Raw genomic sequence first — 70,862 nt, 5'->3', positions numbered from 1 at the left:
TTTGGTCCAGTTTTAGCAAAAATCCTGCTGAGTCAGCTGAGTGAAAACTCCCCCATTCTTGACAGCTAATGAAATGCCTCATCCCCTCCGTTGATGTCTCTGGCCGCCTTCAGTCAGAATCCCCCGAGCCCTGCTGCTTCCTCTTAGTTCTCCATCCACAGCCTCCTCCCTGCTCCATGGCTACAATCCCCACTGGTCCTTGTTGGAATGCAGTAGTCTGCCCCCACTTTCCCCACCCCCCCCCCCCAGCTCCCGCCACTGCCCAATACAGTCTGCCCTGCCATCTTTAACAAGTGTCAGAATCATTTTTCCTTTAACAGAGACACACCCACAGGCGCATGTGTGGGGGGTTGTTATTAGTGATGGAATTCCCTGTGGAATCCCCCTCCTGGGTATTAGAAAGATCCCAGCAGCTGAGTCCGGAGCCCTGAGCCCTGGCAGCGAGGTCATGGGCAAGTCCCTGAGTCTCAGTCTGCTCATCTTTAAAATGCAGATGACAGTACTGTGACCATCAACTCCGAGGGCAGTGAGACACTGTGAAAACAGTAACTTACAAAGGAGCACCGATCGCAAAGACTGAAAGGGGCCGGAATGGTCTGGTTGCTCGGGGTGGGGATTTGCAGCCCAGGAGCTGGGAAGGAGCTGAGGTCCCCTGGCTGACCCTGCTCCCCTGCCCCCCCACCCCCACCCCTCCCTGGCAGTCCTTTACTCCTTTAAAAGAAAGCTTCTTGCCATGGCTGGATTGACTCAGTGGTTAGAGCAGGGGTCCTCAAACTTTTTAAACAGGGGGCCAGTTCACTGTCCCTCAGACATTCCACACATGTGCACTGCGGGCCCGGGACGAGTCGGCTGCTAAGCAGGACAGGCAGCGGCTGCAAAAACACCCGGCGGGCCAGATAAATGTTTTCAGCGGGCCGCATGTGGCCCGCGGGCCGTAGTTTGAGGACCCCTGGGTTAGAGCATTGGCCTGAGAACCGAAGGGTCATGGGTTCAATTCCAGGTCAAGGGTACATACCTGGGTTGCAGGTTGGATCCCTGGTTCTGGTGGGGGCTCCTGTTGGAGGCAACCAATTGATGTTTCTGTCTGTCTCTCTCCCTCCCTCCCTTCCACTCTCTGAAAATCAATGGAAAAAATACCCTCGAGTGAGGATTAAAAATAAATAAATAAATGTAATAACAATTTTTTAAAAAAAGAAAGCTTCTTTGTGCCGAGTCATCTCTCTCCTGCCCATTGATTTAACGTGTCCCCTGGAGGCCTCGGTGGTGGGAATCGTACCCTCTATCTGGCCCACGTCTCTTTTCTACCTTTAGAAGCCTGAGCCAGTGAGACATAGAAGGTGGGCTCTGGGCAGGTGGGAAGCCCCGGGTGCGGACGTGCGGAGATCTGTTCTGGGGGTGTGACCTGGCAACCAGTGGAGACGGCAGAGCCTCGGCCATGCTGAGCCCCGATTCCCTCCTTTGGAAGGAGGGGGTGATGCCATCAGCCCCCAGGGGCCGTGGTGAGACTGTCTCCTCAAGGGTCCAGCACAGAACCCGGAGATCAGCTGGGGCTGGGTCCCATTTCCACCCATTTCTCTTCATCAGAATGTGACACAGCCCTTGGCTGGAAATCAGGGCACTGGGATCCAGGCGGGTCGCATTTTTACTTAGCTCCTCCCAACCCATTTAAAAATATATATATTTTTATTGATTTCAGAGAGGAAGGGAGAGGGAGAGAGAGATGGAAACATCAACGATGAGAGAGAGAATCATTGATCGGCTGCCTCCTGTACACCCCACCCTGGGCGGGATCCAGCCCACAACCCGGGCATGTGCCCTGACTGGGGAATCGAACCTCGACCTCCTGGTTCATAGGTCGATGCTCAACCTCTGGAGCCAGGCCACCTAGGCCTCCCGGCCCGTGTTAATGGCTGGTGGCCGTGTTCCCATCGAAGGCTCTTCCCCAAGCCCATCGCTCTGTGGGCCTTGCTCTACCACCCGTGTTCTGGCCTCCATCATGCTTATCCTCCCTCCAGCACTTGACAGCATTCTCTGCTCTCCCTGCAAACCTCCCCTCCGCCTTGGCCTCCTGACATGGCTGCCTCCTGGTTCCCCTCATGCATTTCTGGCCTCTCTGTCTCCTCACCTGGCATTGTGGATGAGAAAAGAGGTGTTTGGCAGTAACCTCACAGGGGGTCTGATCATGAATTCCTAATTGAGCAGGTCACGGTGGGTAGTCACTCCTCAGGACTATCATTCCCTTAGTGGCAGCTTTGAAACCAGGCCTGTCCATCGTTCTTAATGCACCCAGGTTAGCTCTACAAATGACATCTCCCAGGCTAAGACATGCTGCTCTGGCACCTTTCCAAGGGCCTTCCTGCCTTCCTGTCCAGTTTTCTGGGGAGGCCATTGGGTGGTAAGTGGTGGAATCCCCCGTGACAGTTGGAGAAAGTGGACCTCCCAGGAGGTAAGCCATAACCCAAGTTGACACCGTGAAGTGGCGATCAAGCCAGGACCTGCGCCGGGCAAAAGTCAATTCCGAAAGGCCCCTCGCCCAAGGCTTCTAAGAAGCATCGTCTGCTCTTTATTTAAGTCTGGGGGAAATGAGATTTGGGAGGGAAAGAATTGAAGGATAATTAAAGGATCTGGTAAGAGTCCTAACCGGTTTGGCTCAGTGGATAGAGCGTCGGCCTGTGGACTTAAGGGTCCCGGGTTTGATTCCAGTCAAGGGCATGTACCTTGGTTGTGGGCACATCCCCAGTAGGGGGTGTGCAGGAGGCAGCTGATCGATGTTTCTCTCATCGATGTTTCTAACTTTCTATCTCTCTCCCTTCCTCTCTGTAAAAAAATCAATAAAATATATTTTTTAAAAAATAAATAAATAAAGGATCTGGCAAGAGACTATAAAACCCAGAGGGAACAACTCATTCCTTTGGGCCTTTTTTTTTTTTTTTTTTTTTTTTTAGCTGCTTGAGCTCACACGTGATTTTTCTTATGAATTCTTCCCAAATGGTCTCTTTTCTCTTCTTCAAGTCAAATCTTAAAGTGCTGAAACCCAAACCCTTCATCACCTGACTTCCTTGGGACCTGACCTTCCCTTGATTTAGCCAGGGCTGACCAAGCAACTCCACCTTACTCTTTTTTTTTTTTTTTAACTATTTATTATGGAAAATTTCATAGGTCTACAAGAGCACAGAATAGCTCAACTCTCAACAGGAAAGCGAATAATGCAAAACAAAAACACTAAACCCAAGGGGTACGTACGTATTTCCATCTCAGGAATTCACTAGCCCATTCTTCTTCAACTGCACTGAGGGGGCTGGACCCCAGGCTAAAGGAGACCATCTGCACCCAGCGTCTCCCCCTCCCAACTGTGAGGCTCCTGACGGCCACTCTGGGGCTCCTTTTCTTAATTTGCAGCCCAGGAATAATCAAAGCAACCCACCGAACGGCTGTGACAACGAAATGAGATAGTGTCTGGGGATCGGTGTTGTATGTTATAAAACACTCTTTCAAGGCCTAGCCAGTTTGGCTCAGTAGATAGAACATCAGCCTGCAGACTGAAGGGTCCTGCGTTCGATTCCAGCCAAGGACACATGCCCGAGTTGCAGGAGGTAGGGTGATGAATTAAAACAGGGGTCAAGGTCATGACCTTTAGTGTGTGAGTGCCCTCCTGCCCCACCCACTCATTGTGAACAAGGAAACCCAGAGCCCCGCTGGCCACTGGCAGCCATCCCACACCCCGAGGGGACGAGCCATCACTGTAGACAGAACAGAAAAGGGAGAAACACAGTCCTGGATGCTGTGGGTAAGCCACTGTGCCGTCGGACCCTGAGGCCACCTAACCCTGGACCTCCTGGTTAGGCGCCCCAACAACCTGTTCAGGCCATTGTGACTTAGCTTTTCTTTCTTTCTTTTTTTAAAAAATTGTTATTGATTTCAGAGAGGAAAGGAGAGTGTGTGTGAGAGAGAGAAACATCAATGATGAGAGAGAATCACTGACCAGCTGCCTCCTGCACGCCTCCTACTGGGGATGGAGCCCGAAACTGGGCATGTGCCCCTGATCCGAATCGAACCAGGGACTCTTCGGTCCACAAGCTGCCGCTCTATCCACTGAGCCAAACTGGCTAGGGCTTGCCTTAGGCTTCCAATGCCCAACAAGCAAAGGCATCGTCCCTGATGTCTGCCTCCTGGTATTGACTTACTGCGCGCCCACGAGGCCGGACCCCTCCACCACTGGCCTGGAGCTCCCCACCCCAGCAGTTTGTCCATCCGGCCGCACACCACTCTCGCTGAGCATTCTGACAAGCCGCAGCTCCCCTCCTCACATGGCCAGGACGCATTACCCAGGTGAGGCCCTTCGCCATACGCCCCACACGGTAATAACACGGCGAGTGTCTGCTGGACTGAGTTGTGTGGATAAGCCGGAGCTGGGCTTAGGGGGAGGCAGGAGGCAGGAGTCCATCTCCGGAAAGACAAGGACTTTCCAAAATAAAACCTCGCAGCCCTTTCTAGGGCACAGAACGCTTTCAAACACCTTGTCCCATTTAACCTCGCGCAACCCCGGGGACCGGCGCCGCCTTCATTTTAGGGGTGAAGAAACAGAATGAGAAAGGTCACTGGGGGCCACAGCACTGTGGGGTGCGCAGAGGAAAGCCGTGGAAAGAGGGGGCGCAGCCCAGGGGAGCACGTTTCCAGCTCAGCTCATTGCAGAGCGCGGTCACACACAGCTCAGGTGGGCTCGCTGGGTGCGAACCCTGGGCTGCGGGGAGCCGGGATGCATGGGACACAAAACACGCCATCAAGGGACCTGCAGCCTAGCAGGGATCCCACAGCTATTCACAGAGGACGCGGGAGAGCGTGGGGCTCAGCGAGGGTCCCTATTTCACGTCTGGAACTTCATGGCTAACAAGGTCTCCATCCCCCGCCCCCTCCTGGTTGAATTCTCAGCCGAGCCAATCCCGGGCTCTCAGCCACGCCCGGGTTTCCTTCTCTGCGGGCCTGGCAGTCCTAGGACGCCTGGGAGTCTCCACGCCTAGCGGTGTGCGGGGCGATCCCCCTGTGCCGGCTCCGCCTGGCCCTCAGGTGTGGGGCCCTGGGCGTGTTACCTGGGGCGGCTGCATCAGGGCGCGGGCGCTGCGGCCCCACCTGCCGGCTGACCCTCAGGGCCCCTCCAGGCGACACGGAGAAGCCGGGGTTCTGCTCCGGAGCCAGGACGCTGCGGCGGCGCCAGGCCTCTGCGCTCAGCCTGGCGCAGGGACCTCCGCCGCCTGCTCTCAGCCTCGGCGGGATGGGCAGCACCTGGGGCTGCGGGGCCCAGAGGGCGGGATGGGCAGCACCTGGGGCTGCGGGGCCCAGAGGGCGGGATGGGCAGCACCTGGGGCTGCGGGGCCCAGAGGGCGGGATGGGCAGCACCTGGGGCTGCGGGGCCCAGAGGGCGGGATGGGCAGCACCTGGGGCTGCGGGGCCCAGAGGGTGGGATGGGCAGCACCTGGGGCTGCGGGGCCCAGACGAGAACCAGGAGGGCTGGGCTCCAGGGCCTGATATTGATGCTTCTCTGGGCTCACTCTCCTCCACCGTGTGGGAGCTGGGAGGGGAGGACCGCTGTGCTGTGCACCCCCACCTGCTTCTTGCTTTCCCGCCACCCTGGATGCCCTTCCTGGGGGAAGCAGAAGTGGGCCCCGGAGCCCGGCTCGCTCGCGTTTTGCTGGAGCTCTACAGCTCGCACCTGGCCCTGGTGCCGACCTTAGGGCCAGTCGTTGGACCGTGTTGCTCTGGCTTTGTCTCCCACCTGGGCTGCAGAGCATCTCAGCAGCCTGTGTGCCCAAAGGGCGCCACAGAAGAGAAGATTTGGAGCTTCGTGGCTGTGTCACAGGGCTTTGAAGTCCTCCTTAGGTTCCAGCCCCAGGTGACATGACACACCTTAAAGGAAACCTTTTCTGTTTTGTTTTGTTAATCCCTACCTGAGGGTATTTTTCCATTGATTTTTTAGAGAGACTGGAAGGGAGGGGGAGAGACAGAGAGAAACATCAATGAGAGAAGCATGGATGGGCTGCCTCCTGCACGCCCACACTGGGGGTCGAGCCTGAAAACCTGGGCATGCGCCCCGACTGGAAATCTAACGGTGACTTCCTGGTTCAGAGGTCCCCGCTCAAGCACTGAGCCACACTGGCGGGGCAACCTCCCTCCCCCCCCCCCCCCCCCACAATTCTTTTAGAGCAGCATGAGTTGTCCATTGTTCTAATGTACTTTTATAACAAGGCAGATGGAAAGCAGCCGCCCTATGTGCTGGGCAGGCTGGACATATTTCCCATTTAATGAATCAATGTGATATCTTCAGGCAAGGCCCCAGGGGAGGGCTCCAAGCATCTCTCAGCAGGAGGAAGAGCCGCTGAGTCCCGGGGTCCCCACGAATGCCACTGCGGAGGCTATCAAAGGGGGCCAGGGCAGGTGGCTCCTTGTCCCGTATTCAGGGCAGCAGACGGCTGGCCGCGGTTCTGACCACGGACGGGCAGCCCGACTTATGTGGACAAGCACAGCCTTTGTCTCGTGGTCACCGGAACCATTTCTCCATCACCCTTACCTGTTCTCATTACCTCCCAGGCCCCAGCTCTTCCTTTGATTTGGCCGCTATCTCTCCCCCCAAACAAAACCCTTCTGCACCTGAGAGAGCGAGAGAGTCTCCCTCACAATACCTGCCATCTGAGTGTAGGCTTCGCATCTTCCCCAGGGGCCTTGCTGGTCCAGCTGCTCTGACTCAGATGTGGTCTGGGGACACGAACAATGGAAGGTGTGGGCGTGGCCGACAGCTCTCTGGTGCTCCCCTGCTCTTCTTTCCAGAGAATTCTCACCTCTCCCCAGGTCCTCATGAAACAGATACTCTTCTTGTGTGTCTGCTGGGCACAGAATGAGGCCCAAATGCATTTCCTAATGGTTTGTTTTCCAGCTGGGCTGAGCCGAAGCAAAGCCACAAGCCACCAACAGGGCCCCAGGCGGCTAAGAGAACAGAGGCAGCCATGTAGAATGCTAGGAAAATGAAGTAACACAAAATCGGAGGCCAGTGGGATTCTCTGTATTTTATTGAGGAGTAGGAGATTTTTTAAAAAATATATATTTTATTGATTTTTTTACAGAGAGGAAGGGGAAGGAATAGAGAGTTAGAAACATCGATGAGAGAGAAACGTCAATAAGCTGCCTACTGCACACCCCCCACTGGGGATGTGCCTGCAACCAAGGCACATGCCCTTGACCGGAATCGAACCCAGGACCCTTCAGTCCGCAGGCCGATGCTCTATCCACTGAGCCAAACCGGCTAGGGCAGGAGATTATTTTTATATACATATAAGTTCGTGTCATTAGCAAGTTATGTTAGGTTACTTACTAAGTTATTTAACAATCATGAATGCTAATGCTGTTTTTTAAATAAAAGAGGATATATGTATATATCCCCCCATGTAACCAACCCCTCTCCTTCCTTCCCTCCTAACCCCAACCACTCCCCACCCAGAACTTCCCTAAGGGATCAGCAAACTGATCTAATCCGTAAACACTCCTCCGTGTACCTCCTACACCTCTTGGCCTTAGTGGGAACTCTTCCTCTCCCGCAGCTTGGGTCCTGATGGACATTAAGGAGGTTCTTCTTATTGCCAATGGCTAATTCCAGACAAGCATCCCACCCTCAAAACTTGACAGACTTGCAAAACTCAGCTAAACATCAGAGAAACATAAACGATGAGAGAGAGTTATTGATGGGCTGCCTCCCCTAACTTCAGACAAACTGTCTATCTCCACTTCCCCTTACATTCACACTTTCTCCCTCACTTGGTAGCCATTCTGATCTGGTTCCCCCCTCCCCACTCCTAAACACGTCCTCTCCAGCTCCCCAAAACTTCCCTGTCCTTACCCTGTCCTGCCCGCTCCCCTCCGGAGGGTGCAGCCTAGCACAGCCTCCTGACCTCCAGAGCTCACTGCCGTCAAGGGGAGCACTTCTTGGCTTTCTCTCTCCGTTTTTCTCTATGAAACTGGCTGCTCCCGACATTTTGCTTGTACCTGGCTGACACCAACCAATTGCTCTCCGGGAAGACTGCTGTCACTTCCATCATTGCTCTTGGGCTGAAGTTGTCCATTCATTCTTGCAGGTAGCTGGTGTGAATAGGGCCAGTGCCCTCCACAGAGCTGGGGGCGTTCCCTCTGTGTGGCCCCTCCCACGAGGCCAGACCCCTCCACCACTGGCCTGGAGCTGGGGCAGAGACCCCATTTCCCAGAGGGGCCTCCTGTCTGTGCGTGGGGATGTGGAAACCCCTTGTCTTCTCCACTTACTCCCCCCCTCCCCCGCCCCCAGCATGGGCTCTCTGCCCTGCAAGTGAGCTGGGGCATGGGCAGCTGGGGCCCCAGGACCTACCCTTACCCTGCCTGGAGTAGCACTTGCAGGTGGTTGTTAGTGAGGAAGGGGAGACATAAGGGGAGCAGGAGCCCCTGGCTGCACAGGTAGGTCCTGTGTAGACCTTCCTTCATGTGGAGCTGGTGGGAGGGGCCTGGAATAGAGTATGACTCCAATGCCATAGACCAGTGGTCAGCAAACTATGGCTCGCGAGCCACATGCGGCTCTTTGGCCCCTTGAGTGTGGCTCTTCCTAAGCCTTAGGAGTACCCTAATTAAGTTAATAACACTGTACCTACCTATATAGTTTAAGTTTAAAAAATTTGGCTCTCAAAAAAAAAAAAAAAATTGGCTCTCAAATGAAATTTCAATCATTGTACTGTTGATATTTGGCTCTGTTGACTAATGAGTTTGCCGACGACTGCCATAGACTTTTGCTGCTTTTATTGAGATTTTCTATAAAAAAAAAATTCTTATTGATTTCAGAGAGGAAGGGAGAGGGAGAGATAGAAACATCAATGATGAGAGAGAATCATCCATCGGCTGCCTCCTGCACGCCCCCTACTGGGGATCAATCCCACAACCCAGGCATGTGCCCTGACTGGGAATCAAACTGGTGACCTCTTGGTTCATGGGTCAATGCTCAACCACTGAGCCACACCAGCCGGGCTAGATTTTCTTGAAAGAATGTTTCTCCTTTGCTGCATACCCTTCAGACACTTTCCACAGAATTTAAATGATGGCTATTTTAAATGATGTTCTCCGTTAAATTGTTATTTTGCTGGGGAGGGAGTCTTCCCAGCTTGTTACTCTATCATTCCAGAAGCCCCGCCTCTTACTTTGTCTTTCTGTGTCTACCGTAATGCTTCATGGCCGTTAGCCTCGGGGTCAACAGCAAAGCTCCAGGCTCACCAGCCTGGGTTCAAGTCCCTTGTTAGCCATCTGTGAGCTCTGTTACTTAGATCCCGTTATGAAACGCCTGTGGCCCCCTCAGAGGACTGTGGTGAGGATAAATGAGTTACTCCGTGGAAAATGCCTCCCTAGCCATGACATTTGGCTCAGAGTTACATGCCCACTGATACTTATGTTCACCTGTGCATGGTGACAGATGGCCACAAGGGGGCACCAAGATCCATGTGACCGGTGAAGTGCTCAAGGATTCTGTGAGCTCATCCCAGCAGTTAGATCTGCAGGCCAACCAGAAGTAGGTATTTTCCCAGACAACAGAGTTTCCTAAACATCCCCAGGTCATTTTGCCAGTTGTAAGCCTAGCTATGCACCAGGAAGTAGGCTGTGAAGGGGGATGTGTCATTCAATTTATGGGATACTATTCCTATGCACAAGGTGGTGTTCTAGGGGCTGGGAGGACGCAAAGCTTCCCTTAAAAAACAGTCAAAAACAAACAAACAAACAAAAAAAAACAGAACAGTCAAATATGTAAGCTGGTATTGACTTACTGCGCGCTCACCATGCACTAAGGATACTCCAGAGCAGAAGGCATCACCCTGTTCCTTCCGTTCTGATGGAAGAGGCCCCAGAGGCTGGGCTGAGGCAACTTGACCTTTGTCCAGAGGCTGATGAAAAGCCCACAGATATTCTGGAGCCGGGAGGAGGTAACATAGGGCTGAAGGCACTCGGCATGATGCATATGGGTGGATTGCTGGGGAGAAGAGTGGCAAGCCAGGGCTGCCCCTGCAATGTTGCAGTAGGCCAGGGCAGGGTCAAGCAAAATCTCTCCATAAAACTAAATTGTGAGAGCAACCCCAACAGATAAGAGAAATAAAAATGAGGCTGTGGTTGTGGCTGGAACAGGAGTATGGAACCTGAGGCTTCACCTACGAGGCCTCTCTCTCATCTTCTTACAGCCTCCCAAATGGTGAGTTGGCCAGTTTTTTAAAAGCGAATCAAATGCTGGAAGAAGCTTGGGTGTGCCTCTGTGTAGCTCAATTTGAAAACCACTGCAATGGTCCAAACAGTCAAGTGACCGGACGAAGGCGCGGGATAAAGGATGCTTGTGAGGATGGAGAAAATGGGGCAGCAGGATGACCCAGCCTCCACACCAGCTGCCCCCGGCATGCTTGCTCCATCCCAGCGGCATCCTATGCATGTTGCCTTCTCCCTCCTTGTACCATTTCTCCTGCTTTTCTTTGCATTCTGTCCATTGCCTTACTCTAGGCCAGAGGTGGGCAACCCCTGGCACGCGTGCCAAATATGGCACGCCGGTAACTTTTGCTGGCATGCGAAACCCTCTCTTATAATCTTCCATTTACAATTTTTTTAATATCGAATTTTTTATTTTTCAGATAAATTCAGTGTAGGTGCATCTTAGATAAATAAATAATTTTACATAACATGTATACATTAAAAAATAAATGTATTTTTCATCATCATATACTGTGTTTATGTCGCTCGAATGAATTTTATTATTTCTTCAAGGTTCTTCACATACGTACACCTTAAGAGATATCAAGTAGGCGTAACATGTTCTCAAAACATTAGGGTTGGCACACAGAAGAATGTTGAGTCAGAGATTTTGCTGGTTTTGGCACGCACTCACAAAAAGGTTGCCCACCCCTGCTCTAGGCTCTGCCTCTGAGCCCAGACTTTGGCATTAACCTTGGTCGATTAATACTCTGACCTCCGAGTTCCTCGTTTATAAAATAACGATATCTCTTTGCAGGTTTGGTAGGAAAGAAAGGGATGCCTATTAAGCGCTCCACATGCTAGGGGCCTAGTACATTGTGCTCCAGGAATTTCACTTTGTAGATTTCATTCTCAGAGCAATTTCGCACCTCTACTGCCAGGTGGCGCCAGTGAGCAGCGCTGCCCTTTGCAAAGACTTTTCTTTCCACCCGCTGGGCTCTAGGTAACTCGCCCCCTCCCCTCAGTGCTCAGGCTGGCATTTAAACCCAGCACTGCACACAGACTCTGTGGTTGTAATCCATCTGCTCCTCGAAGAACTGTGAAACTCAGAAATACCTACTTGTAGCAGACACCCATTTCTGCATGGGCTTGTCAGTGGATATGCCTTTGTGATATATAACCAGGCAGTTGGGCCTTCGAAAGAAGTCAAACATTTAATTAGCATTTTTTCCTTTTCTTTTTGGTATGCTTATCTCTATTATAAATTAGAGAAACTGGAAAGAGTTCACATATTCAAAGCTCAGGCCGCTGGGTGTGAATCTCAGTACGCTGAGCCACCTTGGCAGATTCTTGGGTCTTTTGGGGCCTCGCTTTTTTCACCTGGAAAATGGTTGTAATAATAGTGGCTGCTTCGTTGTGGGTTGTTGTGAGGGTAAGTGAGTTACTACACGGAGGACACTCAGCGTAAAACTAGGTACATGGGAAGCACTCGCTAACTATAAGCAGTTCTGACTACCAAGAGCAGGAGCCTAGCAGTCAGGTGGACATAGATCGGACTTCTGGCTCTTCGAGGTCAACCTTGCATGACCTTGGATACGGCATGGAAAGTCTCTGAGCTTCCCTTCCCTTGAAAGTTCCAAGATTATTAGGAAAATTTCAGAGATGTTTATGGAATACCCTTTACTTTTGGTTTGTATCATGACCCATTTCAGAGAGGATTTTGAGTTTACCCACTTGCAACAAAATTAGCCCAGTCCAGCAGGCATGGCTCAGTGGTCGAGCGTTCACCTATGAACCAAGAGGTCAAGATTCCACTCCCGGTCAGGGCACATGCCCGGGTTGCAGGCTCAATCCCCAATGTGGGGCATGCAGGAGGCAGCCGATCAATGATTTTAGCTTATCGTTGATGCTTCTATCTCTCTCTCCCTCTCTCTTCCTCTCTGAAATAAAATACATAAACATATATATTTTTAAAAAATTAGCCCAATGACATTCTTTCTAAAGCAGGGAATAAAACCAGGGTGAAGGACAAGCAGAATGAGGAAAAACAAGAGCTGAGGCTAGATGTTAGATTACTTGTGAGAGTCTATAATTGCTGGCGATGGGTCACAGATTTGGCTCTGAGCTTCGCAGCCTCCAAGGCGATGAAGACAGGAAATCTGGTTCGCTAAGCGATTCCGGGTGGCAGGGAGAATGCAGGGGAGTTGTGCAGAAGGAACCCAGCTGCTCCCACTCTGAGGCTGAGGGATCGCGCAGCACATGGCGAACACACAATAGCTGTATAAATGGAGGCGTCCTCAAGCACAGAGGAAGGAGTGCGTCTAGGAATAGAAGCCCCGCGGAAGAGGCGCCTTCCCGGCTGCAGGAGAGACTGCAGGCCGACCTGCCAGGTGCCTGCAGGGCTGGGGAGGGAGGGAGGGATGGGGGGCCTCCAAAGGGGAGAGCGTGACAGTGTCTCCATCATCCCACCCACCAGCAGCAGCGACTGGCGTGCAGATGAAGCTCCTGTCAGTCCGAGGGGCGCAGGGGCCTGTGTCCTGTGAGGAGCCAGGAAGGAGGGGTGGCGGGGACTTGGTCCACAGGGCTGCTCGGCTTACCGTCTCTTCGTCCTGGACATCGCGTGTTTAATGACGACCCCCAGAGGGACTAAGTTGTCCTTTTGTGAGTGTGTCTGGCTTTGTTCGGTTTTCCTGAGGACTCGTCCTCATGGCTCTTGAAGGCAGACTCGGTCAGGCTGGGCACAGGGAATACCACTGCTTTTCTCCAGGTCTTCTCGCCATCACTCCCAGTGCCGGCCGACTCGGTGACGTAACTGGCGGAGCAAGAGCGTGTAGGCTGGGAAGACCCTGGCATTGTTAGGGAACGGTGGCTTATTCCTTTTCTTCCACACCACACTCTCTGCTCCCCCCTCCTCCCCGCTCCTCCCTCTCCCTCTGCAGGACCCAGGGGGGTGAAGCAGCAGGAACCTGTGTCTCCTCTGCTTTAGCCGTTCAGAGGAGCAGGCTCCGCCAGCATCCCAGTGCCTGCACCCCCTGGGACTTTATCCTCAAAAAGCCCAGATGCAGGGACAGCGCTTTGCTGCCTCTCGGTGTTTGTGCCCGGGAGGTTGGAAATGAACTCATTAGTGATTACAATTAGCTGTGGGTTCCTGAACACTCGCTTTGTATGTTACTGCCTAGCTCTCAGCAGCAATGGAGTAGTCACTCGATTTCAGGACTTAAACGCCCGCTGGGCTCTCCGATCCCTGCAGCCCAGGGAATTATTATCTCGGCGATTTCCTGCCTTCTAAGAATCCTCCCCGGGCCAGTTCCCGGGATGGTTCCGATGGTTACCTGCAGCCTCCGTGTCCGTCCGTGACAGGGGCCACACGTTAGCAGCTCTGCCAGGCTTGGAGGATGGGCCACAGGATGGGAGTCAAGACAACAGGGTTCCAGATGTGACTGTCCCAGACAAGTGGCTTTGGATAAGTCCCTTATCTTTTCTTGTCCTTGATTTTCTCATCTGTAAAAAGTAAAAAAGTAAAAAAGAAATTATATTGAAAAGAATGTTTTACGTGTGGATTTTTCTGGGGAGAGGGTTTTATGGTTGTCATTACTTTCTCAAAAGGGTCGTGTTGGTTTATAAACTTTAAAAAATATATATATTTGTATTGATTTCAGAGAGGAAATAGAGGGAGAGATAGAAACATCAATGATGAGAGAGAATTTTGATCGGCTGCCTCCTGCACGCCCCCTACTGGGGATTGAGCCCACAATCTAGCCATGTGCCCTGACCAGGAATCAAACTGTGACCTTCTGGTTCATAGGTCGATGCTCAACCACTGAGCCACACCGGCGGGGCAGATGTGGATATTTCTGCTCCCAAAATCAATGTCAAGATCAGGGCTGTTGGGGTAGGAGAGGAGGAAAGATTTTTAGCAGGGGTTAGGAGCACCCAGATAGGGAAATGGGGTAACTCACCCTGGGAAATGGAGGTGATTTAGAGAGTCCTGAGAGGGCCCAGCGTGGCCCCAGGGCAGCAGGTATGGGGCTGAGGGGGCCGTCCAGGTGAGGGGGCCAGAGTCCGACTGGCAGACCTGCAGGCTCCAGCGTGGTGCAGGGAACACACCTGGGAGTTCCCGGGGCCCAGGGAGATGCAGAGGCTGGAAGGGACGAAGGACCAAAATAGATGCAGGTGGTAGATAAGGTGGCCGCAGGGAGTGGGGACTCACCCCTGGAGGCCAAGTCGGGGCCACACACAGAGCTCTGAAGGACAAAGCAGGGTCCCTTCCCAGGCAGACACCCAGGAAATGCCAGCACCCAGAAGTGAGCCCCTCTCCCCCCAGGCCTTGTAAGTTTCTCCACCCAGACAGGACCTGGAGAAAGAGGAGGCGGAGAAATAAGCTGCCCTGGACAGTTATGTCTGAATGGGTTGAATTGGAGAAATAAGCTGCCCTGGACAGTTATGTCTGAATGGGTTGAATTCTTAACGCAAAGAGGTCAAGTTGAATGAAAGAGCCCAAGATTAGCTCCTTTCTTTGTTGTTTAATCTTTGCAAAAAGAATATGCAAATACAAAAACCCATTAGAGAATGAAGACGGCATGGAGTGGCGTAGTTGGGGTTAGTTTCCGATGCCTCACAGTGTGCCTCCCAGAAGCTGACATCTGTGAGGGCTCCGCCGGGACATGTGTGTCTATACCACATGGGAGGGAGTTAGCCACCAGAGAGAGGGCCAGAGGGAGAGCGTGTGTGGAAGTGGGGTGCGGTCCGGGGGGGGGGGCAGGGGTGGGGTGGGGTGACTGCTTCCAAGCAGGGGACCTTCCGGAGAGGATTTCAAAAGAAAAGTGACATCTCACTGTGTATGGAGGAATGGGCAGGACTGGGTCCTTAAAGACCATGCTTAGGCCTGGAAGGCAGTGGGCTGAGGGGGAGGCTCTCAGGCCTCCCCTTCTCCCTGCAGAGCGAGGATCTGAGTGACTTTGCCCTTTGGGTCCACAGGGGACAGGGCGCCCCGTGGGGCAGCGGGGCCTGGGCGGCAGGGGCGGCTGCGGCTGCACTTGGCTGCGCGACAGGCAGCACATCCCTCGCCTTCCCCAGACCTCAGTGTTCTCATCTGAAAATCAAAGGCTTTACCAGATGAAACAGCTCCAAGGCGTTCTCTGACTCCAACAGGATTGTGTGATCCTCAAAGCGCTCGGGGTGGGCGTCTGAGCACTGGCTTCCTGCTCACGCAGACACTGGTGAATGGGCAGCAAGAGGGTCAACTGGGGTGTTCACAAGGTCATAGTCAGGGGCCAGGAAGTCTGGGCTCCTCCTGTCCCATCCACCTGCCCGGGCCCTGCATCTCTCTCCCCTCTTCCCACCTCTCACCCACATCCCTCCACCTCAGCCACAGAGGAGGAACGGGAGGAAAGAGAGAGCAAAGGAGCAGGGGAGGGGAGAAGGAACGAGAGACAGAAGGGGGGAGAGGGAGAATATGGCCATTTCAGTGCACAAATAGCTCGGATCCAAGCTTCCCATGGAGAACGGTGAGGCCACGGGGAAGGTTCCTTCCTGGCTCCTCTTTTCATTGCCTTTCCCTCTATTCCTGAGATTCATCATCATTCAAAAGGAAGAAAGGCACTTTGGTCTCTCAAGGGGACCTTTTCATGAAGCCTTTGTGTGTGTTCGCTTCCCTCTGTGGCTGGGGGAGCAGCAGGGGCGGCGGGGGGGGGGGGGGGGGCGCTGAGAGAAGGGTGCTGGGATCTCTGTGGTGCTGCATGGAAGGTGGGGTGGGGTGGACAGGACAGGGAGGGTGTGTCTGGCTGCCACAGGAGCCTGGCCAAAGGTCACTCATTTAAGGATGTTCAAAGCTACAAACAGACACACTCAGAAAAGGAGAATAAGGGTAAAGATGGGGCGGATTCCTTTTAGGAAAGGCAGCCTCAGCTCAGAGGAATTCAATTAGGCTCTGGCCCCTCCCTCACAGGCCATAATCCTTATTTTTAAAATATATTTTTAACTGATTTCAGAGAGGAAGGGAGAGGGAGAGATAGAAACATCAATGATGAGAGAGAATCATTGACTGGCTGCTTCCTGCATGCCCCCTACTGGGGATCAAGCCCCCAACCCTGGCATGTGCCCTGACCAGGAATCAAACTGTGACCTCCTGGTTCATAGGTCAACGCTCAACCACTGAGCCATGCCGGCCAGGCAACAGACCATAATTTTTGACCCCTGGGGTGGTGGGGAGAGAAGCCCCAGGGTGAGGGCTGGGGAGTCAGCACCCTGTCGGGGGCTTTTATTTATTCAAATTTATCCAAAACTCATTCATTATCTCAGAGGGAGTTGGGGTATGTTTGCCAGGCGTGCAGGAGACACACAGATGGGCTGGGGTCAGCACAACCCCCTTAGGGAATGAGGGCTGTCAAAATACGGCCCCCTTCCTCTCTGCATTTGGACAGGGCTTGCCTCAGTTTCCTTACTGATCCCACCCCGAGCACCTCACAGGGCTGCTGGAAGGCCACCTGAGCTACAGGGGAGGGAATGCTTGGCGGTGCCAGGCTGTCCAGACGGACGGGGGGGGGGGGTCCTCGTCGCGTGGCAGGGCACCGTGTTCTTCCCCTGAGCGCATCCTCCGCGAGTGAGAGGTTCGTGAGGAGACCCACCCTTTTCCCTCCCCCTCCCACCCCCTTCTCAGTCCCAGGAGGTCGCCGAGAGAAAGCACAGCCTTGATTGCTGAAGAAACCTGGCCGGTAGCGGACCCTGTGACTGAGGCTGGGGGCACCGCCCCCGACAGGCCTGGCCGGCAGGGTCATGCTGAAGATCACAGGTCGCCAAGTCCTTACATCCTGGGGCCCTCTTTCAGGAGGGGCTTCAGAATTTCCAGCTCGAAGTGGCTTAGGGGCTGCCATCTACTCGGGAGAAGAGGTGCAGCTAGAAGACCTTGAAGCCATGTTAGTAACACAGACACCCTGTCCAGAGGAAAAAGGAATGGGTTTGGTGAGCTGCTGATACATATGTTTATATATGTATTTATTTTTATATATTCACTAGAGGCCCGATGCATGAGAATTCATGCACAAGTAGGCTTTCCTTCCCCCGGCTGCCGGCACCGGCTTCCCTCTGGCACCCGCGATCTGGGCTGCTTTGCTCTGGCCCCAGCTTCATCTGGAAGGCTGTCTGGAATGATGCTCAGAAGGATGTTTGGTCTAATTAGCATATTACCCTTTTATTATTACATATACTAGGGTCCCTCAGCCTGGCCTGTGAGGATTGGGCTGAAACTGGCTCTCCAACATCCCCTGTGGGGTCCCAGATTATGAGAGGGTGGTTCTCAGGTGATGCACCCCAGAATCAGGCTCCCTCCTCTCTGGTTCCGGGTGCGTCACCTGAGAACCGCAGCTGCCAAGTCACTGCAGCTCAACAGCTCTTGCGTTGAGCATCTGCCCTCTGGTGGTCAGTGTGAGTCATAGCTACTGGTCAGATGGTTGAGTGGTCAGATGATCACTTAGGCTTTTATACAGATAGATATTTATATATTTATATCTGTTGATATAGATGTTTATTTATATATACACTAGAGGCCCAATGCATGAAATTTGTGCATGGGGGGTGTGTCCCTCAGCCTGGCCTGCACCCTCCCCAATCTGGGACCCCTCGGGGATGTCTAACTGCCGGTTTAGGCCTGATCCAGAACTGCTGGCTCCTAACGGCTTACCTGCCTGTCAGCCTGATCACCCCCTAACTGCTCCCCTGTCTGCCTGATTGCCCCCTAACCGCTCCCCTGCCAGCCTGATTGCCCCCAACTTCCCTCCCCACCCCACCAGCCACCTGCTCCTTCTCCTTAGCAAGAGATCTGTTTTCTGTCCTTTTTGAAGGAACGAATGGTCTGAAACATTGAACTGGAAAAAGTGCTCTGGCACATTCTCCTTTCTGGGCTCCCTCCGAGGTTGTTGATTGCGGGCCTGGGCCGAGCGGGCACCTGCACGTTGGTTCTGCCATTATTCCTCCCCACGGCCCTCAAGGGTGGCGGTGAGAACGGCATTTCACAGACATTTCACAGGAGATTTAGCTTCCAAAATGTGTAGTAGCAGTTCAAGGTCACATACCTGCTAAGTGACAGATCTGAGTCCTCGAGCTCCTCACCGCAGAGCCCCGGTCTCGTGCCAGAGACGCCGAGTTCCTTGGCCGGGACCGCAACCTCCCCAGGTGGCTCTGCTAGGCTGCCTGGGCTGGAACCGCTCTGCATCAGCCTTCCTATATAGATCCGGGGTTTCATTCCATCTTGCATCCCAGACTCCTGTGGGGGGGCGGGGCGGGAAGGGGGAGGGGAGGAGAGGGACTCCACAGGAAAAAATAAATTCAGTTATACACGAAAACAGCGTTCACTTTCAGGAAATGACGGACTTTCTGGAGCTTATATGTGGATTCCACCAAGGGTCATGAACTCGAATTAAGGCTGAGCCTAGAAATCCTTGGCTCCGGGTTCGTGGCCACACTTGGGAGTTAGCTGGGCCTTTAAAGAATTACTTCCTGGCTCCACCCCAGTTCTACCGAGTCAGCATCACTGGCTCTATACCCTGTGGTATGTTCCCCAATGATTCTTGTATATCCACCCAGAAAACAGACGCTGGGCGGGAGTTTGAAACGGTGGCGCTAAATCAGGGGTGGGGAACGTGCAGCCCGCGGGCCATGTAAGGCCCGGGAAATCACTGGGTCTGGCCCTGCCAAGGCATTAAGGTGAGTTAATTAAACGTTTGACCAAATGTAGCAGGCTGATGTTTAAGGTGATAATTTTGTATGGCCCACGAAGGATGTTATAAATATCCAAATGGGCCCCTGGAAGAAAATAGATTCCCCACCCCTGCTCTAAATACTACCCATTCAACGGATGAGGAGTCATTTCTACCTGCGTAATGTTCGGTCCGCTCTTTACCTCCCCGAGCCTTCTATTTTGTCTTCTGTCAAATGGGAATAACGGCCGTCCCTACCTCACAGGGCTGAATATTCCATGGGAGTGTTTAGCACCGGGTCTGGCACATAAATATGCAAGAAATGTTTATGTCTCGCTAATGATGCAGTAGTATTTTATCATCTATGTAACTAATCTCTGTAAATGTTCTCTTGGCGATAGAGTTGGGAACAGAATGTCATTTCTAGCAGACTGTCAACAAAAATACATGAAAGAAAGGAAAAAAATTCAAAGTTTATTAAACATTAAGGATAACAGATAAAGGTTTGCGTTGAACAGCATAAACACGGCCCATATCATGGTACACAATTAAACCGACCTCCTGTGAACTTTTACCTGTTTAGCGGATGCAATCTTTGTGGTGTTGCCAAAAAGATAATGGTAGATTATTGTGATGTTTGGTAAGGTGCTCCAAAATTAAAGATTTTTATGTCTTGACTTAAATAGTTACACACACACACACACACACACACACACACACACACCCCTATATACATTTGGCCCTCTGTGAAATGTACTGACTTTTGTGCCAAGTTCAATTCATCAAGATCGAGGCTAAGGATGTGCTCATTTTTTAAAAAAATGGTATTATTGCCAGCAGGTGGGGTTCAGTCGACTTACAAACTAGGAGGTCATGGTTGGATTCCTGGTCAGGGCACGGCACATGCTCGGGTTGTGGGCTCCATCCCCAGAGTGGGGCGTGCAGGAGGCAGCCGATCAATGATTCTCTCTCATCATTGATGTTTTTCTCTCTCTCCCTCTCCCTTCCTCTCTGAAATCAATAAAAATACATAAAAAACAGGCTAAAAAAACCAAAACAAAAATAGACCCAAGACCTTGTCAATGCACATGCAGAATTATTCTGAGCTCCCTCACAAGACCAGCGAGCTGAAAGGAAGCGCTGGGATACCTAGTACAGCGTCCTGCCCAGCCCACGCCAGAATCGCCTCTGCACCCTCCTCCAACACAGGGCCTTCTGCTCTAAGCGACGGTGTTGCAGGTGCCCTCCACACCTGCAGGGGCAAGGCCCAATGTGGGTCTCAAAAGGCAGCCACTTCCTCAAGAGAAGGAGAGGGCCACTTACAGCCCACCCACCCCCCGCCTGCCACCACAGGTAGCATGGGCAGGACAGCATGAGCAATTCCGGCCTTTCTCTGCAAGTCTGGGCCGAAGAAACGGCGATGGGACCTCAGCAGGAAGCCCTGGACCACTCATTCCAAATCGTGTCTAAAGGATGTTGGCCCGCCACGACTGGGCTTCATTGTTAATGGCCAAGTAACTGATCTCTGAAAGAGGCATATGAGGAAAGCGGGGAAATGACAGCAGGACTGTTAGAATAGCTGCAGTCTGCAGAACTCCTCTGACTCCGGTGGACTGGAGTCATGCCACACTGGGCCACGGCCTCCCACGCATTTAGCAGAACTGCCTCGCTCCCAGTTAACTGGCCTGGGCGGAAGGCAGCGAGTCCAGGAGCGAGTGCTCACGTGTGTGCCAAGGCAATGGCCTACATATAAGGCACCTGTGCAGACTCCAAAGTTTAAAATTGTTGAAGATGAGGTAGGCTTCTGAAACCTCTCCTGGCACGTGAAAGAGTACGTTTTATTATGATCATTTTATTTCTTCTGCAGAAAACATTTGTGATGCTCATTTGATTCAAACAATCTAATTCCAAGAAAGACCAGCACTCAAATGCAGTTTTTGTTTTTTGTTTTTTTTTTGGGGGGGGCTACCATTTTATACATCAATGGATTGGGTGGTCCGGGGTACGCTCCCTTCAACGTCACCACTTACATATATCATTTGTCTCTGCTTTAGAGAATAGTGCCATTTAACAATTATGGCAATGAGCCTCTTTTCCAATAAAAAGGCCAACGCTGGCTCACTTGTGTCTCTTACTGAATATCGCTTCTTCACATCTGCCTGAGATCGCCCAGGGTCTTGCTTGTTTCTGTTATGAGTGATTCACCTGAGCACTGCATTTCAGCTCCAACACTCTTCCATCTCCCACTGTCCTCTGTCGCCTGGGGCCGAATGAATACCTGGTGGGAATACCCGCCCAGCCGGGTTTCCAGAGACTCTAACACCACGAGACAACTGCTGGCGGGCTGACCAGGAGCCCACCAGGTCACTAAAGAATCAGGTACTTTAGGCGCAGGAAACTAGGAAATCTCACGGAGGAAAGGGTGTTTTAATCCAGCACAAAGTGTTTCTTTGTAATAACAGCAGAATCTCTTGACATGACACAACTGAGCAAAACGGAAGAACTATCTTTAAAGTCAGAACATCCATCAAGTCCTAAGTCACACATAGCACCGATATCGACCGCCAACTGCCTACGACGCGCGTGCCCACGGGAAGGACTGAGCTGCGCGGGGTGTGTGCAGTGATATTCCAGTCCAGGAAGTCATCATTTTGAAGTGAACATTTTTGTGGCAGATGCTTTCCCTAAAAAACACGGTAGCATCCAATAAATATTTGACTAACATCCATTTTGTGCTTTTTGGGTGACATTCACTGACTTCTTTCTGAGACCTACTAGGAAACAAGAAATCTCCTTCTATATGTTAGAGTGGGATTCAGCACAGCGAGCCTCGATACTGTCGTGAAATTTCCAAGCAGAAAACATGCTGATGTGTCAGTGATAGGCTTACAATATTAAAGACATCAAAACCCCCAAGCCCTTCGCTGTACAATGTTGACGAATATATATATATCTTTGCTATATAATTTCAAAACATGGACTAGTTATCCTTTTCTCTTTGCTCTATATAATATATGTCTTCCAAAATACATGGTCAGTATTTATATCTGAAAAATACTGTACAAAAAAAGAACTTCCTATAATTACTCTGTATAAACATTAGACAATTTCATCATCTCTCCTTTGGGTCTATAGTAAACAGTTAAACTGATTGGATTACCCACAGTTTGTGACAACACCACCGCCTTCTGAGATACACCAGTGTCTTTTACATTCATTTCTCAGAAGTCCACGTTATAAAAGCACATACGTTCAAAAGCAAACAGGATAAGAGCTGTAGGCTCCAGAATCATTAATTTATGAAGCATTCAAAAAGGGCACCGCTAGGAAAAGGGGTCATACAAAACACCAACTCATGAACGTAACTGATGTTTAAAAACAGCCAGGTAGAAGTCACAAAAATATATATATTACAAAAAATGGGGGAAACTGAATCTTAATGGAGTTGTTGGGAATATCAAGAGGGCTATGGAAAAAGTGAACTATAAAAGTGGGGTGAGGGGGGAGGGTTATGGGAGAAGGGAGAGAACAAAACCAAACATATCCATGTCAAAAGCCATTCCCAAAATGCACTTTCTTTCTTTTTTTTTGGCTCCTATGCTGATAAAGTAGCCCTCCTTCTCAGACCTGCCATTTCCCTCTGCTTCCCTGTCCTGGGTGGGATGCTCTGGGCATGCTCAAATGCACTGCTGGCATTTTTGTTTCTTAAAAGAGGGTGGAATTCTCAGGGAGGGAAAACATCCTACGTCCACTAGTAATACTCAGGCAGCATGCTCTAGCGTACAATAGGATTATTGCTTTAGGTACGGACAGTGCAAAAACACACTCTGTGGTCTATGAGAGGACTCTTACGGATCCGGGGTGGGCGGAATGAAAGGAAACTTAGATAGCACGGCAAGTAAATATGGGATCTAATTAATCTAAACAGCACTTTCAATGCGAAGACGATGATCATCCAAACTGAAAAGATGAGGAAAGCGACCTACAACTGAAGAGGGCGCGGAGTAGTGCTGGGTTCTTTTGTGCACCGTGTTGGCATGGTAACTTACAGACGGGTCTTGAAAACTGAGAGCTACTGTTCTCCCAGGGCCCCTTTCGGTGGATCCAAACACAGGGTCCTGGCAGAGCAGGGAAGAGCGGCCACGGAGCCGCGTGGAAAGGGCAGGAGTGGGGAGGAGGAGAGGGGCAGGAAACCCCGCCGGAGGTCTCCATAGTCCAGTAAAAACATGGCACCTTTCTGTTTGGGGAGCTAAAAGAGGATGAGAGGGTTCTCTGGAAATGGCAAGTGCAAAGGAACGCGCACCGCTGGCCACACGCGCGCTCAAGCCCGTGCGCCCAGCGCGCACACGCCACTGCGGGAGTCAGTTGTGTTGATTGATGCCTCCGGTAAAGTGCTGACGTCGGGAAGGGCGGGTGGGGTGTGGTGCTGTCATACGGGAAACTCAGTGTCCATCTAGTCCGAAGCCAGCCCCCTCCATACCGTCCTACAGGGGCCCGTGCCTGGCCTCGTACTTGGCCAGAATGTTCTTGCACTTGCCCAGCTCCTTGCGCAAGTCGGCCACCTCCTGGCGCAGGGCCGAGTTCTCCTTCTCCAGGAAGGACGCGCGGATGGCGATCTGGTTCTCCTTCAGCCGCCGCGCGTCGCGGGAGCGCTTGGCTGCCATGTTGTTCTTTCTGCGCCTTGCCCAGTACTTGTCATCCTGCTCGGTAGGTGCAGAAGGGAAAGGAAACAGGATATTAGATTTCAGCAGAGCTGAGGGCCTGCCGGGCGGCTGGCGGGCCTTGGGGTTGCGCCCAGGCACCAGCCCAGGAGTCTTAACCTGCGGCTCCTTCCTTGACAGTCTCAGCAACCCTGAGTGGAGTCCGTGGGCCATGGCTCCCTTCCCGGAGCAGGGACCGGCCTGCCACCACACGCTCCTAACCCTCTGCCCAGCAGGGCATGTGCCCCAGGAGGAGAGGTCGGAGGCTGAGAGAAAGCAAGGGGCGCCCCGCACACCCTAAATGGCATTCCAGATTTCTCCACTCTTTTTGCTGAAATCGTTATTTTTCGAACCCTTCTCTTCCATGGGCACTCATATGCTTTTTAAAAAATACATGTTTTTATTGATTTCAGAGAGGAAGGGGGGGGAGAGAGAGAGAGAGAGAGAGAGAGAGAGAGAGAGAGAGAGAGAAAGAAACATCAATGATGAGAGAGAATCATGGATGGGCTGGCTTCTGCACACGCCCTACTGGGATGGAGCCCACAACCCAGGAATGTGCCCTAACCAGGAATCTAACCATGACTTCCTGGCTCATAGGTCAAGGCTCAATACTGAGCCACTCTGGCCCAGCCTCATAAGCTTTTGGATTTAGGGTTGACACAATATTGCTGGAAGGCAACTGGGCAACATCTGTCAGCTACTTCAATGCATGCACTACTGATCCAGCTACTCCACCTCTAACGTCTCCTCCTGCTGCCACCTGCATGCGTGTGCACATAGACACAGGCATCATGTTTACTGCGGCACCGTTTGCAACAGGAAAGAAGTGGGGAGGGGAACGTAATTATTGGTAAGAGATTTGATAACTAAATAATGATGGTGAATACTCTGCAGCTATTAAAAATGATAATCCAGTCGAACCAGAAAGATGTCCATGATATACCATGATATGGGTGGAAACAACAGTAATCTGTAGATAAATGTGTGTGGCCTCATCCCACTCTGGTTAAAAAAAAAAATCACAATATTACGTATCCGTATAAAGAGGCCCAGAGTGATTGATGCCAAGCTGTGAAAAGTGATGCCTTCAGAGGAGGATTCGAGGGAGGGGTCCAAGGAGAAAGGTGGGATCTTTAACTTCTTAGTTTATATCCTTCTGAACTGTTGGCGTATGACATAATGGGCATGCACATTTTGGCAATTAAAAACAGAAATTGAGAAAAACCCACCAAACTTCTACCTGCCACCACATCAACATACTCATAGTGGTGGCTAGCATTTAAATAATTTACTCTGATTTCCTGTTTCACGGGTCTCTGCGCATTAATTAGCCTGAGTAATGTTTAACTGTGGTCAACAAGAAAGCGGTCCCTTCTTCCCCCGCCCCCTCATGGCTCCTCCTGCCAGAAGAAAGGAAAACACTCCTGGGAAGACTAACACTCCTGGCAAGCCTTCTTTTAGACCTTCCTAACTGATCTATGGTGCCACCTGGTGCATTTTGCCACTCCCCCTGCCCCCGCCCCTCTTTTCAACAACTGGCAAGAGCAAATCGCTCTGGATCCTGGCAAACCTGGGTGCAGTTACATGCCACCCGGAGTAAGTGGGTGAGGCCAGTTCTCACCCTCCCCCAGGATTCCAAGGGGCAGCTGGCACTGGACGAGGTCACATGGGTTGGGGCCAAGGCTGTAAGCCAGGTCCAAGGTCAGTGGCCCACCCCCATACCTGCCCCTTACCCTCAGCAGACACCAGCCCTAATCAAGGACAGGAGGTGTGAGACGGACAGCGTGTGCAGGCACCTCTGTGGCTTTCACAAGCTGGAATTTTATTTACAAAGCGCTCTCGGCTTTCTATATATTTCATGATGATATGTAACAAACTGGGAAAACAAAAGACCTTCGTACTGGCTGCTACCAGAACTGTCCTTAGAGAGGAGTTAGCTTGGACAGGTGTGCAACGGCTGTTGGTGGGATTTGTTATTTTGCTTCTGAAAGGGAGCAGGGGGCTGGAGGAAGCAGAGGGCCACGCCAGTGGATGGGAGAGGCTGGGAGGAGCTGGGGGAGTGAAAGGTTTCCCAGGGCTGAATGGGCCCAAGTGTAGCCCCTGGTATAGCCCCCAGTTGTTTGTGTTACTTCGATGTAAACCCCAATTCCCCCCCGCACCCCCCCTCCCTGTGGTGTGTCAGGAGGTCTGCCAGCCTCCTCAATGCTCCTTGGAGTGTGGTTTCCAAGGTCATTCAAAAGAGGGGCTGACTTAGGATGTGTCCGAACCTGCACCCAGGGCAACAGGCGCCCACGAGGTGCGGAAGGACGTGAGAATCACCCCCTGGGATACTGTAGAAGCTGTGTGTGTTGGGGGGACAGATGGGGTGTAGGCCATGGACTTGGTTTGTGACCACATCATAGGGCCCAGGGAGTCACCAGTTGACTCAACCAACTTCTCTCTCTCTGGGAGCTCTCACCTCTGAGGCGGTTACACCCCCAGCCTCCCCCGTCCACACCTGGAGATGGGTTAGGAAAGGCGAGGCATGGGGACAGGAATGGAGGGAGGATGCAGAAGGCAGGGATGATGCAGGGCTGTCCTGGCGGAGAAAAGCCAGGCTGCCACCCTTTGTATTGCAGGAGACTGAGGGGCTGATACATTTGGCACCACATCCCCTGTCCCCTTCTCCTCCGCCCCCAGGGGCAGATGCCACCTGGCTGCCCAGTCACCCTCACCCAGCAAGGACCGACCCCTCAGTCCTCTCCCCATCATCTACCTGATGCCTCCTCCTCCAAACAGGCCAGCATCCCTTCTCACCAGACTAGAAGTGCCTGGAGGGTAAGAAACAATGCCAGGACCAATTCACCTCCGCATCCCCAGCCCCTGACACAGGGCTTGGCACACACCAGCATCACAGGGCCCAGGGAGTCACCAGTTCACTCAACCAACTTCTCCGTCTCAAGTGAAAGATATGTGTCAAGTGAATGAATGGATGCTGCAAAGTGTGAAGATACCAAAGTGATCAGTCTCAGCTGGGAGCCCCAGTGTGCCACCCCTTCACCCTCCCAGGGGACGCATGCTGACCCAAACGCACGGCTCAGGGGAGGAAGCACGGGCAGCGGTGGGGAAGGCCGGTTCACTCAGTGGCTTTGCTCATCCAGTGCTGGGGCCACAGTCGGTCTCCCCCCACCCAAGCTCAGAGCTTCCCGCTTCCCACGAGCGCATGGTCTGTGGCCCGAGGCTTCCCCCCAACTGGAGAAATCCAAGGACACGCGGCAGGAGGATGTCGCTGCCCGCTCCCACCTGCCGGGGAAAAGGTCAGGCCTGGCTCCGACAACAGTGAGATGCAGAATCCCAGCCCAGAAGGCTTCCACGTGGTCTCTCTGTTGCCAAGGTTACCTGGGATGTTAGGTAGGCTTGCCCTCTGCTTTGACCTTGTAAATTTGGAGACCCTACGAAGGTCTGGCTGGGAGCTACATCTCTTACTCAGCAGCATCCTTTCAAACTACCTTCCATTCAAAAGGAAATCCACGCCGCACGGGCTCCTGGGTTTAGTATAAGAGTTGAGCTCTGAAACACAGCCGGACGGCTACGCACACAAGATGAGAGAAACCATCCAGTCCAAAGAAGATACCTACTCGCCCAGGGACCTAACCCAATGGTGCCCCTTCACACCCTGTCGTAGGCTAAGCAGCAATTCCCTGGCCAGGTTAGATGCTCTGGTGTTTTACTATGCACTTTCCTCTTCTGATTCTGAGGGGAACGGCTTCTGGTCTGTCCCCCAGGAACCCCTGTTGTAGCCCCTGCGAGGGCAACGCGCTACCGTGACCTGTTTGGAAGCTAGAAGACTCAGGGACCAGGCTAGGCCTTCCTCTACCTAGCAGTGAGCAGTGCTCACCTATCTCACTTTCTGCTTCTCCATTTCTTCAACTACTAAAGGGTAACTTGGTCTAGTGAATCTCAGAGGTCTGCTCAGCCCTGACAATTCTGCATCCCTCCAGGTAATCTCAGATACGGAGATGACAGCAGAGATTCAAATCTGCCAGACACCTCCCCTCCAATGCTCTTTCTGGATGAAAAAGTAGAGGTAAGGAGTCTAAGCCAGTCCCAGGACAAGGCCCCAAACTCCCATTTCCCAGCCAAGGAGCCACACTCCATCTGAACCAGACTGGGGCCTGAGAGATGGGGGTCAGACATTAGGAAAGGGTTAATGGATTACCCTTGGTGCCAATACCTTGAATGTAGATAATCATATCTTCATTGTCCATATGCTTGGAATGAAGCATAAACACACAAGTCTAAGCAACAGCTAATCAAAAGTGGTTCTAATTTAATGCCAGTGGACATGCAACATTTTAAAGAATTCCCTCCCTAAGGTTCATTAAATGTGTCAGAATAATTTTAAGTTGCATCTGACTTCCCAAGATAAACCTACGTTCCTTTATAAATAATGTGTCCCTTCAACACAGCAGAGAAAAACCAACTTGGAATTAACCTTTTGTTGAGATATTCAAGTGATCATTATTTGAGGTCCAGAGTGAACATTAAAAGAAATAGTGTCAGGAACCCACCAGCTTCTTTAACAAAATCCCGCCTTGGTCACCCGAGGTTAGCCATGTGGAGAGGGGTCCTGTCTCCAGCTGTTGTTCCCCGAGGCCCTCCGGGAAAGGACAGCAATTAGTTATCAATCAATCCCCACAGGGCCTTTCCCTTGGAAGACTGGGAGGCCAAGATGCCCTTCCCCAATGATTTTCTCTCTTTCTAACCTTGAAAGGTTATAGTTTGATTTTCTTGGCCTTTCATGTGTTTCCTTGCAGACTGCCTCCTTCATGGGCTGCAAATATCTCCAACATTTTATCGCTCCTCCTTCTTTCTGGGCATTATCGAGACATGAAAGGCCTGTTTCAGAAGACACCCAGCGAGGAAGCAACTTGCTGAGAGTCACATGCCAAGAAATAGGATCAGAAATCAAGAGTCCTTTGTTCACCAGCTTGTGTGATCTTCCCAGGGTCACCCTTTTAATCCGCCTCTTGAGCCTCCCACTCTCTACCTGCCCACGGCCTGGTTACCAGTTCCAATTTACCTTCAGATCTTCAGGGATGAAGACTTTGCGAGCTTTCTTAATCATGGGCTGTGGCTTCAGTTCTTCCTCGGAGAACTTGCGTTTGCGAGGGTCAAATATTTCCTGGCCAGGGATGCTGGACAGGGCGAGGTCTGCTGGGTCCGGCTCATAACCCACCGGGACCTGGATGGTGTCGGGATCGATGGGACTTGGTGTATTGCGGTTCGCCGGCAACAGCTGACCTGCAACAACACGGGAGTTTCAATTCATCAACAGCCTAGGGCAGCGGTTCTCAACCTGTGGGTCGAGACTCCTTTGGCGGTCGAACGACCTTTTCACAGGGGTCGCCTAAGACCATCCTGCATATCAGATATTTACATTATGATTCATAACAGTAGCAACATGACAGTTACGAAGTAGCAACGAAAATAATTTTATGGTTGGGTCACAACATGAGGAACTGTATTTAAAGGGCCAGAAGGTTGAGAACCACTGCCCTAGGGAGACCCAGTAGACACACCTTGGTGATGCTTCAAGGTGAGTGACAAGTCTGCATGTTACTGATATCCAACCCTAACCCTATTCATCTTATTCATCCCCACCATGTTCCTGGGAGCACCACTGAGCAGGACTTTACTCAGATCGTGCACAACCAAGACCCACAAACACATGGTCACAAACTAAATTAAAAAATACCTGTGTTCAGCCCAGCCGGCATTGCTTAGGGGCTGGCGGTCAACCTATGAACCAGAAGGTCAGGGTTTGATTCCCTGTCAGGGCACATGCCCAGGTTGTGGCCTGGATCCCCAGTAGAGGGCGTGCAGGAGGCAGGCGATCAATGCTTCTCTCATCATTAATGTTTCTATCTCTCTCTCCCTCTCCCTTCCTCTCTGATATCAATAAAAATATATTAAAAAACAAACAAATACCTGTGTTCATTCTTTTTTGCCACACATCCATGTATCAGCTCCATGCCAGGTGCTACAGGTACAATGGCTAGAAATATATGACTGTTACCTTCAAGGTTTTCCAGGCAAATCAGGGAACCAGACCAATAACTAGCCAGTGAGGACACAGTGATGCTGCCCGAATGGATGCCAACCTCACGTGCGTCCAGAGTGTGGGCAGCAGTGCGTGGGCAGCAGTGCATAACAGGGAGGTTAGGGGACGTTTCCTAGAGATGACGCCTGGCATAGCCGCATCTTGAGACAAAAGATAATTAGCCCGAAAAGGGAACCTGGGCATAAACACAAGACAGACGGTTACATTTCTGAGGAGCCACAGGCAGGCTTGGTGGCTGCAGCACTGAATCAGAGCGCACGTGGAGGGGCGAGGTGTCAGCGAACTAGGAGCAGGAAGGTGGGCAGTGGGGTGATACAAAGGCCCTGAGTGGACATTGGTGAAGGGTTCTGAGCACTGAAGGGGGGGCGCAGAGCTGAGCTTTGGAGAGAAGACTTAGGTGGCGTGAGGGATAGACTGAAGGGGGCAAGGCTGGGGTGGGAGACCAGCTCCCAGGCCGTTGTGATAACCCACGCACGCACGCCGACGACGGGCCCCGGGGACAGGCTCCAGGAACATCTAACGAAGTAGGAAGGACACAATGGAGACGGCCTCACTTCCACTTGGAGGTCCTACAGGCTAACCCCAGAAACGCACTGGTTCCACTGGACAGCAGGGTTCCTGAGTTTCATAGCGCATCTCACTGGTGAAATGAACTTCCTAACGGACCACACTGTTTACGTGGGGAGCTCTGAATCTTACTTCTAGTTTCGCCTGAAGTTTTCAATCGCTCCTTTCAGGCCCAGAGGATAAAGGAGTGGACACGGCTCAGCTCTGCTCAGCCCGTCTCCTCCTCTTCCTCACGGCCAGTGGCTGGGCAGCGTGTGCGTGCCCTGCAGCTTTCATTAAAACTCACCCCAGGTTGAAGTGCGCAGCCAGGGGCTTGCATTCTAGCAAAACTGTGAAACTGGGCTCGTCTGTCTCCTGGAAAGGCCTGGTGGGGAGCTTGCAAAACCAATGTTCTGGGTGACCTTCCAGCCCCCGCTCCTCGCTGAGCTCCCTCTGTCTCCTGTTTGCCAAAGGGGAAGCGAAGGGCCCCCCAGGCGTTGGCAGAGGATGGCGATGTCGCATTAGCCAGGCTGAGCTGGGCTCTGGATTGGACCGTGTCGAGCTGGATTTGATCTCGGGCCTCTTGACATCGCCTCAGAAAACGAACCACGTCTGAGTCAAACGGGGCTTTTATTTTCCCTTTGAACTTAATAACATAGCTACCCGGTGCCCCGGTGCCCCGTCTCTATGACCACCTCTCCACTCCTCCTCCCCCAGCACACACACACTCACACAGGCGCGGGCACGCTTCTCCTACCCTCTGCAAGCCTCTCTTAACTAGTGTTTCCTAAATCCAATGGCTCCAAGTTACTTTGACTTCCTCCCTAGTACCTCAGTATTCTGTTTGTGATGCTATATTAAAAGTAGTAAAATGTTCTCCTGTATTGCTTTATAAATGTTAAGCCTTACACACACACACACACACACACACACACACACACACCCTCCTCTACCAGGCCTCATGGTCTTTTGTGGTTGATCTGTTTCATGCCCACCCCCCTCACCGTGGTCCCTACATCAGAGTCCAGCTTCTACAAAGAGTGCTCCTCTTTAACGGTGGCCCTTGGCGAGCCGGCCTCCGACGTCCACCCCTGGGCATTCTGACAAGACCACTTCCCGGTCAGGCAGAGCCTTCCTCGGCATTCCTTCTCTCCAGCCTTTTCTTCCGATGGAAGTAGGCCAGCCCTCCCTGCAGAATGGGGAAAACCGAACTGGACCCCAGACGAGGCCCATGGCTTCCTCAGCGTCAAAAACAAAAGGGAAAAGGACCTGAGCAACACAGCGGGGTGCCCCTTCTCCCCAAAGCTACCCTCTCACCATCTGGGTTATCCACATTTTCTACTGAATTAACTTGGCTGCACTCATCCCCCCAGGCCCCCTTAGTCCAAATGTCAAGTCTCATTGGGTAATGGGGAGGAGGATCTTTACTTTTTGTCCTACCTTCTGTGGGTTTGCACAATTGTAATGTAAGAACTCTCAATTTGAGAATGCATCATTGCATAACTTTAAAAAATCACCAAAGATCCTCAGTGCAACATTTAAACAAATGCAGAAATGGGTCATGGAGCCATCCTCTCCCTTGTCTCCCAACCATCTTGCTGCCCCTTCGCGAGGTGGTCCCCCTTAACCACCTGTGTGAGCCTTTCAGACCTTGGCTGTTGCACAGACACGCTATGACTACCATATCTCTTCCATAACGCTTTCCATATACCAGGCACATCTCCCGTGTTAGTGTAAAGGAAGAGAACGCCTTTGTTCTTCTCAAAGGTTCAGAAATTTCCTCACTCTCCAATGGACGGGTTCTTAGGTATGTGAGCACTTTTATAAAAAAGATTCCACAAAATGGCACTGCTCATGCAACGGGCATGTGCGTCTTATGTTGCCAAACGTTCTGCTAAACTGTCACATCTATTTACACTTGCACCAACACTTACGAGAATGCACTTCCTCAGAATTAAATATTCATTTTCTAAATGTTCCCAATCTGATACACATCCAGACACCAGCTCGAATGCCACCTCCTCGGCTCCCTGGCTCCCCTGCACCGTCCCGTTTCATTTCCTTACAATCCTTGTCTCCACCCAAAATCATCTTTCGTGTCTGACATTTCTTGACCACCTGCCCCCGCTCACACGGAAGCTCCAGGGGATGGGGACCTCGTCTCGTTGGCAGGGGCATCCCGGTCCTGAGGTAGAGCACACACGGAGAGGAAGCTCCGTGTAAACGATGGGGTCACCGGAAATAAACCCTCCAGGTCCCAACAAGGACACTTGTTGAAACAGGGACTTTTTTCTTTTTATTTATTATATTTTGCAAATTATCTATCGTAAGTATCTTTTACTTTAAAAATCAGAAAAAAAAACATGATTTTCAAAAAATGGACTTTGCTTACTTTGCATGTAATATGCTTGGGGGGCTATGCCAAACATGGCCGAGAGAGGAGGCTCAGAAAGGAAGAGGGGAGGACAGGAGCGGGAGGAGACCAGAGGGGGCAGTGGGCTGGAGGAAGGAGGGAAAGAGAGAGAAAGGAATTGAGAAACCGAAGAACCACCAGAATGAAAGAAGGGAAGGAAGGAGTGAGGAAGGAAGGAAGAAAGGAAAGAAGGACATAACGGGGAAATACAGAGAAAGACAGAGGATGAGAAAGAAAACGCTCAGGCACAGGTTAAAGGAGGCGTCCCCTGAACCCCAGCAGCTGGGGATCCGTCCAGACGCCCCTACTTTCCAAGTGTCCGAGCCTCACATGCTGCTGCGCTGACATTAAGGCAACAACGGATCACACACACACACACACACACACACACACACACACATCCCTCCTTTGCGCCAGCCTCAGACGGTGCCCAGTGGGTGCTGTCGAGGACTCCAGCACAAACCACTGAACGGCCTGCTGTAAAGATCGCTTTGGTCTGAGCGGCCCTTTTCCAACACCTCTCTCCGCACAGCAACCGCTGTCAACAGAAACACAGGTAAAACTATAGACCAGTTCAATCCAGTATGCAAGCAATGGAAGGGGTCCATGTGTTACCCTTTACTGAGGGGTGAATGCGTGAAGTCCCCGGGTGGAATCACTCTGAGTCACAGCCATAGTGTCTGGGCGGAGCCCTTGCCTCGCCAGCCGATGTATTACTTCATTTAATCCCCACCACAGCCCTAGGAAGGTGGAATAATTGGTATTTCCATTTTCCAGACGTGGAAATAAAGAATAGGAATAGTATAAGACAAGTTCAGAAATAATCATTTGCCTGGGCCTGCCCAGCTGGTAGAAGAAGCAGGGACTAACCTTACCATCTTTCTGACTCCAAAACTCAAGCTCTTTTCTTTAAAAATAATATATTTTTATTTATTTTAGAGAGGAAGGGAGAGGGAGAGGAAGAGAGAAACATCAACGGTGAGAGAAAATCATTGATCTGCTGCCTCCTGCCCACCCCACACTGGGGATCAAGTCCGCAACCTGGGCATGTGCCCTGACCGGGAATCAAACCGTGACGTGACCTCCTGGTTCATAGGTCAATGCTCAACCACTGAGCCTTGCTGGTCGGGATAAAATGCTAGTTCTCAATCATGGAAATGGCCTGAGGGAAGCAATGGACTTGGTGCACCCAAGTGAGTCCCGGTGGGGGCCTGGGAAGGCGCCTAACTAGACCATTGCACTGAACCCTCAGTCCACACTGCAGGGGGTAGGTGCCCCCCACTTTCTGCACGAGGAAATGGGGGTGGGGCCAGAAAGCTAGAAGGTCAGGTGCAGTCCAGTCTCGGTCCATTCCACCCACAGCCCATGCTCTTTCCCATCCACTTCGCTCCCCTCAAAGGGGCAGGAGAGGAAGAAAGGGGAGGACCTTGCAGGTCCCTCCTCTCTAGATCCACATGTTCCTGGGCAGCAGGTGGTCCCCCCCAAAAGGCAGGAATAGCCTCATGGTCAAGAGCCCTCAGGAAGTTATAGGCAACCAGCACCCCATTCCCTTTTCCTCTCTTCCTTCTTTCTTTTTTCTAAAATGTACTTTTATTGATTTCAGAGAGGAAGGGAGAGGGAGAGAAATATCAATGATGAGAGAGAATCATTGATCAGCTGCCTCCTGCACGCCCCCTACTGGGGACTGAGCCCGCAACCCAACATGTGCCCTTAAAAAGCCTCTGATGGCTGAGAACTGCCTCTTGGGGGATGGGGAGGACTCCTGGCTAAGAGGATGTCTCACATAGTCTCTCAGGGGGCTATGAAGCTGGCTTCCAAGGGCGTGGCACAGGGAGGCAAGTTGTACGCCCATGCCCTTACATTATCAGTATTTCCAGGAACGCTTGCTTGGCCCCTTCGAGTGAAGAAAGGCATTTGGGACTCTGTGCTGAGGTTCTGCTCTGGCCTTCGTCCCTCCACCTTGACCTGCCCTGAGACGCATGGCTCATCAGAAGGTGCAGACAGATGTGGACTCATCATGGCTCTGCCCCTAAACAGCTCTGTGGCCCAGGGCCTGTCGCTCCAGCACGGAGAGTCCTGTTCCCTCGTCTGTCAAGTGGGGAAATGATATCATCTCACAGGGCTGGGTGGGATGGGCAGTACGTGGGAGGGCCCCTCCAGGGCTGTGGGGGCACGCCTCCCCTCACACACTCCCCTGGCTCCCACTCTCCTCTACCTGCAGCCCGAGTGAGGCTTGTGATATCACCCGTGTGACCTCGTGTCCAGGACAAGCCCTCTGCCCTGGGACTGTGCAGGTGCCCATGGTGCCCGGACGTGACTCAGCAGCTCCCGCCTTGGCAGGCGCCGGGGCTGGCTTAACCGGCCTCTCATTCCGAGCGCGTTTATCATCACGCTCCAGGCCAGCGTGTCAGCAGGAAACCCACCTCCTGGAACTGAGAGGTGAGGCCAGAGGAGCTCAAACCATAGACGTTTGGAGTCAGGTACACAGGATGCAGCAGACGTTCCAGCTGTGGTCAGAGCGCGCGTGGGCCCTGACTTCTCACCATGCCCCGAGACAGCCCCCTCTCCCTGTCCCCTTTCCCGGTAGCTGCCCCAGCACCTCAGGGCACAGAGAAGTAGCAGATGGGCCGGAAATGAACTCCCGGTGCCTGAGACTATGGCCTGCATCAGATACAGTTCAGAGCTTGCAACACTGGCTCCCTGAAGTGGGTATGGAGGGTTGTGAGTGGGAAACAAGAGGCGATGTCCTTCTCTCTCTCTCTCTCTCTCACACACACACACACACACACACACACACACACACACACCCCGCAGGTACGGAACTGCAGCGGGAGAATGCAGGCCTCCTTTCCTCGTACCATCGGGAATGCGTGGTGAGGGGAAGGCCTGGGAAACAGACGGTCACGTCCCAGCCAGCTGCCCACTGGCTCCGAGTGTTCGCATTCCTCTGTGCTTCGGCGGCCCTGAAAGCATAGAGGCCCAGTCCCTCCCTAGGCTGCCCTGGCGACAGGCTGTGAGAGCCAGTGACCATTTCAAGCTCCCGCGTCCACACACCGGAGGCCAAGCCACAGGAGACGTTTGGAGGTTCAAGTGGAGGCTCCAGTCCAGCGTGTGTCCGAGGCCGTCCTCAGAGCCCCTGGGGTGTGGGCACCGTCACCCTGCAGAGGAGCAGGGCGGGGGCTGCTGCTTTCATGTCCATGCTCACTTGGCCCTGGGTGGACCATGTGTCCCCCACCGGCCGCCTCACTCTGCCCTCCGACGTCCCTAGAAGCAGGCCAATGGGTACCCCTTGCCTATGGCAAAACTGAGCCACTGAGCAATTCACTGGGCGTCCGAGGATGGGGATGCCTTCTTCTCCAGCAGAGAAACAAGCTCGCCTGTCTCTGGAGTCTATTTCAGAGGCTCCTTCCTTTTCTGATGCCAACGTGCACCCCTTGAATCGGCACCACGTGGGCCCTGGGGGCCTCCTTAATCGTCTGAGTTGGTGAAAGGTGCAGGCCCAGCCGTCGGAAACCCGCACTTTCTGAGGTGCTGCCACGGCGGATGATTAAGCTGACTGCCCTCCTCCGGGCAAAGTTAAATTTTCGTTTGAACACAGAGGAGAGAGTGGGGCAGGGGACGGGATAAGTGACACGGTCCTCGCATCCACTGAGAAGCCAGGAGCCCACGGTGAACAAACAGCCCGCGCTCTGCCCGAACAACACCCTTCCTCCTCTCCCCAGCCCCCACCCCCCACACCAAGCCAAACAAACATAGGAAGAAAAACAGGATTGTTTTAAAGCCCGAGCTTCCGGATGAACACGAATAGCATTCAGGTGTGTCTGTGGTGGTGCCGTCTCTCAAGGAGATCCACAGAAATGCTTTCCTGTGCGCGTCTCCAAGCTGCGCGCCCACAAGTAAACACGCTTTTCCAACGCTGCCTGGCCTTGGCCCCTGGCCAGCGCCCTGTGCCCTTCTCTCACCCAAGTTCACACAGAGTCCCCGCCGGCTCTGTGCGCCGCGATCCCTGCCTCCAGTCTGCGGGCATCTCGGAGCCATATTCAGCCTCCAGACTCCCAGTGACCACACTCTCCTCCGGGTCTCCTGGGGCCTGGGAACGATTTCTCCGTCCTGTCAGTCACCCACACACCTCTCAGGCAGGAGGGAGAAATGAACCCCGGGCCAGAACCCCCGCCCCCCAAGAGCTGTGGGAATTTGTGGGAACCCCTGGCTTCAGTGAATCCTGGGATGAGAGTCTGGGATGAGAGCAGAGGCTCATTCGGACTCTAGCAATGCATGTTCCCGGACGTTTCGTGGAGGTTTTCCTTGGTGGTTCAGATACCGGTCATAGGGCAAGGGCAGGCCCGTCCACGGAGGACTTGGCCAACTGCAGTACCTTCCGAACTGGTCTCCCTGCCCTGCAGTCCTGTCTGCCGACACGGCCAGCAGGTTGCTCTTCCCAGGACATCTCTACCATGATCAACAGTTGCCGATGGCTTCCCACCGCCTCCCCGTCCACACTCCTTGTCCGGCGCCCGAGAACCTCCAGTCTGAAGCTCCCATCCTGTGTTCTCTGTTCCTGCCAAGCGGGTCTGCCTTGTTCCCTGGACATTCTTCCCTCACATCCTCTCCACCTCCACCAGGCCGACCGTCTATCAAGTCCAAGTCAAGCCTTCCTCCTCCTGGCTGTCCCAGGGTCGATTACAACTTCTAACGTCCCTTACATTTAATGTCTGTATCACAGTGCACTTGGCATATGCCAGCCTAGAAGATTTATCAGATTAAGTGACTATAACTTTGAAGCAATAGCTATTCTCAAACTAGATGGGAAATCATGTCAGGCAAAGACCTTGCCAATACCTTGCCCATAAGATTATGAACAACCCAACCGGATTGGCTCAGTCGTTGAGCATTGACCTGTGAACCAGGAGGTCATGGTTTGATTCCCGGTCAGGGCACATACCCAGGTTGTGGGCTCGATCCCCTGTGTGGAGCGTGCAGGAGGCAGCTGACCAGTGATTCTTTCTCATCATCGATGTTTCTATCTCCCTCACCCTTCCTCCCTGAAATCAATAAAAATGTTTTTTTTTAAAAAGTACAAATAGTTGGAAGAGCACACTCAAATTAAGGCGAACTCCAAAGCCCTGTCTACACTTCCACCTCCACCCACTCATGTCCACCAGCCAAAGGAATGCCAACGGCTAATGTCCGGCGATTTCCCTCACGCAGCAGCACCCACTTCTACCTGGGCAGGGACCCCGGGGTGCTTACATGCTTCTCGGGACGTCGGGTGCCTACTTTCCCTTCTCTGTGGGAGTATTTTGTGAGGCGTGTCTGCATCTTGAGATGCTGAGCAACCCAGCCTAAGAGAGGTCTTTCCCTTTGCTGCCTGTGCACCAAACCTCAAGTTCCCACGGTCTATCTTTTTTTATTCTTGGTCCTGCGAGTGTCTGTCTGGGGTGCCTGGGCTATGGAGGCAGGGAGGATGGTAGGGGAAAACCTGTAGAGACCCCCTGGACCACCTGCAATGAGAAAGGTCTGTGCCATGGGCTGTGTGAATAACACGGAATGGGGACGTTTTCTCCATCTTCCTTAACGATCATTCAGAAAGGTTACTGAACAAGTGTTGCTAGGCAATAGGACTTGCCTGAGGAGGGGGGGTGGGGGATTATGCTAAATCAGGGATATGGATCCTGGGGGGAAAATCAACTTAATTCTACGAAGTCAGCTGGTAACTAAACAAAATGGACTTGTGCCCCCAGCGTCTCGTTTGGGGGAAGGTGAGGAATGGCCTAATACTGCAGCCCAGGCAGCTGCTACAAGGCAGACTAATTTCATGAATTCACTGCACGAGGCTAGTCTTGCCCACTGGCTCATACCTGTGAGACGAGGTGTCACGGGAGGAGTTACATTATAAAGCAGGGGCAGCTCGGGCACCAGTCATTGAGGCAGAGAGAAAGGGAAGACGATGGAGCAATGTAGAGAGTTTATAGCCATCTGTAATCTGAATCAACATTCAGTGGGCATGCGCCTGCTTTTCACGCTCACATGCAAACCAAAATTTGGAAAAAGGTGGGCACTCAGGTTTTCTCAAATAAATTCAAGTCCCACCCACATAGGAGAACAGTTTCCAGTCACTGATTTAGACCAGGAGTAACGATGGAGCGGTTTCTTAAATCCGCTGGTGGGGGAAGAGGGGAGACGCAGGTACATTTAAGACATATATGTTTTTCCTTTAAAAAATATTGTTATTGATTTCAGAGAGAAAGAGAGGGATAGAAACATCAACGATGAGAGAGAATCATTGATCAGCTGCACCCCCCACACTAGGGATCGAGCCCGAAACCCAGGCATGTGCCCTGACTGGGAATCGAACCGTGACCTCCTGGTTCATAGGTTGACATTCAACCACTGAGCCACACCGGCTGGGCTCAAGCACATTTCTAAGCCAGCCGATGGTCCCACAGTTCTAACATACACTGGAACAACACTCAATTTCTTAGAAATGCGTCATTCTGGAAGAGTTGGGAGTTTTCCAGCTTGCACTGGGGTTTGCCGAGCAACACCCGCCGGGCCCTTGCTGGTGTTGTCTAAGGAGAAATCTGTCTGGGACCGGAATCCGCTCTGTGCTCCACAGGCACGAGGTGAGGTCTGTGTGCCTCGTGGGTGCACAGGAGCCAGGCGCTAAGCCAGTATCAAACACTGTGCAGGATCTGAACTTGATTGCATGCTTTCTCCTTTAGCTTCTGAAGCAAGTGCCCATCGGGACCGTGCGTGGGAAGGGAAATCCCATCACATGCTGCAACGCTTCCGTGGACCTGGAATATTGCACCGCCTCTGAAATCCTTTCCCATTCCAGTGTGTTGATCAACCCGACCCCATCAGCTCAGACTTCCTAACCCCAGGCTCCTTCATGGAAGGCAGGTGCTCTTACCTAATCAGGGCATGAGTGGCTGGGAGGGAGGCCACAGTGAAGATATGCATGCAGGGCACATGCAAATGAGGGGGGAGGGGCGGAGTCAGCTTCCTCAAGGAGGAAAAGTTAGATGGAGACAAATGGTCTTAGACGGGTGGGGAGCAGGTAGAGGCATCACATGCTTCCCAGTTGGGGACACTGTCCTTGGCAGCAGCTCAGTAGACAGGGACCCACAGAAGTGGGCAAGGCATGACCTCAAGGGAAGGGATCCCTGAAGGTTAGTGACCATTGTCTGAAACAGGTTGTGAAGGTCAACTACCAGAATAGCTGCATACGATGGGCAGTTCTTAGAACAGGTGTTCTGGAGAACAAAGTCCATTTTCTTCCCCTTTCCTTCCCTCCCTCCCTCCCTACCTCCGTCCCTCCCTTCCTATCTATCTATCTATCTATTATCTATCTATCTATCTATCTATCTATCTATCTATCTATCTATCTATCTATCATCTATTGAGGCTTACAAAGCAAAGGAAAGGAGACCATCCCCAGACTGGCAAGTTGCGTATCAGCCCGGGGACTTTCATGCTGAAATAAGATAAAGAACAGTTTTTGACTTTTCATCTACTTGAACTGTACCAGCTTCAATGGAATCCGAGGCAACACCCAAAGAAACAAAATAATTCTTTCTTAAATGGCTATAAGAAGAAATGGATGACTAAACAATACAGAAACATGAGAAAAGTACCCAACTGGCCCGGCTGGCGTGGCTCAGTGGTTGAGCATCAACCTATGAACCAGGGGGTCCCGGTTCAAATCCCGGTCAGGACACATGCCCAGGTTGCGGGCTCGATCCCCAGTGTGGAGGGTGCGGGAGCAGCCAATCAATGGTTCCCTCTCATCATTGATGTTTCTCTTTCTCCCTCTCATTTCCTCTCTCTGAAATCAATAGAAATATTTTTTAAAAAGTACCCAACTGTACGTAGGTGTTACTTCTCTGGCTCTTGGAGCTTTACTATGATCGTATGTTAATTACGGATTCACTTAACGTGTGCGTGTGTGTGTGTGTGTGTGTGTGTGTGTGTGTGTGAAGGAAGACCTGCAGCTTAGCAGGAAACAGCAAGCAAACAGGGTTCCATTTCTCCCCATGGACCACGGTAAGGGAAGCCCTGCCGTTGGGTCTGAAAGGGCGTAGCCGAGGCTTCATCATGAAGCACTGTCCCCTCACTGTCCCCTCCTCCCAAGGCCGTCACATCCCACCCTTGTGAGGGACCAGGGCCACTGTGGAGCTTTAATTTATTTATTTTAAAAAATTAATTAGTTAGTCGTCACCTGAGGATATTCTTTCCATTGATTTTGTAGAGAGAATGGAAAGGGGAGAGAGAAAAAAACAAACACATTGACTCACATTGATTGGTTGTCTCCCACTCATGCTCTAACTGAGGCTGGGGATCAAACCTGCAACCGAGGTACATGCCGTTGGCCGGGAATTAAACCCGAGATCCTTGGGTCCACAGGCCGGCGCTCTAACCACTGAGAAAACAGGCCAGCGCCACTGTGGAGCTTTTAAACAACACAGACACTCAGCAGCTCTTCCGCGTTCATCAGAGGCACTGGACATGGGGCCTGGCCCTGTATTTTGTTTCTCGTTGGGTTTTTGTTTAATAAAAGGGGACAGAGCCTTCTCACACACACACTCGTGGTGGGCATTTGAACTAGCACCGTTCTTTTGGAGCCTGCACCCTTTTATCCGGCATCTAGGAATTCCACATCTAAGGATTTAAATTTTAGATATGCTGTGCAAATCTACAAAGAATGGCATCCAAGGCTGAAAACAAGCTAAAGGTGCTTGTTAAATAGATTATGGCACATCCAGACAATAGGATTTCATGAAGCTGTACTCATAGGAAAACGTCCAAAAGATATTATATAAAAAAGGCAAGTTGCATGACATTATGTAGAATGTATATTCATACATTACCACATTCCTATGTACATTCTATACATATGGTCATTGTAACATAAATAAAGTCAGAACTGTACATTTTACTAAATATATATATGCTTATATACACAAAGAAAATGTCTGGAAGAGTATCCAAGAAACCATTAATAGTTAAGTCTGTGAGTGGGATATTGGCACTCAAGCGGTACTGTGCACTCAGTTCTGACTTTATTTTAAAACTAGTGGCCCAGTGCATGAAATTCGTGCACATTAAAAGGGAATTAGAGGAAATATTTTAATATTGCTATTTGCCCTTTCTCTATAATAGAAGTGTAAGAGATGAAAGAAGATTAGTAATATGTATACGAAAATCTCCCTCCTGTCCGAGTCTGGGGCGTGCCACAGGGCCCAGAGTCAAGTCCCCGCCCACCCGCGTGTGGCTCGAAATCGTGTGAGACCCAGACCCAGCCAGCCCCATCCCTGTCAAGCCCCGCAGGGGAGTGGGGCGCAGCCTCAGGTCCCCCGTCAGGCCCCGTGGGCAGGGGGCATGGCCTCAGGTCCCCCAGTCCCCGTGCAAGGACGCGAGGGCGTGATGACCATTTGCATATTAGCTCTTAGATCAGTGATGGCGAACCTTTTGAGCTCGGCGTGTCAGCATTTTGAAAAACCCTAATTTAACTCTGGTGCCGTGTCACATACAGAAATTTTTTGATATCTGCAACCATAGTAAAACAAAGATTTATATTTTTGATATTTATTTTATATATTTAAATGCCATTTGACAAAGAAAAATCAACCAAAAAAATGAGTTCGCGTGTCATAGGTTCGCCATCACTGTCTTAGATGATCATATACTACATTCACAATGAACTATTTTTGGGTAATTTTTTCCTCAAAAAGGAAAAGATCCACTGGTGATTCTCACGTGAGGCCCTGGTTGAGGTCCGGAGGAAGTCGCTAGCCCTGGGGATGTCAGCAGCTCATACACTCAGGCTGGTAAGGAAACGCACCACCCACACAGGAGGGGAGTTTTCACATGTCATACCTCTAAGTTGCCAGAAGGTGGCGGGCCAGAGGAAATCACCCCGCGCTTCAGCCCAAACTTGTCAAAACCAATTTTTCATCAGCCCAAGTCCTTGCGCTACTCTAGTTATTTATACCCAAAGCATGCTTTGTTGAAGTTAGAAAGGGAAGTTTACACACATTTAAGCCATATACTTTTTTTTTTCTCTTCATAGAAACCCAGGGTCATCCAATCTATGAAAATACAGCACTGGGCAGATGTTTCGCTGAGTGGAGTTGGCGATGCTGGCTGGGACCTCCCCGGCCTCCTCCTCGCACCGTTTTCCCTGTTGTCTTTGCTCTGGTTTAGGCATCTCCTTATCTTACTCCAGAGTCAATTCCACAAAGGCGGGCGGCAATCAGCCATGTGGGGTGTCTGTGCTTCCCAACCTGCCCACGCCTGGGGCCCAGCACAAGCCGTGTGAGGCCTAGGGCAGCCCGGGGCAGTGCCATGAGTGTTCCTGCCCTCCCACTAACACTGCTTTTCTTGAAGTGGGTGTGTTGCCACAGCAACTGTCAAGTCCCATCAATTATCTGCCTCTAACCTCCCAATATCTTCTTTAAATATATTACCGCATCTCAGACACGCGGCGCAGCCGCCCTGGGCGTGTGGAGCCCAGCCCCCCCCCCCCCCCCCCCCGGCAGCAAAGCTTCCTTCATCTGGGTCGGAGGGAGCTAGTCACTTGGTAGATGAACACCACACATACTCTTTCTATTCTCTTTCCCCCTCTTTTTATTCTAATCCCATGTCCCTCAACACTGCAAATAATCTGAATTATTTCCTGTGCATAGTTAATGGCAAAGAACTCTTCATGTCAGTCAAGAAAGACCTCAGTGAGTCACTTAAATGGATGCTCCCTATCAATACAATTTTTGCTCATTCTTCAAGACACAGCTCATCATCGCCTCTGACCTTCCCGCTACATCTCATTCAGAGCAGATCATTCTGGCCTTCCTGGTTCCACCTGGTACATACCCAATGTACTCTTTTAAAAAATATATATTTATTGATTTCAGAAAGGAAGGGAGGAGAGAGAGATAGAAATATCAATGATGAGAGAGAATCATCGATGGGCTGCCTCCTGCATGCTCCACAATGGGGACTGAACCCGTAACCCGGGCATGTGCCCTGACTGGGAATCAAACCGTGACCTCCTGGTTCATAGGTTGACGCACAACCACTGAACCACACCTGCCAGGCCCCAAACACTCTTATTTATCTGTCTCTTTGCAATTGGTAAGCTTCTCGTTTTTAAGGGCTGGCCTCTTCCTTCTATCTGAATTCCCAACATTTAGTTCAGTGTCTGGTAAACAGTTGGCCCTCAGTCAGTGTCTGCTGACCAAATGGATAAATGCACTCCCAAACCAACGTCTGTCTGTCGGTGGTTCTCCGTTACTTTTTATTGTTGTTAAATAGCTAGGACAATGACGCGATGACCATGTCTGAGTCCGGGCCCTGAGATTTTCCCACCATCCTCTTTTTGGTTCTTGTTTTTCAGATCCAAGAGGTGTGTCTAAAGGGAGGCCTCTCCATCTGGGGCGGGGCAGTGCAGCCCGCAAGGGGAGCCGTCACACTCCCCGAGTCCTCAGCGGGCAGCCGGCATCTGGCCACGCCTGGGAGAAGAGGCACGTCCTCACACAGACCTATGTTTGCCTTCCAGACCGCTGATGCCTCTCGCACAACGTGCCTCGGACGCAGGAAGGGGAAGGGGACTCGTGTTCACCCAGTGCCCTGGGCTGACGACGCTTCACACACCCGCTCCCAAGACCACCTTCTCCCCGGCTTCAAATCTGTGAGGAGCTCGCGCCAAGCATGTCTCTGAAAGGCACAGGGAGGTGAACCCTGAGTGAGCTCCTCCGACTCCCTCCGTTCATCCAACGGATGGCCAAATGCGGAGCTGATGGCCGGCCTGTCCATAAAATCATGCATGCTTTAAAAAAAATTCCTATGCTTTTATTGATTTTGAGGGCATGAGGAAGGGAGAGAGAGAGGAACATTGATGTGAGAGTATAACATTGATCAGCTGTCTCCTGCACCCCCCCCCTAGCCGCCCAGGGCATGGAGCCTGCAAACCAGGATGTGCCCTGACTGGGATTCAAACCGGCAACCTTCCGGGGCACAGGACAATGCCCAACCAGCTGAGCCACACTGGCTAGGGCTGGGAGAGGCTTTCTCTTCAGAGAAAACTTGGTGCGCATGGTGGAGTGCCCGGTTCTTAGGATTTCACGTTGGGAGAGAAAGCACATGGTGGCCACAGGTGTTCTTGAAAAACAAGAACAAAAAAGAGGATGGTAGGAAAATCTCAGGGCCCGGACCACCATGCAGGACAGCCTTGCTACCGGTGCCCCCGTCAGCTGCGGCCCTCGGGGCAGCCGGTGTCCCAGCACACGGCTGAGGCCTTCGGGCGCTCCAGGCCCTTCCTTTGAGGTCGGCTTTGTGCCTCTGTGTGTTTCTTTGGCCCCGAGGAAAGGTCACTCTGGTGCGGATTCTCCCAGGGCTAAGGAATACTCCTCCCACATTCCACGGGAAACACCCCCGAACCTGTGCAAAGAGCTGCCTGCCCGCCCCCGACGAAGTGCAACCACAGGGGACGCAGCATTCTACTGAGGGAGGCGGCCTTGCCTTCTAACTACATGCACAACAGGCGCGTTGATTCCTACAGGGAGCGATGAAGACCTCGGAAAACAGACTTGGAATATCACCGTTCAGCCTTATGAGTTAGTGAATACATTTCTCTTTTATTTTATTTATTTCTAAAATATATGTTTTTATTGATTTCAGAGAGGAAGGGAGAGGGAGAGAGAGAGAAACACCAACGATGAGAGAGAACCACTGATCGGCTGCCTCCTGCATGCCCCCTGTTGGGAATCAAGCCCGCAACCTGGGCATGTGCCATGACTGGGAATCCAACCATGACCTCCTGGTTCATACATAGGTTGACGCTCGACCACGGGGCCACACTGGCCGGGCCATTTCTCTATTTTAAAAGTTGCTCAGGACCTTAATTGGCCTATAATGTTTAAATTCATAAATAAATAAATGTATATATGGATATATATGGATATATATGGTGAATATGCCAAATTGCTAACCTGGGTGGTAGGAAGAAGGGCACGTGCTATGTATTTTTATTTTTTATATTTTAAATCTTTCTCAATATGATTTTCGAACGCCTCAGTGGTCTGAATAATTTTCTGCCCGCTTCTGTCTGAGGCCTCGGTGTCTGGCTGGCAGGAGGGATGGGTCCCCCTATAGATGGCTACACTGAGACGCAGGAAATGAAGAGCAGCAGCGCGTGGGAAGGGCCAGACCCTCCGGGTGCCGCCAGGAGGTCCGCAGGGTTTCCCCAGGTGTGGGCACACAGCGCGGAGGGGCTTAGGGTGAGCTCTGCCCGGGGACTGAGGACACAAATCCCCGGATCAGCCCGTCCCAGCGCCTGGCCTGCTGCTACCCGCGCAGCAAGCCCGAGGGCAGGCCCACCAGCAGCATAGCCTCGGCGGGGGTTATGCGCAGGGTGTGGGCCTTGGGAGCCCTGCCCTCCTCCCAGGGTAGGGCCGTGCCCGTTTCAGTAGCCCCACCTCTGGCTGGCACGGGCAGGAGTGCCATTGCATAAGCCTGCACTCCAAAAAGCCACATGGAGACGCAACTCCCGCCTCTGCCAGCCAAACCAAAGGAACCCGGCGTTTCTTATGGGCATCCCCCCCGCTCCCCCACCCCCGCCCACCACGCACACACACACCTAGGACGTTCTCTACGCACTCAGTGAAAGTCCCACTTAAGGTGTGAGATGAGTTTTAAGAACTTTTACAGGTGATCCTAGAACATGGTACCAATTTCCAGTTCCATCCCTGTCACCAAGGCTGGAAAAAAGGGTGGGGGGAGTTGTGTCAAGATCCATCTGTATTTCTTTGTATTTCTTTGTGTGTGTGTGTGTGTGTGTTTAAAATATTTTCATTGATTTCAGGGAGAGGGAGAGAAACATCAATGAGAGAGAATCGGTTAACAGCTGCCTCCTGCACGCCCCCTATTGGGGATCGAGCCCGAAACACCGGCTGGGCTAGATGCACCTGTGTTTGTACGCACCTAATCCTTTTGTCTGAAAACACCCTTCCTCCTTGACTATTAACAACCGATCAGAAAACAGGGAAATGTTCATGTGGGAGAGCAGCTCACTGAAGCCTCAGGAGCCCTGACCCGTCCCACTTCAGCAGGGGCCTGTCTGCACTTCGCCTCCTGAGACCACCCAGCCCCAAAGCTCGTCCCGCCATCACGACCCTTGGCAAAGATGCACCGCGTTGAAGACATCAGGTGGCACAGGAAGTCTTTCAAAATCAATACTGCCCGGCTGCCGGCGTGTTTGAGCATCGGCCTGTGAACAAGGGGATCACAGGTCCGTTCCTGGTCAGAGCACATGCTCAGGTGGCGTGCGGGCTCGATCCCCAGTGTGGGGCGTGTAGGAGGCAGCTGATCAATGATTCTCTCTCATCATGGATGTTTCTATCTCTCTCTCTTTCCCTCTCCTTTCCTCTCTCTGAAATCAATGAAAATATATTTTTAAAAATCAATACTAATGAAAGTAAGGTCCTTGTCATTTCACTCACCCGATACGCCCTTTGCGACAGCATGGATGGAGCTATGGAGTGTTATGCTCAGTGACGTAAGCCAGTGAGAGAAAGACAAGAACCATACGATTTCACTCACAGGTGGGATCTAATGAACAGAATCAACCAACTAACAAAATAGAAACAGACTCATAGGTACAGAGAACAGACTGACCGCTGTCAGAGGGAAGGGGGCTACTCACAGACTCAGACAACAGCATGCTGATTACCAGAGGGAAGAGGGGGAGGGGGAGGTGGGAGAGGGTAAAGGGGGCAAATGGTGATGGAAGGAGACATGCCTAGGGGTGGAAAACACACAATAAATATACAGACGTGGTACTATAGAATTGCACACCTGAAATCTATGTAATTTTTAAAAAATATATCTTTATTGATTTCAGAGAGGAAGGGAGAAGGGAGAGAGAGATGGAAACATCAAGGATGAGAGAGAATCATTGATTGGCTGCCCCCTACTAGGGATTGAGCCCCCAACCTGGGCATGTGCCCTTAATTGGAAGCGAACCTGAGACCCTTCGGTCCGCAGGCCGACGCTCTACTTACTGAGCCAAACCAGCTAGGGCTTATATAATTTTACTAACCAATGTCACCCAAATAAATGCAATAACAAATGCTAAGTAAGTACCCACCGTAGCATAGCGCATGTGCGTAGTGCTGGATAGAAGCCTCCTCAGTCCCTGCCTCTGAGAAACCTCCCAGTGAGGTGCGGAGAGCCAGCGGGCAGCTACCGAGACGGGAGCACCCAGAGGGGCAGTTCCCCGCCTTCACCGGTTTTATGCAAAATGACAAGATCCTGCTGCGTGAAAGTACTCACACTGGCAGGAGGACTGGCCCAACTCAGGCCCAACCACGGAACATACTGATTTTCCAAGTAGGCCAGACACAGTGAATGCTGCACGCTAACGGTCTGCACGCTAACTGACGCTGTACAAAGACATCAGTTAGTTATAAAATGAAATTGCACCCCCTGGACTCTTCCCCAACGGAGGGCAGGGGCACAGGCCTCGAGGTGTTGTCTCGCCAGGCGGCAAATGGCCACCAGCCAGGGCTGACCTATTAACCGTGGCTCAGACACGACGAGGATAATGCACCATGGAGACCGGATGCCCGAGGCTGACAACAGACCATCTCAATCATCCGCCAGAGCTCCTGTCCCTCAAGAAAGAAAACCTGCCCAGCCGGCGTGGCTCAGTGGTAGAGCATCGACCTAGGAACCAGGAGGTCACGATTTGATTGCTGGTCAGGCCACATGCCCAGGTTGAGGGCTGGACCACTGGGGGTCATGCAGGAGGCAGCAGATCAATGATTCTCTCATCACTGATGTTTCTATCTCTCTCTCCCTCTCCCTTCCTCTCTGAAATCAATGAAAATATATTTTTAAAAAGAAAAGAAAATGTGCCCCCCCCCCAAAAGTACCAATCTGGCGGATAAGGGTAAGGGGAACAGAGTTTCAAACAAAGTTCTGAACTTCAACCCTGTCTCTGTCCTTTCTGGAGACCGCTCTGACCCAGCAGGACGACTTTCACCCCTCCATAACTTTAGCTAACCTCCCCAGGGATGACTAATGAGATTGCAACAGCGTTAGGCTGGGAAGTAGCACTTTTCCCCCCTCCTCCTGCCCGCCCCCCCCCCCCCCCCCCCCCGCCACACACACGGAGCCTGTGTATCTCCCGGCCATGTGACAACTTGGCATTATTTTTTTAAAGCTAATTACCAGCAGGCTTTTGAGGCAGGTGGGATGGGTTTCTGTCACCTCCCTAAGCAGAGCAGGCAACAGCATACCAGGTGACAGACAGGAATCTGCATCCCAGCCCCTGAGGGACTGGGCAGCCTGGCCACGGTGGGGGCCTCCGGGGGCGGCCTGTCCCGAGAAGCCGCAGCCTGGCATATGCACTTTGCTGGAAAAACTCCTCTAAATCCTGACTCGTCGCTGCTTGGCTGGGGGGTACTGACAGCAAATGCAACAATCCAAGGCAGTAAACACTAGAATCAGAGTTAGGCTTGGCACTCCGGCGGCCCTGTGGAATCTGTGGGCTGGTGTGATGGGGGAGGAAGCGTTTGTCAATGGTTCTTACAAGAGGGGTCTATTTCGTTGAGAAAAGACAAGTCAGTATTGTTCCCATCAATCTTTGTTTTCTAACCATCCTGACCTTTCCTAAGCAGGGTTTAAAATGCTAAAATCAACTTTATTTCCAACCCCGAGCCCAGCTTCAGGCAGCCACCTGCAAAGGGCTGAGTATGAGGAAAACCGGAGGAAGTAAACCAGGCCACCTCCTCCTTCCGAAACGAGATTCTTGTTTTCCTGAAGGCGAACCGATCAGCTGGGTCCCTGAGAAAAGGGAGATGGAGAAGGGAGCAGGGCTGGAGAGGCCACTACCAAATGGCCAGAGAAATAAAAACAGGCCGGCAAGGGAAAGCTGAATGGGAGAGTCGCGTGTTTGTTTGCACAGTCTGCCATTGCAGGAGGCTCGCCGGAGTTCCTTCCTCCCAGGCCTGGCCTCGGACCAGCATCTGAAAAGTCTTAGATCTTTGGAAAGAGAGGTTTGGACCACAGCGTTGTTTTATCTGGGAGGGGAACTCGTTTACTCAAGAGCTCCAGGACTTTGGTTTTGATGTTATTACCTTGGCCGGAGTTTCTCTGTCCTGAGCGGGCGGTCCTGGGTGTGTTTACTCATTTCGCACGGGAAACGGGAGAGGCTGGAGGGAGGGAGGGAGGGAGGGAGGGAGGGAGGGAGGCGGGGGCTCTGCAGAGGAGGCTGCCACAGGAGCCGGAGCTGGATCACCTTCTGACTGGGCACCTTGCAGGCGACGATGGGAAAAGGTCGGGTGGCTTGCAGAGGTCCCATCTCTCGACACTCGGGAGAGGGAAACAACACTTCTCCGACTTACTCCCCAAATAGACGCCGCCGCGGATGTTCTGCCAGGAGCGATGCGAAAGCGTGTTCCAAAGTGAAATGTAAGCTTGGCCCGGTGCCCGGCGCGCGGCTGTGTTTTGCACAGAGAGCTGCAGGCTGGCGTAGCCGGGGAGCACATTGCTCGCCACGTGCCTGCGAGAGCCAGGCAGTCCAGGCAGATCCTCTGTGCTAATAGAATAGACTGTACGCACCGGCAGCCCTGGGAGAACGTGAGCCAGCGAGAAGGACCCGAGGGAACCCCTGGCCCTGGCCGGGAAGGGACCGCAGAGGCCTCACGCTCGGCTGTGTCGAGGCCAGGCGTTCCCGGCCCGCCAGATGCAAAGGCAGAACAGAGGGGGAGAGGAAAAGACATGTCCCTGGCTCGGGCGGACGCTGCTTCAGACATAAAAATAACCCGTGGAGCATGATCCCACGCGAGCGTGCGTTCCTTCTCGCAGCCCGTGGACCGAATCCTTCGTGCGCACTTTCTCGGGATTGGCAGCAAACCCGGGACCCAGGGAACCTTCCTCACAACCCTGAGATCACTCCCAGAGTGCAGCAGTCGGAGCGAGCCCTAGGTTCAACTGCGTGCATTCTGGTCTGGTGGGAGGTGTGGCAAATTCGCCTATTTCTACTCCCTCATCCCACGGGGGCCTGGCAGTCAACTTTCTGTGAACCCATGCAGCCACGGGGAGGGGCTCAGAGCAGTAATCACGTGGGGCGGCCTGGGCCGCCAGGAGCTTGCTTTGTAGGCAACGCCTGCCTCGTTGCCACGGGGCCGTGGCCTCCTCTGCCCTCAGGAGGGACCCGCTGCTCAGCGTCTCCAGCCTGTCAATCCGCACTTGGGGGTGTGGTGCGGGGGGTCCACGGGCTGGGGAGGAAAGGAGAGCTGCTGCCCTGCTCCTGGGGCTTCCTTCAACATATTAATCACTAACTCTCGCATTCCCTATGTCCTCCAGCCGACACCATCTTCCCAACTTGGGAAGTGTATTGGGCCCAAAAGGTGCCCGGGGCAGAGTACCAGGACCCGGTGGGGCTTCGGAACCTCTTAAGGACTATGCTGGGGATTGCAGGGCTTCATGGGCCAACGGGCTCCTCTGGTTGAAGGGAGTGGAAAGTTCTAGAAGACACTGCACCTCTGCTCCCTGACCAGGGGCAGGCAATCAGCCCAAACCAGCTAATTACGGAGCAGGGGCACCTCCCAGGCCCAGGCGAGCCCTCTCCAGGGTTAATCTGCAAACCGGTTAACCGGCCTTGGCATAATGGAAAGTTAATCCGATGCAGAGCTCAGGTGCAGCCAGGGGAAACGGGAGGAAACCGCAGAAGCAGCGGAAGTCAGGTCCACTCCCCGTGAGAGACTGTCCACAGACCCCGTGTAACCTCGAGCCCACTGCCCCGCTCTGCACCACGCCCACCCAGACCCACTCCTTGTCACGGCCACCTGGATGCCAGGGAGCACATAGTAAGTGCTCAGTAAAATGCCACTGTTATCTTCCCACTGGTGCAGTTCCTGGATTTAAGCCGCGGCGGCCTCCGGGGCATCTGGCTGGCTGTGGGCAGCGTGTTGGGGGAGCTGTGAGAAGCACCAGGCCCCCCCTCCTCAAGCGCTCTTGACAGGAAGGGGCATCTGAAGAGTACACACACCACCGGGAGAGCAGCTCCGCATGAGCACATTCCCAAGGTGAAGAGAAGCTGCCTTCAGAACATCGGGCCGTCAGCCTGGGTCCCTGAAGGCCATCTCCAGCCCTGAGCAGACTGGTACACCCCCCAGGGCCTCTCGAAGGAGGTGGTGACACTTCTGTCTTAAACAGCAAGGCTCACAGGGCACTGAGTGGGGGTGGGAGGGAGAAGGGGACAGCCACCTACTCCTTCCAAGGGCAGGGTTTCCAGGGAATCCGCAGCCGTGACCGCTGGCCACGGCCACCAGGCTCTGTGGTTTGTGGCTGGAGCAGCGAGCCCCCAGCCTGTGTGCTGCCGGCCCCACGGGGATGCGACGGGCACTGCTGGAATTACAGCCTCCGCCAACCTCGCACTTCCTGTCCTGTGACCAGGGAGCGGAATCAATAGACCGCCCTTCTTCCACTCTCTCTGTCAAGGTAACGAGGATAAGCCTCCCTCAGAGAGCAAAACAGCACGTGCCCGGGGCTGGAAAAACACGTCTCCAGGACACAGGAAGGAGCACTGGCCCGCGTCCCTGACCTTGTGCCCAGGGAAGGACAAGTCCTGGAGGATCCTCGCAGCCTGCTCTGTCAGGGCAGCCCGCACCCCGGCACGGAGGTGGTCCCTCTGTGCCCAGACCCAGCCTCCGTCGGACAAGATGACAATCTGAGCACCTAGAGTCCATCGACGAGCCGTGGGGGAGCGGGGCTGGTCCTACAGACCTGCCAGCAGCCACCCAGAGGCGCAGCCCAGGTGCACAGCTGGCCACGCCCTTCCAGAGAAGCTCTCATCAGAAGACTGAGCGGGGGGCCTTGGGGTCTTCCTTTTCTTGTTTAAAATTATTTTGTCTGGCTCACAAACCACTGCTACAGTATCCAAGCCTTGGGGCGATGATTCCCCCGGATAACTTGGTTTCAGGGCTCCCTGGAAGGCTGGACACCAGCCAGAAGCCAGTGGCTCCCATTCAGAACGAAGACCATTTTAAAAGAAATAACTACATTTAATGCTGTTGCATTTCTCCCCCAAAAGGTGTCAGATGTCTTTTGCTTTGCAGCTTAAGTTTTTTCAATACGTTCTTATTGATTTCAGAGAAAGGTCGGGAGAGAGAGAGAAAAACATCAATGATGAGAGAGAATCACTGATCGGATGCCTCCTGCACGCCCCCTACTGGGGATCGAGCCTGCAACCCGGGCATGTGCCCTGACAAGGAATGGAACTGTGATCTCTTGGCTCCTGGGTCAATGCTCAACCGCTGAGCCACACCAGCCGGGCCCCAGATTATACTTTGATTGGACTTTTATTTGGCCAATTTTTGAAGAGGCTATCTTATTTGACATTATGACACACTGGTAAGTGAGAAGGACACAGGCTGTTCCCACCTTACGGGTGAAGAAGTAAAACCTGGACAGGCGGATGACTTGCTTAGGGTTATGCTTCTAATGAGCAGCTTCGCTGGGACTGTAATGTCCCAGTGGATCCGGGGAGCACCATGGACCTCACGAGGACTCAGCCCAGCGACTCAGAAAGCTGGAAGTGCGACTCCAAAGACTGAACTACAGGTATATCTTAGAAAAGCGTCTTTAAACACCAGATTTCCACTCGGAATTAAAGCTGGCTGGGTGACAGCTCTGCCCAGGCCCAGACCCAGGTCGGCTCACTGGTTAGCCCACCCAATGTCATTTAACCCCCAGGACGTCCTGTGCAACAGGCTGCCGTGTTCCAGGGGAGAAAATGAGGGGTGCAGAGTGTACGTGACTTGTCCGGGTATCCTGGCTTCTCAGGAGACCTCCGACTCCAAACCCAACCTAGTTGAGTGCCTGAGGGCCTGACAGTGACGTGCTGGTGCTATTAGGACTGCGTTTCTCTGAATATCCTCGTGAAAGCTTGCTATTTCTGCCTTGAGAATGATTTCATCCTGATCTCCATGGTTTTTGGCCACTGAGATATGCCCACATGTATTTTAAGCTGCCTGTAATCAGAAGGGAGAGCTGGGGAAGGAAAGAGAACACACACTTTGGCAATGCAGCCACCACTCAGTCTCCTGGGAGCAGACTCAATTCCCAAACCAGCATCGTTTCTAATGTGAGTTGATGTCCTGCAGCCTCTTACAGCCAATGCTTAGCACCATCCCCGCTTTCACACCCCATGGGTACCGCTATGATGTCATATGCATTTCGCTGATTTAAAGTTAGGAGCACGGTGTGTGTGCACTCTCTTATAAAACTCAGAGACATTTGATTGGATGTAAAAATACACTGAGGGAGCTTTAGCTAGGTTCGAACCTCCCTCTTGAGAGGAGAAAATTTTGCCTAGTTTGATGCTGTCCTTAACGCTGGGCTGGTGTACCTTCAAAAGCTCTAACCCACCTCACCCATATGGACATCACATAACAGACTGTATCAAGACCATTGCCAAGAACTCCTCATCTCTCATCTGGTTGGGAAACTGTCATGTCAGGTTCAAACCAATTCTTAACTAAACAACTTTCAGTTATCCCCTCTGTGTAAAAACTATCTTCACACTTGTCTTCCAGAGAGGAAGGGAGAGGGAGAGAGAGATAGAAACATCATTGATGAAAGAGAATCATGGATCAACTGCCTCCTGCATGCTCCATTGGGGATGGAGCCCACAACCCGGGCACGTGCCCTGACTGAGAATCCAACCATGTCCTCCTGGTTCACAGGTGCAACCACTGAGCCACACCAGCCTGGGCCAAATAATTTACTTTTGTTTCCTCAGTTTCCTCCTGGTTCCATTCCACTCTGACGGAAGGCTCCACTTTCCCACCTGGAGACCGCCCTGCCACGTTTCCTTCTTGCAGGGAGAGTCAAGAAGAAAGTGAGAGAATGACATGAGGGTATTGACCACCATCCTGTTGTGTGTTTTTTTTCTCTAGTAAAAGCCTCCTTCATCAATTCAAGGCCACGGCATAATGACTCCACTCTAAGGCGACTTAAGTCTCCTGTTCCAGGGCTCAGGGCAGGTGGAGTTTAGCTGTTGGCCACGCTCCTTAGCACTCTGCCCGTCTTGGGTACGGCGAGCTCCGCTCCGGGTAATCTGATTACTGCCCAGCCAGATGATCTTGTTCATCTGGTTTACAGCATGGGCTCCCATTGGTCAGGGCCTGGTGGCATCCTTCCCCAAGCAAGCTTTGGCTTTTCCCATTCGATCCAATTCAAGAGGCATTTATTGCGCATGAATGAACAGCCTTGCTTAACTCTTTCCATTCAGGGCAGCAGCACTTACAGAGCAGTGCAGAGATTTCCCTTGTCGGCCCCCCTGTCCACGCCTGGGTTTCTCAGCAAAGACATCCAGGCGAACTGCTACTCAGAGCTAATTAGGAAAGAAAGCGCTGCTCTTTCCCACTCAAGGAGGTTCTGCCAAAGCATTTATTTCTGCTGATCCATTTATGCAACCCCACTTCCTGAGAGAACACTTTGTCACAGATGATTTAGTGTGGAGGCTCCCTCGAGCATCTCTCTGTAGCATGCACTCATTGCTTTCAGGAATCTCGGGTCTCCCCGGCAAGATTGGAGAGGGAAGTGGGTTTAATTAGCCATGAGCCGTCTCTGATGATAAGGCCCCAGATTCCAAAGCATCTTCCAAAAATCATTCATGGAAAAAAACAAACAAAACAAACACACAAAACAAAACCCTAGATGAAACTTCCAAAAACAAAACTTCTGGGGAACCGTGGGCCTGCTCAGGACGGAACCCGAGAGCGGGTGCCCGGGATGAGTTGGATGGGGAGGGAGCGAGTTGAGACAATAACAGTATTTGGTAAAGTCAGAGAAGGAGGGAGACATTTCAGGAACCTTCCCATGAAGTCATGGAGTGTGTATCCACCAGAAGCCAACTGGACAGAAACAGGACTGTGTGGTTTTCCCCCAACAGACACTCGACTCTGCCAACACTCCTGTCACTGTCTGCTCTGCATAGCTGGAGGTGAGATTGCACATGTCCACTGTTACCTGTTCTTTGAGTGAACCGGTCTGGGTCATGACAACTCCCCCGGCGCTCTGTACGCCTGGCTGGCTGGCAGAGCCCACTTCAGAGGTACTTGAGCACGTCATGTCATGCCTGGGCCGCTCGGCAGCTCCCACCCTCCCCCAAGAACCTGTGTCCTCCCTCAACGCTCCTTTCCCCAACAGAGAACACTCACACCCCCAGAGCCACCGTATCTCCGAGCGACATACAATTAGTTCCCGTTCCAGGGAAGAAGGAAGCCACACATACAAGGTCGGGACTCAAGAATGCAAAACTGCAATAATGATTCCTTTGTCTCTCAGGAGTAAAATTAATGAGCTGGCCGGAAACGTAGCTAAGTATTTTTAGCTTGATATTCCTGCGGCAGGTTAGTCCTCATAACCAAGGACTATCTGTATCACTGAGGCAGTAACGCCTGCTTTCTCGCTCTCTTTCTCTCATATGGACACGTACACACATCAAAGACACACACACACTCACAGAAATCTGTTCCTTATACTTGTTTGCAAACTTCATGAGCTTTATAAAATAGAAGCATTTGAAAGTGATGAATGTGAATGGGTTGGGGTTTATGGAAATCTATTTCTCTACTCCTGTGAGACCAGGCCTGCTTTCAGGCTTTTAAATTCGGAACCATTCAAATCCCTCACATGGTTTTCTTGCCAAAGAGTGTTTCCCCCAATCACCCAAATTATGGGCTTTATAAGTGAAACCTAAACCCTGTGTTTTTGCATTACTTTGTCTAGATCATTAGAACACTGTGTTTTGGAAAGCTGTTTGATGTTCAGGGCAGAGTATTTATTTTCAAAACAATAATAATAAGGAAGTCCCGGTTTGCCAGAGGAAACTATTGTGAAGTGTCTAAAAATGTTTCCAATCCAACCTTGAACCCAAGGGGAAATGTCCACAGGCCACTTCCATACTCAAAACCCTTCCAGGGCTCCCTGTGGCCTGCTGGACCGGGCTCAGGCGCTGGAGTCTGGCGCTCCCAAAGCTGCCAGCCTGGCTGGCACCCACCTCTCCGGACTCATCTCCCTGCCTCCTCCAGATGAATTTTCTGCACCAGCCAAATTGGATCTACACCTTGTTCCCTAAACACCCTGTGGGCACTCCTGCTTCCACAACTCTGGGGCACCGTGGCCCACTCACCCTTTTGGCTCCTCCACCTCTCAGGCCAGGCCCAGCTGAAGGTCCATCCCTTCCAAGGAGCCTCGCCAGGGGCACTCTTGCCTTGGGCAGTGGCTGCTTCCTGTGAGGTCTGGCAGATCTCATTGTCTGCACGGCTCCCTTATTTATTGCGAAAGTTTTCGCTCACTTTCACTCTCCTCTTTTCAACAAATCCTGGAGGCCAACCTGTACTCACTGTATGGAACCGAGAACATGCTAGTTTGTCCTGTCATTCCTCCTTTTACCTAAACGTTCTATCTTCCCTACTCCATGGCCAACTCCTTGAGACCAGCAGCCAAATCGTGCCCTTGTCTGTTTTCCCCAGGGTGCAGCCCAAAGCCAACGCCACTTCTGGGGACTGTCCACGTGGCTCCTTGCTCCTACCACTTCCCCTGTAGCTTCCTAACCTTCGTGTCATTTACTAGAGAAAAGTTAAGGGAACTGACCTGTGGCAGAGGCTGGCCTCCTGTGTGCCAGCGCCACGCTGGACCCTTCATGCATGTCAGCTCGAGAAAGCTCACACAAACCCGACAAAGATGTTACTCTGCAGACAAGAAAGCGCAGGTTCCGAAAGAGCAAGGACTTGCCCGTTACAGGACCCTTGGGGCAGGAGCACTGTTATTCTGGATGCCTACGTCGTCGGGTCTTGCTGGCCAGCAGGAGGAGGAACTGCAGGAGACCTTTCTCCCTGCCTTCCCCTCCCAGCACCATTCCATGCCTTTCCAGTTATTTATCCCCAAGGCCATTCCACAGCCTTCAGGTACAATGACTGATGCCTATGATTAAAAATGCAACAGCAACGTTGATTGATTGACTGATTGGCAAATGTGCCATGGGGAAATCTAATCAAGAACTTACTTGAACTGCATTTTGTTTGTTTGATTTTTTAATCTCATGAGCGAGGAGGAATGAATGAAGATTCCAGTTAGCGACCCGAGGTGACCTAAACCTCAGAGGCTAAGAGGGGCAGACACGACGTAGGGAGAGAAGCCGAGAGGAGAAGCGTAAATGGCTTGAGCAAAGGCCTTAATCCAGTGGTTCTCAACCTTCTGTCCCTTTAAATACAGCTCCTCATGTTGTGACCCAACCATAAAATTATTTTCGTTGCTACTTCATGACTGTAATGTTGCTACTGTTATGAATCGTAATGTAAATATCTGATATGCAGGATGGTCTGAGGCGACCCCTGTGAAAGGGTCGTTCGACCCCCAAAGGGGTCGCAACCCACAGGTTGAGAACCGCTGCAATTGGCTAGGAAGGGAAAAGCAAGGAGACTCTTTGCTAGGGCCTCCCGTGAGAAATGGGATCAGGTGGTACGAGGATGCCTCCCGCGGCGGCTGTGACTGGCACTTCCTGTGTGTGTGTGCCCGGGCCACACCCAGTGCTCTACGCGCCTTGGCTCACGGGACCTTCCACACGCCCGCGAGGCAGGCCAATGATGGTTCCAAAGTTCCGGATGGGAAAGCAGAAGCTCCAAGTGCTTAAATGACCTGCCGCAGACCCAGGCACACACGGCGGCGTGGGGCGCACAGCCAGCCTGCTTCTTGCCGCATCCTATGCTCTAACAGGTCGCTATATTATTGCCCGGATGCGAACAGTGTCTCCAACGCAGGACATTCTGATGGACCTTGTGAAAGGTGAGCCAGCAGGCACCTCTGTCTTAAGGAACTTTGTTTATTCCAAAACAATGGCTTAGTGGTTTCAGGTCGACATTTGCTGGGACGATTCCAGATATTATGCCAGGTAGTAAATGAAAAATATTCTCACCCATTCCCATCACAGAATCAAATACAGACCCTGTCCCCCTGTCCCTCTCTCACATATTCTTTTCCAATGTTTTATTTGTTTAAAAAAATCTTATTACTTCCCCTACCACCTCCCCTCTTCCCTCTCTTCTCACTGCTGAGACATAAAAAATGACTCCTGGGTAAAAGTGATTAGTGCTGGCTGGCAGCGAGGTTTCGGGGAAAAAAACCTAATAAATCACCGCTGTCTTTTCCTCCTCTGCCTTCTACCTTAGGGTGGCATCAAGGCCTCTATTCTCCCCACCTCCTCAGCCCTTCCCTCTCCTCCACCTCGTTCTGTCTGCACGCTGCTGTTTTTCGAGTCTGGTAGGCACAGTGCTGAACGGGGAAGGCTCTGCCAAGACCCTTGGCAGGAGCCGGCCTACAGGAATCCTGCCCACCACAGTGGCGCGGCGAAGACAGGGCCTCCGGGCAGACGGGCAGGAGAGAGGGCCAAGTTTGGGGTCTGGCTAGGATGCTGGAGAGAGCAGGTTTCCCTGGCATCCGCACTGCCCTCCGGAGCTCAGCTTTCCCATGCCAGGGCCAGCGTTACAATTTCTGGCTGGCTTGCTGCGGTTCGCCTGGGGAGAGAAGCCAGCGTGGGGGAGGGGCGGGAGCCCAGCCAGCAGGCCACCCGGAGTTGGGCGAGCTCCACAGGGCATGGCCACGTGCCTGAAGCACACGGGCAGGCAGGCAGGCCGGCGGCCAGGGTTGCCAGGGCTCTCACGAGAGCTGGGGGCCGGGGAGGAGGGCGGCTGGGCACCGAGCGCGTGGCTGGTTCCACCCTGGCAGATCGGGAGGTGCTCACCCAGAAGTGAGGATGCTGGGTTAGCATCAGGGGAGGGACTTGTTCCAGCCCAGAATGAAGGAGAAAAGTCAAGCAGGCTGCACAGAATATTGGGCATGCTGGGGGAGAAAATGCATGTCCTATTTTTGCAGAGGGAAGGGGACTGGACTCAAATCCCAGATGAGGGGCAGGGGTTGGGAGCACAGTCATTCTCTTCCCTAGGCCATGCCCCTAGCATCACCAGGACAGCTCCCAGCGCGGAGTATCCGTGTGCCACACACCGTGCCATCGTCTGTGGTGTTACCTTACTGAGCCCTGCTGAACCCCAGGGGAGGGGCTAGGTACAGTCTTCATTCTATTGATGAGTCAACCGAGGCTTAAAGAGGTCGAGAAATCGACACAAACGTACAGACAAGGCCAGTGTGGGTCCAGGATGTGAGCCCAAGTCCCTGGGTCCAGAGCCTACGCTTTTTTTTTTCTTTTTAATATAATTTTACTGATTTCAGAGAGGAGGGGAGAGGGAGAGAAACATCCATGATGAGAGAGAATCATGGATCAGCTGCCTCCTGCATGCCCCCTACTGGGGATCGAGCCCACAACCCAGGCATGTGCCCTGACCAGGAATCAAACTGTGACCTCCTGGTTCATAGGTCGATGCTCAACCACTGAACCACCCCAGCCGGGCGCCTATGCTCTTAACAACCGAGTTAGTTGCCTTGCTGTCCATGCCCATCTGAAATACCTCTTGCCAGAGGCCGGGACCACTGTCCTAGGAGCCACAGCACGACAAAGCCAGGAGAACAGGGCAAGCCCATCCCCCACAGTGCTTGGTGGCGAAGACACACTCTTAGAGGAGACAGAGGGAAGTCTGCCTGCCTCCGGGACGAAGCTGACACCCTCCCCTGGGTGACATCCTGGGTCCTGAGGCTCTTCCCCGAGGCACAGCACACAGCCACCTTCCGGCTCCAGGCCACCTGCAGACACCACTATGCTGGTGGGAAAACTTATGAGCCGCTGCACATACGGGGAGGAGAAGCTTCATCTCCAGAGTTTGGGAAAAGCAAGAGAGCGCTGTGCCTGGGCAGGACCTCCCCTCATCCCAGAGCCACCAGCACACAACCTCCTGCCGTCATTACTCAGGCCCATGGCCAGCATTTTCCTTCCAGGCCAAGACCTTCTCGCAAGGCAAGGCCAGCAAAACCACGCCCATTCCGTCTCACATGGGCAACCTGGGTGCTCCCTGATGCTCCCCTCCCTCCATACCCCCCCCCCCACCACCACCACCACATGGAAGGGTTTTCTCATCACCCGTAGCCGGCCTTCATCCTGACCCGCTCTCTGTGCTCAGACCCAGAAAGGGAGGATCCTCAACCCTCAGCTGGGTATGGGTCTTCCCGGGCAGGACACCCCCAAGCTATTCAAAGAAAAACCACCAGAGGAAACGATTTCAACTCTGGCTTTACAGCATGCGATTTAAAAATAACTCAGCCTTTGTCTGCTGTGGACGACTTTCCCTAAAGGGACTGCTGTCCTTACAGCAGCCCGCTCCATCCTCCGGGCAAACAGATTCTTATTTTTCCAGGACCCGGCGCTTCCAAGTACCACCCCTGATGGCACCTGGAACACAATCACCCATGTGGTCAGGGTGACTCCTGACTCTGCTGCCTGGGACACCCAGGAGGCTGCACCCAGGTGACCGAGCAGCCCGAGCAGGTGCCAAAGCATCCAGCAACCACCGCTCCTCTTCTTTCATTAGGATGTCAGCCCAGGAAGCTATGAACCCAAGTTCACACAGCACCCCAGAGCCACAGGAGGGTGCAGGGTCCCTGGGTCATTTCTTCAAGGCAAAATGTATTTCTCCAGACACTTGATTCATTTCTTGATCAGAGAGCTAGACAGAGGAATAAGGACGGGTGTGCCAAATAGGAAAGGGGGTGGGGGCCAGTCACGGTCGATAGTATGAGAATTCACAGGAACGCTCACCTTGTCATTCCAAGACATGCTTTGGGCAGACCTAGAAATGCCCCATGTGCTACCGCCTGGCCTCGTTTCCTTTCTGCCACACAGAGAGCCCTAATGACACGTGCTCCCCAGCATAACGCGGAAGATGCAACAGCAGAAAACGAATGTTTAATAAAATGGCTCTGAAAATGTCTCCTGGTTCACCGATGCCATGCTTTTATAAACTAAAAGTGTACACCTGTGCTCTATTAACATTACATTTCTTCTTGAAACCTAATGTCTCCTGACATTCTCGAGAGTTTGGCCACAGAGCATTACAGGAGGTCAAAAGCATCCACGTGTGTGACAGGGCCCGAATTCAGGCCCCAGGTTGCTGTCCACATGGAAAGTCTACATCAGTTCTCAACAGGGGTGATTTTGCCTCCAGGGGACACCTGGCAGCGACTGGATTCATTTTCACTTGTCACAGCTAAAGTTTGTGTGTGTGTGTGTGTGTGTGTGTGTGTGTGTGTGTGTGTGACTAAGTGTGTGTGTGAGTGTGTGAGTATGTGTGAATAAGTGAGTGTGTGTGGAGAAGTATCTAAGTGTGTGTGTGTGAGAGTGTATGTGCGAGTGTGAGAGTATGTGTGAGAATAAGTGAGTGTGTATGGATGGATGAGTGTGTGTGGATAAGTGTATGAGTGTGTGTGTGAGTGTGTGTGAGTTTGTGAATGTGTGTGTATGTGTGTTTGTGAGTGTGAGAGGGTGTGAGTGTGTGTGTTTGTGAGTGTGAGTGTGTGAGAGTGTGTGAGTGTGTGTGTGAATGTGTGTGTGTGAGTGTGTGTGTGTGTGTGTGAGTGTGTGCATGTGTGAGTGTGTGTGTGCTGTTAAACTTCCTACAATGCACAGGACAGTTCCCCACAACGAAGACTTACCTACAACAGCAGCATGGCCAAGGTGGAGAAGTCCTGCTCTAGACTGAGATTACACAATTCCCAGAATGCTCCAGGCTACCTCTGTGCCCTTCCCTTCTGAGGATTTATTTTCCTCAAGATTCACCTGGCATTTCCATCCTGGTCACCACTGCGATGACACAGGACAATGGAGAACGCTCTCCTTTGTCCGTTTGCTCATGAGGAGCCCTGCATCAGGCCCGCCCCCTGAGAGCTCTAGTTTGTATCATGATCTTTGGAAGGATCAACAGCAGAGGGCATTTCATCTGCATTTGGTATCTGAAGGAGAGCTTTCATGTTTTCCCTTTTTTGTTAGGAATATCATTGTGTTTTCAATTCAAAGAAGGAGATTATTTTGAAGTGTGTTTCCATGATCAAAAAAAGACGTGTCAACGAAGAGTTTGTGTATAGACCTCAGGGTCCCCTTTGGTCCTAGTGCCTCTCCTCCCCCGACGACCTAACCAGTGACAGCGCTGAAACCAGGAGTCCTAGCTATGGGCTGCGAATCGGACTGGGGCACCTCGGCTTCCTGAGTCATTGATGAACACGGATCCTAATGAACCAAGGTGTGGGGCCCAATATTGCAGAACTCCTGGGAAAACATACAGTATTTCTAACATGGTATTTGGCAGAGGGTTGATTGTAAGTGGTAGGGTTCAAGCACCCCACTCCAATAATGATTGGTCCACACCTCCTGAGAGTTCTCCCCGGACGAAGTAGCTGCACACTGTACCTCATTACTCTAAGAAGACATTTCAGAAGACAGGGATCAAACTAAAGGATAAAAGCTGACACACATGACAACGGTCATCGCTGCTCTCGTGAGCAGAACATTTGCGCCAGTCGCTGCACCTTTTATGTACCTTACCTCCACTTTTCACAACAGCTCAATCAACTAGACCCGTGGTCAGCAAACTGCGCCTCGCGAGCCACATGCGGCTCTTTGGCCCCTTGAGTGTGGCTCTTCCTAAGCCTTAGGAGTACCCTAATTAAGCTAATAACAATGTACCTACCTATATAGTTTAAGTTGAAACAATTTGGCTCTCAAAAGAAATTTCAATCGTTGTACTGTTGATATTTGGCTCTGTTGACTAATGAGTTTGCCGACCACTGAGCTAGACGCTCTGTCATTCTACACGAAGGGAAACAGGCTCTGAGAGGCTGTCCCTGTGAATGGCCACAGGGCTACGTCCCACTCCCCGGAGCAGAAAGCCCGAGGCACAGCGGTGCCTTCCCGCTGGGGCTCTGCCCCTTCTCCCGGTTTTGTGCCACTTTGAACGGTGGTTTGTTTTGCTGCTTGTCTGTCCCCGGGAAGAAGCTGAAGACAGTGGCACTGTGCGCGCTTCGTACCAGGGGCTCGGGGTCACATAAAAGAGTGTTTTCCCGGAGCTTCCGCAGCCTCCTGGGTGGCCAGAGGTTAAGACTGAATTCCATGCCAGCCAGTAGCCACGGGTTATCATTCAAAGTAGGTTTGGGAGGAGGGGGCCTGCACAGAGAGCTCTGAATGGGAGAACTTTAACCCCAACACTAACATTTCAAGGCAGGGGGGCGCTCTTCCTCCTTTGCCGCCTGTCCTTCGTTTTAAACCTGCTCTGTGTGTCACAGAGATTCTCCCCGCGCCGCATGGAGGACGCGGGGTTCAGGAATGATCTCCAGCACAATCTCCCATTGTCCTGCGTTCTGTCCTCCCCTGCAGCGCAGGCCTCGGCTCCGCGGCCTTCCTGACAATGGATCTGGCTGAATCTTTGTTCCTGGTTACCTGTGCACAAAACACGGCCTTTCTTCCTGCTCATTTTTGAACTACAGGGAGCTACAGGCACGGAGCCACAGCTGCCTCTACCCGTGTGTGTAGCAGAGCGCTCAGCAGTGGGTTTTGAAGTCCTGGTCATTTCAGGGGATGGTTTTTGTAATATTTCAACACCATTTACAGCCGACCTTGCGGCCTTGCAGGCATTGATAAAAGTGGATTCAGTGTGATCAGACAGAGGAAAATGACAAAAGGAAATGTAAGGACAACGTGCTTTAGAGCAGTGGTTCTCAACCTGTGGGTCGCGACCCCTTTGAGGGTGGAACGACCCTTTCACAGGGGTCGCCTAAGACCATCGGAAAACACATATGTAATTACATATTGTTTTTGTGATTCATCACTATGCTTTAATTATGTTCAATTTCTGACAATGAAATTGGGGGTCACCACAACATGAGGAACTGTATTAAAGGGTCGTGGCATTAGGAAGGTTGAGAACCACGGCTCTAGAGGAACACTAAAGAGAGAGCGGTGGGGCCGGGTGCTGAAAAAGGCTAAGTCGTGCTCACTAGGAGAGGGGTCTGAGAGTCCATTTCTCAGTCGAGACAACGCGAGATGAAAAGATAAAAAGGCTCTCTGCCCCACACCCTTAACTCACATCATTTTTCCCTTTAGGCCAGACAAGGGTGGACATAAGTAAACCACTGCCTTATAGAGTCTCCACACATCACTGAGCAAGAGCCTCGTATCCGGGGAGTTGGGGGATGAGGACAAGGGGCAGGAGATGAGAGGGATCCTGAATTCTCCAAATCACCACCTGTCAGCTGGTGTTTCTTAAACTGCCATCCTTGGACCAACTGCATCCAATCCCCCAGGGAGCTGGTTAAAATGCATATTCCTGGGCCCTCACCCCGGGCCTGAAAACCCAGCATTTCTAGGGTTGCTCTGCATTCAGCCGACTCCCTGGTGATGCAGACACTCACTGGAGTGGGACCACGGCTGCTGGGGGTGGAACAGCATGGGGCAAAAGCAGGTGCACAGTGGTGAGCGCGCCAAATGGGGTTTACTCTTGTATGAGCATTTATTCATCCCTGTACCATTTTCCAGATGAACAACTGTACACCCACCTTTGCCCCACCCTGTATGAGGCTCCTCTTTCAGAGCGAGCTAAGTCCCCCAATGAAGAAGTTTACCCTCCCTCCCCACCTCTCCCTTAGCCCCCCTCCCCGCCTGGAGTCCGGAGGGAGAGCCTTCGGAGAGGTTACCTGGTCTGATGGGGCTCTGCATGCAGGTCGGGGACGGGATGCCAGGGTGGAGGGGTGCAGAGGCCCGGCTGCTGAGGTCCACCACGGAGGGGGCAGCGGAGGAGGCGGGCGGCAGCCCCGGGGGGTGCGGGCTTTGGTCGTGCTGAGGGCTGGGGGGGATGCCGTTTTCGGACAGAAACTCCTCCAGGTCCATGTACTCCAACTGGAAAGTGTCTCCGTCATAGGGAAGGGTTTTGTCCCATAAGGTGGGTCCCAGGAAGGCGGACTGGGGGATGGTCGGGCTGTGACTCTCATCGTCCAGCTTCTTGTCCTTGTCTTTGTCTTTATGAAACGCTGCGGGGAAAGGGGAGAGTCGGACTTTAACAAAGGAAACGTGCGGCTTTTTCACCACCTCTCCCGGCCTCTGCTACAAAGCTGCTGGTCACAAACACCAGGGTTGTCTGGCCGCCGGCTTTTGTGGATCTAGAGTTAAAAGTTCAGGCAGGACATGGATCTTGGCCTGTTTTTCAATACCCTCCTATTTACTTTGGAAAGAAAGCGCTGGTCCTTGGGTCAGGGAGACAGACTGCTCTGGGACGTAAACAAGAGGGCACAGTCTTTGGGGCATTATTTGAGGAGGCAAATCATTTAAATCCACAGTGGGGAAGTAACACCTGCAGTTATATAAAACTGCTGGGATTTTTAAGGAAAAGGGCAATAACCAGGTATGATTTAGCATCCAGGAAAGTCATTACCGTAACAACATGAAGTCGTTCGGACGTGGAAAGCCGGGGAGTTGGTGACTCTAATGTTGCTAAAGCAGGGACTCCCCACCCTTCTTTGAAACCGTGTATTGAGCACCTACTACATTCCTGGTTCTTTCCATATATTAACTCCCAAACTCTCAGAACCAACTTGCAAATCGTGATTACCCCCATTTATAATGAAGACACGGAGGCTCTAAGCCGGAAGGAACTTGACCAACGCCTCATATTGGCACAGAAGACAACTGAGAACACCGCCTAAGCTCAGGTTTTGCTTCTAAAGCCACTGGGCTACACTGGATTTTACAAAACGAGTTTTCTTTTCTCTCTCTTTTTTTTAAAATACAAAGTGTTTTCAGCCTCTTCCCCTAAACACATAAGTATGACCTGATTCACAAAAATTACACATGTACACAAGCTGTTAAAGCACAGCTAACGTAAAAGGTGGCCACTTGGCATCCCTATGATGGAGGTTTGCAGCTATTTTTACCTGGAAGCACTGCCTCCCCGCAGGAGGGCTGTAACCAGCGCTCAGAATTTTGCCAAGTCTAGTACTCAGGCGCCGGTGGAATCTGGGATTAAGGAATTTGGCTTCTGAGTTTCTTCCTCCGAGAAACACAGCCTCCACCGCCATCCATTCTAATCCTCTACAGTCTCATCTCCTGAGAATCTGACTTAAAACACCCACGGATGCAAAAAAGACTGCAGGCAGCACCTCCTTGCCAAGAGCTACTCCTTAAAGGCGAGTTCCGTGGAAAGCTGTGCTCTGCAGACCAAGAAGGAACCCCTCAACTTGTGCAATTGCAATGCAACAGGTTGGCCCCCGTCAGGAAAGAAGATGCAAGAAGATGCGAGCGCGCCCAAGCTCTTCGCGGCCAAAGGATCTGGACCTTACACTCCGAGCCACACAGGGTCTGCATTCGCTACTGGGATCAGCCCAAATGCAAATCCCCGGCGGCACCAGCTGGGTTCAGCGCCTCCTTGAGCGACCCCTGACCCCTCCGGCAGGTCCCGCTGCAGCCAAGGCCGCGGGGAAGGTTTGGGACTTACCGGGAAAGGGCTCGGGCCAGAGGAGGCTCCCTTGCGGCTACACGTGAGCCTGCTCCTCGCTCCCCTCCCACCGAGAAAGTGCAGCGGGCGAGTGTCGCGCTGGAGGCGTGCACGGCTTCCCGCTGAGAGACAGCACCCCTCACCCCATCCCCGCCCCCCCCCCCCGCCAGCTCCCCCCCCCCTCCCCCGCTTCTCAATTACTCTTCACTTGGAGAACTAGGGTCTCCGCGCACACCTCGTGAGCTCCAAATCCGAGCTAAGAACAGAAACAATTTTTGATCCCAATACTCGGCCTAGGCAGTGAGGCCCCCATTCGGGCCCCCACCCCTTCGGAAGCAAGCCCCCTGATTTCTCCTCCCCCAGCCTGAGCTCTGCCCTGGAGCGGGCGGTTTCTCCCTGCGGGCGCCTAAGCCTCAGACAGGGAAACACTGACCTGTCAAGTTACATCTCCCACCCGCGCAGCAGGAGCGGGACCCAGGGAGGCCGGGCCGGGTCCCCAGCACTATTTTAAACATTGCACAGTGAGGGGGGGGGTCCCCATTTTTCGAGGAGAGGTGGGGTGATGGGTGAGCTCCTCTATGTCATTAAAGCAGGGCCAGGGTCCCTGGGAACGGAGGGAGATGGATGCTCCAGCCAGCTAGCTGCGGGGAGGGGGTGCCCTGTGAAGGAGGGGGACCCCAGGAGCGTCGTTCCCTCCCAGAGCCGGGCAGCCAGGAGGGCAGCGCTCACCGTCTTCAGGATGAAGGGGGAGCTTCAGCGGGTTCTCCAGCAAGGACCTGAGCACGCCGTAGGGAGGCGGGATAAAGGTGGGGTTCAGGGGGAGCGGTCGGGACATTTTCTCCATTGCGATGCAAATATTTTTCTTAAAAAAAAAAATACAACCGCCCCCCAAAATGCTGCTGAGCTTTTTCCTCCGTCCTTTGCTAAAAGTACTCGCTTGGAGACAAGGGAAGAACAAAAATGTACTTATATCTTTATAAGTGCATCTGCATAAAAAAATAAAAGCCAAAAACTTTCAGGTTTCCAGTGCAGCCTGTCTCCGGAGAGCGCGCCAAGTGCCCCCCGGCTCCTGGGCGGCGACCTGCGGGATGCTCTCACCTGTCTTGAACCCAACGCCTTGCAAAATGTTTAAAATTGCAAAAAAAAAAAAAAAAAAAAAGACAAAATATGCAGAGGATCGCAGAAGGGCGGAAGACACCGCGCCAACGCGGCCCCGTCCCGCCAGCACCCGAGGCCGCGCGCGGTCCCACCCCACCCCCTCCCCGCGCGGGTGGCCGCTGCTCCCCTGCGCCCCGCGGCCCCGCAGCGCCGGGCTCAGCGCATCCGGCCACCCATGTGCCGCGGCCCTGACAAGAGTGACGTCAGGGCCCGCACCGCTCGCCGATAGGCGTACAGGAGGCGGGGCCCCGCGCGGCCACGCCCCCGCCCCGCCCGCCGCCGCGGCGTGTTTGGCGTGGTCGCGCGCGCGGATTTTTCGGGACCGTGCGGAGCTGGCAGGTTGCGAAGGGATAGTAGCCCGATCCCCAAGGCCAAGGCCGAGAATCTGATTGTGTCGGAGAGGGAAGAGGAGGGAGGAGTTTACTTCAGTGGTTTTCAGCCGGGGGAGCTTAAAAACCCAGATGCCCGGGCGGCATCCCAGAATCACGGAGTCAGACCTGCGCGCTGACATCCAGGCATCATTAGTCTTTAAAGCTCCCCCGTGGTTCCCAGGAGCAATCAAGTTGGCGAAGGACAAGCGTAGATCAATGGAAGGTAGATACTCCTCTGAATACTTCTCCTGGCCCCGGCGGGCTTGGCCCCTCCCTCTCCTGACCCGCTCCCCAAAATAGCTCCTTCCTGGAAGTTCTCATAAGACACAAAAAGTACCCTGGAGAGGGGAGCGGGGGGCGGGGGGAGCGCGGGAAGGAGCGCTGTCAACTGTTTCCCACGCTGCCTGCAGGGTCTGAGCAGGGATACACAGTTGCGCAATTGAATGGAGGCAGGAGAGACACACACTGAGTGGCATTTTAGGAGTGTCTGCTCCAGGAGAGTACAGATGGCCTCGAGGTAAGAGGTCGGCATGGTCATTAAAATGATTTTTTGTAAACGATCCCTAAAGGAGACCTCCGCGTTCATTGCCACAGCAGCAGCCTCTCCCGCTGTCCGTTTGACCCGCTGCAGGTCTGGGCACCCTTGTCCCCAGTGTGGGTGGAGCCCCCTCCCGGCCAGGGTGGGCCAGGCCATGGCATCCAGGCCTGCAGAGCGGCAGGCAGGCAGGGTCTTCCCCTCACTCCCCGCATCTCCCGCTGAGACTGTGGTGGCAGGATCTGGGGGTGGGGGAGGGAGGTCTGCAAGAAGGAATGGGTACAAATGAACGGAAATGTTCTGTCAGTGAGACGGAAAGCTCTTCTGCAATACACAGGCCCCTGTAAAGGCTGCATCCCGGGGTGGGGTCCAGCGGAGTCCTGGTGCATTCCACTTCCCTGGAGCCCCAGGAGGGAAGCCTCCCAGAGAGAAGGCACCTGGAAGCCAGGAGACCAGGAGGGCCACCTGGGGGCAGGGTGTCCCAGGCAGGGTGACTTCTAGCAGCTGCCTTTCTCTCTCTGAGCTGCAGTTTCCCCTTAAAGGGGCATATGATCAAGTGACCTCCACATTTTGCCCCCATTTGAAAAGTATGGCAAAACGGGAAGGTAACGTTCTAAGTGACGTGGGGTGGTGAGCACACAATACAGCGTCAGATGATGTGCTGTGGAACTGTGCCCCTGAAACCTGTAGAATTTTGTTAACCAGCCTCATCCCAATCAATTCAATAAAAAGAAAAAAATAATTAAAAGCCGAGTTGCTCGTTTAGCTAATGCAATCGCTAGAATTCTGTGAAATGGAAGTGGGTACTTCTATCAAAGACCCACAGAGAATGGCCTTGGGTTTTACTTTTTTTTTTTATTTTCTGGGTTTTACTTTAAAAAGTTATGCTACTTTCTGGGGCGATGAGGAGTGTGGGTTACACAAGCGTGTACACCTTTGTCTAAACCAATTAAACAATATATTTAAGATCTGAGCACTTCACTGTCTGTAACTCATACTTCAATACAACAATAAAAATAAAGCCCAAAGAAATCTCCTTGGAAAAAATCCAAACTAATACACATTATTAGAAGATTTGACAAGTCAGTGGGAAGCCCTTCACTGGGCTCATGGAGGAGGGCAGGAAGGACAGCAAAGGCGCCCAGGGCGTGGAACTTTTCTAGAAACGGCAATGGCCGTAGAAGAAAGGCTTCTCAGAATCAACTGCTTAAGAAATGCCAGCACAGCCCCACATTGCCCCAAAGCCTCTGCCAGCCAGCCAGCCGTTTCCACCTGCCCCCGTTTCAGGAGTATGAATGGTGAGGGTGGGTACAGAAGCCTTTTCCGTAGCCCCTGGGCGCAGGCGTGAGGAGCCTCTTGGCCCGGCCCTGCAGGTCTGCGGAGAGATCTGTGCAGTGTCCACAGCGTCTGTCTTCCAGGTCCCCGGTGGGTGTGAAGCCTGGGCGAGCACACAATGCCCGCCACTGTCTCCTGCCAGGGCCGGGGCCTGGGGTGGATGGAGGTGAGCGCGGTGCTAAAGGGCTTCCAAGCCAACCAGCCAAACCTCTAGCGGAACCTGTTTATCTTGTTGCCAGAAAGGGCACTTGATCCAGGGAATTAATTCCGAAGTGAAAGGCATCACATGGCCGT

At 52.4% G+C, this 70,862-nt stretch overlaps 1 protein-coding gene across 2 annotated transcripts; it reads right to left on the bottom strand.

Moving 5' to 3' along the window:
* Positions 1-19,367: 19,367 nt before the first annotated feature.
* On the bottom strand, positions 19,368-68,500 carry HLF (HLF transcription factor, PAR bZIP family member). 2 transcript variants are annotated; one of them, XM_059669544.1, is made up of 4 exons: positions 67,899-68,500; positions 65,377-65,709; positions 28,677-28,897; positions 19,368-23,617 (listed from the first exon to the last, which is right to left on the bottom strand). In XM_059669544.1, exons 1-4 carry the CDS (start codon positions 68,011-68,013, stop codon positions 23,399-23,401), a joined length of 888 nt encoding a protein of 295 aa, XP_059525527.1. In that variant the 5' UTR covers positions 68,014-68,500; the 3' UTR covers positions 19,368-23,398. The 2 variants fall into 2 exon arrangements, with proteins under 2 accessions (XP_059525527.1, XP_059525528.1); XM_059669545.1 differs by having other exon boundaries at positions 19,368-23,614; positions 67,899-68,498.
* Positions 68,501-70,862: the final 2,362 nt, after the last annotated feature.

This window comes from Myotis daubentonii, chromosome 16 (assembly GCF_963259705.1).
Source record: "Myotis daubentonii chromosome 16, mMyoDau2.1, whole genome shotgun sequence".
Taxonomy (NCBI): domain Eukaryota; kingdom Metazoa; phylum Chordata; class Mammalia; order Chiroptera; family Vespertilionidae; genus Myotis; species Myotis daubentonii.
Note: the sequence above shows the minus strand (reverse complement) of the source record. Positions and strands in the feature narration are given on the sequence as shown.

Excerpts from the sequence above, each read along its gene's own strand:
- HLF (XM_059669544.1), bottom strand. The coding sequence starts at position 68,013 with ATGGAGAAAATGTCCCGACCGCTCCCCCTGAACCCCACCTTTATCCCG. Across the intron at positions 28,898-65,376 it reads GCAGAGCCCCATCAGACCAG|GTCAGCTGTTGCCGGCGAAC; the intron begins GTAACCTCTCCG and ends GTGTTGTTGCAG. Across the intron at positions 23,618-28,676 it reads TCATCCCTGAAGATCTGAAG|CAGGATGACAAGTACTGGGC; the intron begins GTAAATTGGAAC and ends GCACCTACCGAG.